The sequence below is a fragment of the Sminthopsis crassicaudata genome, chromosome 1, assembly GCF_048593235.1.
Source record: "Sminthopsis crassicaudata isolate SCR6 chromosome 1, ASM4859323v1, whole genome shotgun sequence".
NCBI classification, from domain to species: Eukaryota; Metazoa; Chordata; class Mammalia; order Dasyuromorphia; family Dasyuridae; genus Sminthopsis; species Sminthopsis crassicaudata.
In genome coordinates, this window is record NC_133617.1 from 712,804,425 (window position 1) to 712,876,513 (window position 72,089).

The window sequence follows — 72,089 nt, forward strand, 5'->3', positions numbered from 1 at the left end:
AGCTCCCTGAAGGAATTTTCATGGCACCAGAAGGACTCTACAGGTTTCCCAGTAAATTCTGTTTTCTTATATTTAACAAACAAGTATTTGATGGAAAACTGGGGGTATAATAAATACTGGCCATAAGTATATTGAAATATATGGATTGAAAATATACTAAACATTTAGAGACTGAAAATGCTCAGAAGAGGACAGCTTCCCTGTCCTTGAGGATTCTTAATCATTTCCCTCTAAAAGACAGTTGCAGGATTTGGAGATAAAAAAGCAGAATAAAAGCAGAGAAATGTTTCTTTTAAAACAAAAACTAAATGCCTAATTGATGTTTTTTTCTGAAAAAAAAAAGTGTAGAAAGCAGTAGGCATTAAGGATTAATTAGTTACCAAAAAAGATGTATGCATTTATGAATGACTGAATGGGTAGGGATTGAACTGGAAGGCCAAAGAAAAATCCCTTCCAAATGTTAGATTCTATGAATGAAAAAAAGCCTAATTAATCTCTACAAGCAAAGCCCTGAGCTAAGTGCTGAGGATATGAATAGTAAAGTGAGGTACTGTGAGAAATAATTCACTTGAATCCCTACTGTATTCCAATCAGAATTAATCAGTTTGATATTCTACATAAGTCATATAAGGCTAGGTAGGTTCTTATAGTATGTCTCAAACTTTAATATAATGTTCCATACTTATTAATCTAATTATGAGGTTCAGTTGCCCAGTAATAAAATGCTGACAAAGATATCTTCATCTTGTTTTACTCAATGCAGCATGTGGAGGTCCCTTGATGCTTTGGAAAGTGCCCCAAATTATTTGGGTACCTCTGGACAAATTCTCTCTTATTCAAAAGGAGTAGGAAACAACATATGATGATTTAAATGACTGATTATGACAGCTTAGACCATTTCCTTTTGCCCAACATAAAGAGAAGCCTATACATCTTGTGTGGAGATGTTCTTTGTTTCATCTAATTTCTAATATTTAAAATCTAATAAGCTACTGGCATATTATTTTGCTTAGCACATGCTTCATATATCAATTGATGGAATTATCCTGTATTTGGTATAGCTGTTCTTGAATGTCTGGATATCTAGCTCTATAAAAATAGGGCCCTGGAAAAACACATCTCAGATCATGAGGAAGGTCCACTTCATTAGAGGGAATTATGGATCCTTTAATAAAGTGCCATTGTCTCAGAGCTCTGTCTTATCTTTTTTATTGTAGAAGAAACAATTTTAAGCCCACAATACTCCATTGTCTAAAGAAATTAAAATTCTAATACATTGAGAAAATAGATTAATGGCATCATAAAAATTGAGTTATAAGGGGCCTTAGAGGATGTACAGACCAAACTTCTGTGTTGAAACTGAGGCATTCTGATGTTAAGTGACAGAGTTAGGATTCAACCCCAACTCAGCTGATGGAAGCCACAGTGTTCTCTTCTCTACTGTAACCCGTATTTTCTCAAGATTTATATTCACTGACCCTTGCTGTTGTTTTTGGATGACATCAATTGAATTTAAAGCAAGTTTGGCTCCTACTGAAAGGGACTGAACAAATCACTAAGTAATTCTGTTTTTCCACTGAAGTGATCACTTGGAGGACAGTGGGAATAAATGGATGAGCTTTGATTTCTGATGCTGATGAACTATGCAATTTTTGTACTGGAGGGAGCTTTAGTTTCTTGTTATCTAAGCCTTTTCTCAGAGTTCCTGCTCTAAAGCACACTACTCAAGAGTACTATAATGATCTTCATCCTACATGGTCAGGAGAATGGGGTCAACATTCCCCTTGACTAGGAAAATATTATTCAAGGCAAAGATCCAGGGAATTTTGGAATCTTGGCCATTGTTTTTGACAGATGGGATGAATGGTCCTGGTGGGATCAAGTGAGATGAGCTACCTTAGCATCTTGAGTGAGCCCCGGAATATGCACAAGCCTCCTTTGGTATGCCCTGTTCCTGGCTCCTGTGAGGTTAATGGATGGTTTGAAATAAAGGTTTAGGTGCAAAGAAAGCCATAGCTAAGGAGCGATTCCTGAGAATAATCTTATTAATAGAGTAGTAAACTTTGGGGAGGAATGGTGGAAAAGGTCAGATGAAGAAGTTTATGGTGTTCCATGTTTTATATAATTAGCTCCTATTCATTCTGCCATGTATTTTCTTTAAGATTGTTAGGATTATGCCCCTGAAGTTCAGATAAGTGTTTGCATGTTTGTTCTTGCTATAACTTTGAAATAAATATTCCTATGGATATCTCCAACAAAGAGAGAATCTAATTCAGTTCCAATTGATGGACAGAATCAGCTACAGCCAGAATAGAAACACTGGGAAATGAGTGTAAACTGTTTGCATTTTTGTTTTTCTTCCCAGGTTATTTTTGCCTTCTGAGTCCAATTCTTCCTGTGCAACAAGAAATTCGATTCTGCACACATATATTGTATCTAGGATATACTATAACACATTTAACATGTATGGGACTGCCTGCCATCTAGGCAAGGGGGTGGAGGGAAGGAGGGAAAATTCGGAATAGATGTGAGTGCAAGGGATAATGTTGTAAAAAAATACCCATGCATATGTACTGTCAAAAAAATTATAATTATAAAATTAATAAAAAATGTAAAAAAAAGAAAGAAAGAAATATTCCTTTGTAAAATAATAATAATAATAATAATAATAATAATAATAATAATAATCTGGCTCTAAAGTGGCCTGGAATTCTGTGGATCCCTAAAATGGAAGGAACACAATCTATGGGGACTCAAATCAATATTGGAGACTAGATATTCCTAAACTACCTTAAGGTACTGGAGAACCCTGGAGAACATAAGGTTGGAGAGTTAGTTACTTGATCTTTAGGCAGTAGGGGTCAGAGCCATCACTGTTTCACAAGAGATTGATGATGATAATAAAACAAATGTTTGCTGAGCACCTATTTTCTATATGCTGGGCATTGAGCTAGATGATGGGGATAAGATAAAAGTGGAAAAAGACCCTGCAGTCAAGAAATTTATCATCTAGCTGAAGGAGACCACATATGTGTAACATACATGCAAAACAATTTTGGAGAAAAGGCACTAAAAACCACTGTGGTTTGCAGGGACTTAGATCAGAAAGGCTTCATGTAGAAGGTGGTGCTTGAGCTGATCCCGGAAGGCAACTAGGGATTCTACAATATAGAGATGAAGAAAGAATATGTTACAGGTATAGGAGACAGCCAGTACAGAAGCACAGAGATCAGACTGTCCTGTTTATGAAATAGGAAGAAGGCCTATTTGACTGGACTATAAGGTACAACAAGATGAGAAAGGTAGGTTGGGGTCGAGTTCATTGATTATTATAAAAATAGTGGACATTTGCTTAGTACTTTGTATACATGTTCTCATTTGATCTTTATAACAGTTCTTGGGGGGAAGTGCCATTATCATCCCTATTTTTATAGATGGGAAACTGAGATTCATAGAGACTAAGTGAATTATCTATGATAAGGGTCAGAAGAAGGATTTGAATCAAGTACCACATTCTGTCCCCTGTTCCATGCTTTATTTGACATAGTGCCAGGAGGGGTAATCATTACAATTGTTATTGGTGTTGGATGAATAAAAGATCCAAAGGTAAGATTTTGATAGGATAATTCCAAGGAGACTCATTGGAAGAAAGAATATGATTTGTCAAGTGGGATGATGAATCTTGTAATACTATGGAGCCAAATTTCTATATCTGCTATTTCATTCTCTGTTGTACTTTGAGTTCATAAACCATTGTATAGATAACATTTTCTAACAGAAGTTTTTATTGTTTCCCAATATCATCTCTTTCTTCTACCTGTCCCCCCTTCCACTCCCCAATTCATAATCTGCATATATAAATCTTTTTTTTCATGTTCATAAGAAAAAATCATGAGATATTTTAATCTTTCATGAATCCCATGACCTATAGATTACTTGAGGTACTCCTTTGTTACAGAGAATATTCCTGACAAGTAAACTATAAATTATTGTCTAAATAATCTGAAGAAGGAAATTAGGAATTTCAGAAAATGCAGTGAGAAAGTATGGGGGTACAACTATCACAAAGGTATGTAAAGGGGACATGTAATGGAGTTGGTCCTAAATGCAGTGATATTAAGAAAGGTAAAAAGTTTCTGCCCTCAAGGAACTTAAACCGTATGCAGTAACTATGTACAGTTGATGATATAGATGATATATAAGGTAAATTGGACTATAAGTTTTAAAAAAAAGGCAATTAGGGAAATATGACTTGCCCAGTTACACAGCTGATAAGTGTCTGAGATCAAATTTGAACTCAGGTCCTCTTCATTCCAGGGGCAGTGGTCTATTTATGGCACTACCTAGTGGCCCTTGACTATAAATCTTAACAAATGCTGGAAAGTGAGTTGAAGTTAATTAATTTGCCCAGGATCACATTTATCAGTGTCAGAGGTGGGATTTTGATCCCTTAAAGGACTGTCTCTGGAATATAAAGACTTGAGTTTTAATTACTTGGCCTGCAAATTTCCTAATCTAATTATTTTAGATTAGCCTTGGTTGGTGTGATTTTGAAAGAGTTACTTTATTTTTCCATGCCTCAGTTTCCTTATTTGTAAAAACAGAAAGTTGAACTAGATGATTTCTCAGCTCAGAACCTTTGATTCTATAATCTTATGATACTCTCTTTCCACTGTACCATTGTCTCCTCTGAGAAAATAATATATATGAAATTAGATGTTTGGCCAATAGATATTTTTTTTATTTTAATGATGACAGTTATCACCTCTAAGTCCTGAATGGAAAATTTAATAGAAGCAGGACCTCTTTATTGACCAAGTACAAATAATAAAATAGTTCTCCAGCTTTCTCTTTTACTAGGTAAACCAGAAGTTATCTACCACTAGGACCAAATTAGAAATAATAAAAGCCTATAAAAACAGGTCTGATGTTTATAGGTTTGGAGGTCACTGGGACCCAGTTTTATATTTCTTATTTGCAAATACCATTTTTCTTTCATGTACTGTATATTTGTAAGAGTCTGTTATCTCTCTTGTAGGTAATCAGACATATGAATTTGTTTTACATTGATCTTCTTATGATAGTTGGTCTAACAGTATCTTGTAGCAAATATGCCTCTGGTCATATCTCATTTTACCTTTTATAAAAATTTTAGTGCTTCTCATAGACAGCAAAAAATAAAAATCAGTGTTTCTCCTTGAACAATTTTGAGCAAGCCCTTTGATGTTTTCTGGTTTCATTCTTAAATTTTGTGCTGTATAAATTACACAAAGATGTTAGGGATCCTCACTTCAATCTCATTCTTGTGAACTGACAAAAGAAAACTATGAAAGGTGCTGCATTTTCTGCAGGGTTCTGGTGCTTTGCATTCATAGGGATGGTTTCCACATAATAGACTTTTTAACAAAAGAAAAAGCTTGACTTCGTTTTGTTACCTGCCTTAATACACTGAAATCTGCAGCCATATTAAAATTTGAAGTTCAGAGTTTGAGCACTGTGGTCGTGGATGTGATGTGCTATATGATTTTTATAATTGAATAATTATTTCTTTGCTGGGTTGTGAAAGACTAAAATTAGGGGAAGTTGAAATTAATGGAGATATCTCTAAACTGTATTGGAGATAACATTAGCCTCTTACTTTCATCTCTCTTGTGGTTTCTCATTTAGCAACTATCTGCAAGGACTCCAGCAAACCTGATGGTGATCAATTAGACATCTTGACTTTGTGACTACTTGCCTTGATTTCTTCTCCTCCACTTTGGATACTAGACAAAAGCCAATATAATCACCTCCCAGTAGAATATAAGCTTTCTGAAAGCAACAATAGCTTCATTTTTAATTTTGCACCCTTTCTGTCTAGCACAGTGTTTGACATAGAGCAGACATTTCAGAAATGCTTGAATTGAATATAATGGAATTCATCCCATTAATAAATTAGCCATTAAGCCTTTTAAATAGTTATACACCAGTGCTATGTTCTAAATTGGGGATAAAAATGCAAAAATGAAAAGTTCCTATCTATTAGAGACTTACATTCTATTAGAGGAAACACTATGTAACATATATACACATTAGATATACATATGTGTATTATATGTATGTACACACTCATAAAATGAATACAATTGTTATTTCCTGAGATATGAAGGAACTTGAGTGATTATCCTAATAAAAAAAACTGTTCTATTCTGATGTTCTCTTCAGTGATGATGATGATGATGATGATAATGCCATAATGAATAGAGTGCTAGGCTTAGAGTCAGGAAAAAGGAATTCAAATCTGGCCTCATATTTACTAGTTTGTAATCCTGGGCAAGTCACTGACTTGTATTTACCTCAGTTTCCTCATATATAAAATGTGGATAATAATATCACTCCTCATTTATTCACTCCTCATTCTGGGCCCTGTGGTCAACATATTTAATTTTCTCTGAAGCTTAGAGATCACCCCCATTTAAATCAGTACCCAGTTCTAGATAATCTGCAGGGTTTGTTTTCTCTGCTCCTTCTACTGTTTGAGGGGTCCCCTGGTTAAGCTGTCCTGCTCTGTTTCACACTCCTATTGGCCAAGTCCAGCTTGCTGTGACCATCCTTCAGCAACTTTCCCCTTCCACATTGGTATGACCAACTCAAACCTAAAACAAATAAACATAGCTCAACCCATAAAACTCCAAAGCTGTCACTTAGATTTTTAGACCTTCCTTTCAACTACGGTCTTTTCTTCCTTTAATCATTTAACTCTTCTTGTCAGGAAGATAAAAATGTGATAACATTTTTAAAGCACTTTGCAAGTCTTAAAGCACTATGAATAAGTACTAGTTATTATCTGCAGTAAATACTTTTTGACTGATTGAATAACGTGATTTTCTAAAGAAAAATCCCATTTCTTTATGCAGAGCTGCAAAGCATTGTCAGAGATAATACAGGTCAAGAATCAGAGGATAGTCAATCAGCATTCTTTCATCTTGTAGAACTTTCTTTGTTAAGAGTGAAAAAATACCCAATTGCTCACAAACAAAGGTAAAAATAAAAGAATAGCTAGGGATGTAACAGGATCTATACCAATACATTTTTTTTACTGTTATTGCTGGGGACTTGTGATTTCATCAGTCTATAGAAGTACAGGTAAAGGAAACTAAAAGAAAGTGGATAGAGAGCTAGCTGGGTATGGAATCAGGAAGCTGGGTTTGAATCTTGCCTCAGAATCTTCCTGGCTCTATGACTCTAGGCACTTCTGTTTAATAGCCCTTCACTTTTATCTTTTTTATCTTTCCTCTTTCTAACTTAGCCTCTATCCTAAAGGACTCCAGCATCCCACTTTCTTGATGCTGTTGCTTCAGTTTCTTAAACTGTAAAATGGGGATAATAATAGCACTTATCTCCAAGGGCAATTGTGAGATTTTTGTAAAACACTGCTTAGCCCAATGACTGGCACATGGCAGTTATTAGATGAAAGTTTATTCTTTCTCTACTTTCCCCCTTGTATGTGCTTAAAATTGAAGAGTTCTAGAATTAGGAGTTAGTTTAGAGCATAAAATGGTAAAGCTGTAAAGGAGCTTAAAGATCAACTATCAAAATATCAAAGAATCTTCATGGATATCAAAGGGTAGGAATTATCGAGCCTAAGTATTTGAATTATCCAGAGTCACTCAGAGAGTACAAAATTTATGAAATCATAGAATTTTATAGCTAGAATTTAACCCTGAATTTTGGTCACCACCTATATGAAGCCTTTCCTTTTCCCCCTAGTCTTTGGGACTTTTTTCCTCTTCAGACTATGCATCCTTTTCCCTGACCTTCCCCCACTTCATGCCAGTAGAATATACAATCTTTTAGGAGAGGAATCATTTTACATTATCTTTGTAGCCCCAGCACATAAAGAATTCTTCACTCTTGTTCAATGTAAGCTTTAGATCATCTTGTTTAGTGGTTCCCAGACATTTTTGTTCCAAGAATCCCTTTCAACTTAAAAAAAAGTGCTGTGAACATTTAGGGCAATTTAATATGTAACTCACGATATTCTTATGATTGTTTGCTATTTAAGGTGCTATTAAATTTTTTTTATAGCACAACCCCTGAGCCCATCCACATGAAACCCCATAGAGTTAATGAACCAATAAATGGGAACCAAGGATCTATTATAATCTTATTTTGCTGATCAGTAAAGTGAGTCACAGAAAGTTTGTGACTCATTTAAGGCCACTTAATAATTACAGAATCATTACTAGTCACAAAATCTGAGAATTTAAATCTGATTTTCTTTGTTTTTATATATGTACTTTTAATGGAAATGACTTCCATAGTGGGAAGAGCTGCAAATTCCTCTTATGGTCACATTATCAATCTTGTCTGAGAGTTCTCCTGTCTGGTTTCTATCATTTCTGTAAATTAGTAGATTTCTGGATGTGATATTGAAAATATGGAGCCACTTGTCTCCCTTTTTTTCCCCTTGAGGAAAGAGAAAGTGAAAGGAAGTAGCTAGCCAAATTGTTCAATAATTATATCCTAATGGATCCAATTGATTTGAATGCTGAGGTTTTCAGTGACCTTCATTTTTTTAAAGTTAGGGCAGAAGTAATAAGGAGACATTGTGGAGTTGCAGAAAGAGCATGGAATTTGGGATCAGAATAACTAAGTCAAACTGCTGAGGTATCTTCATCTTTCTTGGGCCTTTTTCTTTAAAATGAATTACAGGGGCAGCTAGGTGGTGCAGTGGATAGAGCACCAGTCCTGAATTCAGGAGGACCTGAGTTCAAATGTGATCTCAGACACTTAACACTTCCTAGCTGTGTGACCCTGGGCAAGTCACTTAACCCCAGCCTCAGAAAAAAATAAAAAGAATTACAGTTAGAGAACCACCTATCTCTAAATGGTTTCATCCTTATCAGAGTGACTTTGTTTCTCTATTTGTCAAAATTGAACTGTTAGGAAGGAGCTATGCTGATTTAAAGAATTCCTTAATCATCTCCTGAGAGCGCCATTTTTTTTTTCTTTTAAATGTGAAAATGAAGGCAAAGTTTTTGCCTTGTCACTTTGAAATAAAAATGGAACATTTGGAGTAATGAACTTGTTCTAAGCTGGACTGTGTAGCTCATGCCCTTGAGAGAGTAAATGATGCTTCCAGCATGGCCCTCATGCATAACCATCATCACTAGAGAATCCACTGCATAAACAAGGCCCTGCCAAACCCAGCTGAATTATTTTTTTCCTTCTCTGTCTGGATCCACGCTGCTTAATTTTAATAAAAATGAAACCACGTTCTGATGATGGAGTGCCAGTATCCTGTTTGGTGTTACTTTGGAGTCTGTGAATTGTCTTTGTCAGAATTTCATGTCTCCTAATAATTTAAGTCAGCTTTTGATTTAGGACATTTAAAAAAAAAAAGATGATGATAAACTCAATTGAAAAATGCTATCATGACTTCAGAAAGAACCTTTTCTTCTTAGTATTTTCAGGAAGTAGAGTCACAGCCAAGGTCATCCAGTTCATTTCTCAAGGTCACAAGGTAATAATAAGCTGAATTGAGATTAGAACTCATATTTTAGGACTCTAATTTTTTCTTTCTACTACATTATGGTTTCCTTCATATGTTTAGAATAAAGCCTTTGAATTTTCATTTATTTATTTTTTGGAGAGGCAATTGAGGGTTGAGTGACATGCACCAGGTGACGCTGCTAGAAAATGTTAAGTGTCTGAAGCCGGATTTATACTCTGGTCCTTCTAACTTTAGGGCCTATGCTCTATCTACTATTCCATCTAGCTGCCCCAGATTTAAACTTTTTAATTAATCCTTTATAACTATTTCATCTGCTTGGCCACTTGACTGACTCATGCATTTTTAGGGGAAAACCCTCTGTGTTTCCTGTATTATCTGGAATCTATGCCAGTTAACTATTTTGTGTCTTTAGACTAGCCTTCTCTTGATGTTGATACTCATACTAATCATTCAGAACTTTTTGAGATTTAAGTCTTAAATTTAATTTTTACTGTAAGACTCAATTTTAACTCCTGGAGAAAAAGGGTGTGTGTGTGTGTGTGTGTGTGTGTGTGTGTGTGTGTGTGTGTGTGTGTGTGTGTTTGTGTGTGTGTGTGTGTGTGAAAACAATCAAAGCAGAATCTAGTATCAGTTCAGACCTTGTGTATCTGAGAGCCCCAAACACTTATTTTGGAAATAAATGAACGGGGCTAGTCCTATGAGAGACAGCTAAGTGATATAGCAGAGAGAGTGCTGAGCTTGAAGTTTGGAAGATTCTTATTCTTATTGAGATAAAATCCGACTTCAGACACTAGCTGTGTGACCATGAAAAAAAATCACTTAATGCTGTTAGTCTCAGTTTCCTCATTAGTAAAATAAGAGAATGAAATGGAAAACCATTCTAGTATCTCTATCAAAAAGGGGTTACAAAGACTCAGACATAGCTGAAGCTATTGTACAACAAACAATAATCCTTTGAGAAGACAGAATAGGTAGCTATTTATGTAGACCTATTTGTTAGTTACCAGATCCTACCCAAATTTGCCTTCCTTTAAATTATCCTCAAATAAAATGTCCAGGTAGGTACCTCTTCTACATCTGCTGAAGGCATAATTTGTCCATTAGTTTGTTAGATTACCTTTGAGAAATCTGGACTTTGGGGAGAAGAAAAATCAGATAACTTTTAATAGATAGAAGATCTCAGCAGTTTGCAAAATATTGCAAAATAGAAATTTTGGGCCAGGTATGCACATTGCTCAAAACTAATTTTTTTCTGTTGTTGTTGTTCAGTCATTGGGTTGTGCTTGACTCTTCATGACTATATTTGGAGTTTTCTTGGTCATGATATTAGACTGGTTTGCTATTTCCCTCTTCAGCTCATTTTATAGTTGAGGAAACTGAACAAAGAAAGTTAAGTGCCTTCCTCAGGGTAAGAGAACCAGTGTGTGTGTCTGAAGCTGGATTTGAACTCAAGTTTTCCTGACACCAGGCCCAATGTTCTATCCACTGAGCTACCCCGCTGTCTCCATTTTCTTCACTAAGGCAATGCAAACATGTGGCCCACTTACTATTTATTATATTCAAAGGACTATGGAGGTTTAAACCTCCTCCCCCAAAAAACAAGCAAATAATCCAAAAATTAAAAAAAAAACCGAGATATGATTCTTGCCCTCAAAGAACTTATGATATATTTGGGAAGAGGAAAGGGATTGAAACATCAAAGCCATAATTAGTATGGGACAACTGATATTTTTCTCTAGGATGCCAAAATTTAGTGGATGCATCACTGAGAACACTTGTAATCCTTCTGTAATTTTTATACCAAGCTTCGAGCTGTGTATCAAGTTAAGAAGAATGATTAACTAAAAAAATAAAGTAATTCTATGTGAGATGAATTTCTTCTGGGCTGCCAATCCACCTCCACAGTTTCCCCAATGTATTGAGATTGGGGGGTAGATTTCATGTTACTTATCCCAATATGTTTTGTGTTACTTGGTCTGGATGAAAAAAAAAATGTTAGCTACAGGTCCACAATGTAAAAAAATAAGTTATATGAAGCAAAATGGCAAGTGCAAAATGAGGGTTTGGGAAAATAAGTACTTTAGGGATTTAGAAAAAAGAAGAGGTCACTTCCAGCTGGAGGAGGGAAGAAGGCTTTTCAGAGAAGGGAGATGTCTGAGCTGGGATAAAGAAGGGAGGTTATGGATTACCAGTTTTGTAGATTGCCCACATTTTCATATGAATTGGTCTGCCTCAGAACCACCCAGAATGCTCTTAATTTCTCCCTGCTGTTGTCAAGACAGCAACTGGGGAATATTCACTAATCATGGCATAAAACACAATTAGGAAGGAACAGCTGCTTCTGTAACATCACCTACTGTATTTCAAATCCCCCAAAGAAAATCTTTCTTCTCAATTTGACCAATATTTACTTAACACCTGTTCTATGCAAAATACCCTGATAGATGCTCATGTGAATGATGATCAAACATTTGAGGAGTTTTTACTGTAGACACTACTCATCACTGAGGATACATTTAGAAAAAGCTAAATAGTCCCTGCTCACAGGCAGTTCACACTTTAATGGGGGAAGACAACAAAGGCAAACTGATTTGCAGGGAGCTCTGAACGTCCCAAAGAGCTCTGTGGAGGGTCAGATAGGAAGATCCAAGGTTCTTTGGGTCATATCAGTAAGTTAGATGCCAGTGTTGGGACTCTGCTGGGCAGGTGAGAAGGCTTGAAGGACACTGAGAGAATTATTATTGTTGTTTGTCCTTCATTCTCCTGGAAGACTAATGATATCAGGGAGGTGATGTCATGGCTTACAAGGGAATTGGATTTAAATAAGGGAGGGCTGGGCAAAGTCTCCTGTATCACTTTCTCTTCCGGAGCCATATGGGGCCAATGGCCTGATATAAATCAGAGTAACTAGAGATGGCTCTGGATGTAGTGGGAGACCATGACCTTTATAAAGTAAGATCTTTAACAGGTCTCAGTTTGACTAAGGCAGCTGACCTTGGAAAGAAGCAGCCAGACAAATGGTAAGGACTATTGTTCCTCCATGTCATTGGAAGTAAAAGAATTGATGACTCCCAATTCATTCAATCCATGTGAGCAGTCTGGTGATTTCAGGAGGTGGGGGGGAGTAGTGAAACAGGTAAGGGATGAGTGCTTCTGGTGAAGGTAGGGTTTTCTAATCTTCCATTCAGGGAAAAATATAGATGACCTAAATTTGAGGGAAGGAGAAAGAGAAGATTACATAGGAGATGAATTATAATCTGGAAGGACAATAAGGATGAGACAAGAAATGGGTAGATATAATTGAAATAAAAAATAAAACAGAAATGCACAAGATAGACATGAACATAATTCTATGTAAAATCCAATAGGCAAAAAAAATCATTTCTGATTGGGTGATAGGGTGGGGATGGAGGAGAAAACATTTGAGTATAAGCTTAAAGGTTGGTTAAAATATCTTAATTAGAGAATAGACAGGAAACATGGGCATTTGAGATATGGAGAATGGTATCACCAAATGCAAAGAAACAAACAAAACAAAATATGACGTATACTGGGAAAAACAAACTATATAAATTGGAAGGGATAAAAAAAGGAAGCGACTGTAGACAGCTTTGAATGCTAGAATAAAGAATAGTTAGTAGGGGCCACTGAATTATTTTAAGTAGAGGAATAGAATGTTCTAATCTGTGTGTTGGAATGATGAATAGATTAAAAGGTAGTGATATTGGAAGCAGGATATTTACATTAGTTAGTTAGGAGGTTATTTTTAATTTATTAATTTTATAATTATAATTTTTTGACAGTACATATGCATAGATAATTTTTTTACAACATTATCCCTTATATTCACTTTTCCAAATTTTCCCCTCCCTCCCTCTACTCCCTCCCTTAGATGACAAGCAATCCCATATATAATAAATGTGTTATAGTATATTCTAGATATAATGTATGTGTGTAAAACCAAATTTCTTGTTGCATGGTAAGAATTGGATTCTGAAGATATAAGTAACCTGGGTAGAAAGACAATAGTGCAAACATTTTACACACCTTTCCTAGTGTTCCTTCTCTGGGTGTAGCTGATTCTGCCCATCATTGATCAATTAGATCTTCTTTATGTGAAGATATCCACTTCCATCAGAATACATCCTCATACAGTATCATTGTTGAAGTGTATAGTGATCTTCTGGTTCTGCTCATTTCACTCAGCATCAGTTCATGCAAGTCTCTCTAAGCCTCTCTGTATTCCTCCTCCTGGTCATTTCTTACAGAACAATAATATTCCATAACATTCATATACCATAATTTACCCAACTCTTCTCCAATTGATGGGCATCCATTCATTTTCCAGTTTCTAGCCACTACAAAAAGGGCTGCCACAAACATTTTGGCACATACAGGTCCCTTTCCTTTCTTTAGTATTTCTTTGGGATATAAGCCCAGTAGTAACACTGCTGGATCAAAGGATATGCACATTTTGATAACTTTTTAGGCACAGTTCCAAATTGCCCTAGTTAGGAGGTTATTTTAATGATCAAGATAAGAAATAATGAAGTTCTGGGGCAAAATAGTGGCAGTGAAAGTGTTGTGAGGTTGGTCTATTTCCCTAAATCTTAAGAAGTAGAAGGCTCTCAATAGTACTTAGAGTAACTTTGTTAGCATTATTTTTTAAGACATACTGAGGATGCACCTGCAAGCTGGCATAACTTGCCTAAATTACAAGGCTGTTACTAATTTGGATAAATAAAGGGTATTAGTGTTGAATAAAAGAGGGGGGCAACTTAAGAAAAGAAACCCCAGCTAGGATGCTTAATAAAGGTTATGTTTTGGATGTAGCTTCCATTGTATCCTTCAATATTGGGCCAACTTAATATTATAGATTGTTGTACATTCATAAAGTGGATCATATAATGAAATGGTTGGAAATGAAGTATAGATAAATGTGTAGTTATCAGGGTATTAAGAAAAGCATGCCATAGGAGTGTTGGGGGTAAGGTGAGAAAGACGGCAGAAGAGACTCTGAATGCCTACTGGAATGATAGGGTGAAACATACAGAACTCTTTGACATGGGGCAAAAAGCTTCTTAGATATGATTTTTGAAGCTTTCAATCTATATTGTCCCATGTCTCTCAATGGGACATAATGGAAGGAGATGATGACTGGCACCCTGGTTTGAAGATTAACAAATGGAGAAAAGGGGACAAAGACAAAATCTAGTTTGGAAATAAGAGGAAATGGCAGCCAATTGTATGTGATAGGAGGTAAGAGTCAAAGATGGAATCCAAGGTTTGCACCAGTGGTGAATAGTGGTTCTACTAAAAAAAAAAAAAAATTAAAACTGCTTGGGACTAATTAAAAAAATAAAAAATTAGAGCACTGAAATACATTAGAAAAGGAAATAATAGATAGAAATATGAACTCAGCTCAAAGTCTGGGAAACCTGAAAACTTCAGCTACTTAGGAAAAGCTTCCTCTTTAACAAGAATTTCTGGAAAAATTGTGATGTGGTCTGGCATATATTAAATTTGGACCAATTTCTTCACCTGATATCATAATACATTCAAGTAAATGTATGACTTTAATTTTAAAGTCAATATCATAAAAATTGCAAGTTGGTTATATACTTTTTACAGTATACAATGCGATTGTATATACAGCATATACATACACACATATACAGTATATATTTTTTATTTCTATGGCTGAGGAATGACTTCTAAACCAAAGGACAGAGGTGATTATCAAAGAAAATAGATCATTTCAATGAAATGAAATTGAAAAACTTTGTCATGAATAAAACATGCCACAAGAAAAAGAAAGAAACAAGTTGACTGGGGGGAAAAAAAATTCTTTTTTATAAAATTTCTTGGATATTGTTCTGATGTCTAATATGTATATATGTATGTATATATACACATACATAACACATATATGTACTCATATATATGTATGTATACATTATACGTATATAATATATACACATCCAAATACTATACAAGACCTAAAGTCTGGATCTCCAATAGGTGAGTGGACAAAGACTATGAACAAAAACTTTGCAAGCAATTCTCAAGAGAAGAATTGGAATTGATTAAGAAATAATGCTCTAAAATATGCAAATCAAAACAATTTACATTTCATATTACACCCAGCAAACTGACAAAGATACTAAAAATGAGATTGGTGAGTACTGAAAGGACAGAAACTGACATTTAGATTGATTGAAATGACTGAGGAAACAAAGGTTTGAGCTTCCAAGCATAAGAATTTATTAAGCAATGCATACCGCTTACAAAGCAAATCAGAACCAGACCTCCTTAGCTTGCCACTGGACTCTGACAGATTTTTGTCTATTAAAAGGAAACAAGAGAATATAAACCAGAATACAAGATAAGGTATTCTGATTTTTAATTGGAGGAAAGATTAAGGACTTCCCAAGTAGGGAAGGGATAAGTAAAGAGATATAGTTCCCTGAATTAGAAAAAGAGGGGGCCCAATCCCCCCATGTATCTGTGTTTAATCAAAAAAACATGGAAACAGTAACTGATTGACCATTACAGGTATAGTTTCCAGATAAGAAATATATGTTGCTTATAGTATATAACTGTGACAAATATCTTTGCATCAATATTGAGATATAGGACTGGGTTTCTGGTCAGCATAACCTAGGTTCTTAATGAAGTGTTTCTAAGCACTAGGTAGAGATAGTCTGCCATACAAGGCTAGTTTCAAATTTTACAATACCATTTTTATGGCTGAATAAAGTTTTCTCACAAAACTGAAATTGTACTGGACCCATAATTGAAAAGAGAGAGAACTAAGCTTCAGAATTGAATCATAAGATGGAGTCAATGTTCATTCAATTCCCACTGCCCATTAATGGACTGTTGGTTGAACTTTGAATTAGTGTACCCATTCTGGAAATCAATTTGTAGTTAGGTGAAGAAAGTGACTAAAATATAGATGTTCTATGAATGAGAAATCCCAATAAAGTTGGTAATAAAAAGAAATGTCTAATGTATCCCCAAATATTTCTAGCAGCAACTGTTGTAGTAGCAGAGAACTGGAAATAAAGTAGATATTCGTTGGTAAGTGGTTAAGTGATTTGTAGCTTATGAGTGTGATGGAATGTTCTTAGGCTTGAAGAAATGGTGAATATGATGATTCAAAGAAGCACAGGAGTACTTCTTTTAATTGATGTAAAGAGAAGTAAGCAGAACTGGAAAAACTTTGCATACATATAAACACTTAATTACAATCATTTGATTCAATACTATGAAATTGTAATAATTTAATCTGATCTTAAAGAAGGTATATGAGAAAATGTCCTTCTTTTAAGAGGTAGGGGGTATAGGTATATTTCACTGCATATTATGTCAGACTTGATATAATGGTTAATTTTGCTGAATATTGATCACTCAGTGGATCATTGGGCTTGGAGTCAAGAAAACCTCAGTTCAAATATGGCTTCAGACTCTTACTACCTGTTGGTTCCTGGGCAAACCATTTAACTTCTGTTTCAATCCACTGGAGAAAGAAATGGTAAACTATCCAGTATCTTTGCCAAGAAAACTCCATGGACAATATGATCCACAGGGTCATGAAGAGTTGCATATGACTGAACAACAAAATTGCTGAATGTTTTTTATAGACTTTAAAAAATTCTTTATTATAAAAGAGGGCTCCCTAGGAAGAGTAGGCGGGAAGAATAAATTGTGAAATGAGGTAATATAAATACAAAATGCAAAAAATAGGGATAGGGACTTGGGGTTTATTGGTAAAGGGAATTTCTAGATAGAGAAAGTCCCTGTGGAAATGCAAATTAGCACTGTCTCTGCAAGATAGGAAAAAAGGCCTTCAATACTCCTGAATGTAGCCCCAAGCAGATATAAATTGTAATTTAAAATGTAAAGTATAATTGGGAAGGGTTTAACAAAATAAATAATGATATAATAAAACATAGATAATATTACATTTTAAAACTAAGTCATTATATAGCCAAGCAAGTATCCTCATGTATAGTTTAGTGGCCCATTTCTACTTGAGTTTGATGCTACTGGCCTAGGACATCAAGAATCAGTGATTTGCTGAGGTTTTGATGTATTATCAAAAGACAGAGATCAAAGAAACCCAAACCTTCTTCTTTGTTTTAAAGGAAGAGGAAAGTTAGGTGGAAGAACAGCCTTCAAAGGAGGGAAAATGAATTTGTTTTCAAAAATGTTGAATTTAAGGTGCGTGTGAAGAATCATGAGGTCTAAATCTCAAGAAAGAATATGGAAATCATTTGCATAATACTGACTATGGGAATGGCTAAATTTGCCAAGAATGTACAGAGAAGAGGGAAACAGATAAAAACTTATTTAAGAGAGTGGCAAGAGGATCCACAGACCAAAATGAAGAAACAATAGTGAAAGAGGGAAAGAAGGCAGTTCATCAATAGCATTGAATACTTCAGAAAGGTCAAGGCATATGAAGATCAAGAAAGAACATTGTGTTTACTAAACAGAAGGTGATTAGTAACCTTTGAGAGAGTACTTTTAGTAGAATAGTGTGGCCAGATTCCAGATTGTGAAAGGTTGAAGAATAAATGGGGGGAGGAAATAGGAAATTCAGGGGTGGACACCTAGTTTGCTGGTAAAAGGAAGAAGAGACAAGAGAAAGTTGATGGATTCAATCTTGCAATTCAACACACTTTGATTTAATGGCTGCTTTGTGTAAGGCACTTGGGATACAAAGTTGAAAATCAATAGTTCCTCTCTTCAAATCCTTTTCTAATAGGAGGGATATGATAAACACACAATATAAAGTATTAAATACAGGTAAATTATAAGCAGGAAAGAGTAATCCAGAAAAAAAATCATCATAAGAAAAATGGAAGGAGCATTTTCATATGGGAATGGGTTGGATTGGGGAACCTTCAAGGAGGAAGCAACACTTCAGCTGAGCCTTGAAGGAAGAGAATGATTCAATAGGCAGGAGTATAGAGATGGTGCATTCCAAGGATGGGGGGATAGCTTAAATGAACACAGAAAGTCTGAATTGATAAATAATTTATGAAGTTATAAAATAGGGATAGGTATGCCCAGTTCTTTGGGTAATCTCCAGGAAATGGAGAGGTAATTACATTTTAATTAAGCACAAAGGATATGGGATCTAAAAGACTATATAGAGAAGCAGTAAAAAGGGAGCAGAGGCAGATGGCAGCATGAATATAGGAAAAAACATAATGACAGGAGGCAGTGTGGGGAAAAGAATGAGAAGAGAGAGAGAGAGATAGTCATGTAACCATGACTTAAAGTGGGGATCACTTGGCAACATGGACTGAGGGGAGATAGAAGAGAGCTGGAGATGGTAGGGGCAGGCATTGAAGTCTCCTTAAGTTTTTTTGGCGGGATTGGGGGGAACAGACAAATTTCTATCTGTGTTATGTTGGGGTTAAGATATTTAATCCATTTTAAAACTATCAGTAAAACTTCAAAGTAGTCATCTCAAAGTCATCAGGATCTTTTTGATGTTTTGCTGGTCTGTCTGGAGCTGTGGGGGTCTAGATTTTGTCTGGATATGATAAATGTAGCTTCAGAACTTTGACAAGTATCATCTAAATGGTTTCTTCTGATTAATCACATATTACAAGAATATGAATTTTGGTTAACATAAGAAACAATTTGTAAATTATGCTCCTTTGATCTTTGGGATGGTTTGTATGTGACTTCCCAATTCCCATTTGCAATCATTTCCTGTTAAAATTTACTGTACTACACTAGACAGAGTGGTGGTTAGGTGATTAGAATAAGATGTAATTTTAGTTGTAATAATTTGATTGTAATATAGGTTTTCATAAAGCAGGATGGTTGAAATATGGTGGGGAAGATTAATTGGAACCAGTCTGTGAAGTATCTGCAAAGCCAGGAAAAAGGAGTTTGTAGTTTATTTTAAAATGTAGGAAGACTCTTGAGCAAAGGCTGTCCCATAAATGACCCAGGGGAATGACATTATCTAAGTATAATTTTGAGAGATATCTGAAGAATGAGGAGGTGGAATAGTCTCAGGGTATTATGAGTAAGAAAGGAAGACTACTTGGGCTGAATCCTGAGAACTTCTGGGAGGACATGGACAATAAGTACACAAGATGGGCAGGTAAAACTGCAATCTGCATAATAGAAGAGAATGTCAACAAATGAGACCATAGAACCATCTGAATATTTGAGGTTGAGGGTAAACAGACCATATTGGTAGGTAAAGGTAGAGATGTGTTGTAACCAGCTTCAACTGGTGAAAGTTGGCTGATAAATTTTCAGTGTAAATATTTACACTTTGGATATCAGCAATGAGGGTGAATAACAACAGAGCTGAGACCTCTGGACTGGAATTTGAAAGACATTAAGTGAGGAGTGATGAAGGAACCACACCTATAAGTGTTTAAGGGGTGACAGAAGAGAAGGGTATGTCTTTTTGGACATGAAACTCTGCTTTCCTAGGGATAATTGGTATTTGAATTACATTTTACATAGCAAGCTTATTCCCCACAACTAATGGCTAGAGTTTTGTAGGCATGATAAGAAATCAGAGAAATTCAAGAAAAACTCTAGATTGTTTCTGACTATTTGAAGCAACAATAGAGGGAGGGCTGGAAAACATTTATACACACCCACATGAATATAAACACATATTTTAACTATTAAGAAAGGAAGTTTTTGGTAACAAAAGTAATAATTTTTTTGAATCAAAAAAACAATACACTTAATTATACAAGGGAAAAAAAAGATTTTGCTAAACAAAATGAAGTAACCTTTACAATTAAAAAAAGCAAGTAGTTGATACCATTATGGCAAACATATCAGATAAAAGTCAGATACCTAGACACTATATGAACATATGTGTGTATGCCTATGTAATTAATATGAAATGGACAAAGACTGGCCCCCTCATCCCTGGGTCAAAGGGCCTCAGGCTTATAGGAAAATGGTGCTTAAACTAAATTAAGGGAAGTATTATGTTCAGACTGGGCCCCATCCCCTGGTTCATGAGACCCCAAACTTTCCGAGAAGTGTCTGTCTAATAGAGTCAAGACATCATTGCAAAACATGCTGACAGGTTCCGTTGTGTGCTCACTCTCGTCCAGACAGTTCCCCATTGTAAACGTGAAACTATGTCAGTGATTCCCAAAATTTGTAACTGTAAGGCTGTACCTGGATGTGGCAAATGGGCTTAAAAGTGTACCTCACTAAAGGTTCAGGGTTGATCTCTACTAGCCTGTCTAGTGGGGGTCAGTCGCCGGCTGGCTAATAAATGATGCTTTAAACTGAATAATCTGGTCAGAGCTGTCTATCTCATGTCAGTCCATTTCAAATACACATTCCCTAATGGAGCCATTTTCTAAAGATATAAATTCTTAATTACTACATGAAAAGATTAATGGATTTCCATACAATTCGAGAAATACATACCAACATAGCCATAATCTTATGTCCACTAGAATGGGGGAAAAGAAAAAAAAAAAAAAGAAAGAAAAACTATCTAAATGGGGGTTCTGTTGAGAAGAAGGCACCACAATCACAATATTATGATACTTATTGTAATATTTGTATAATGTGGGAAGTTAGGTGGTACAGTGAATAGAACTCTGGGTTTGGAATCAGGAAGACTCACTTTTATGAGTTCAAATCCAGGATCAAACACTTATTAAGCTATATGACCCTGCACAATTCACTTAATTCTGTTTGTGTAAATATTTTTGAAAAGCTGTTAAGTCATAAAACAGATCATGTCTTTTAAAAATCATTAGCATAATCAGATGAGTAACAAAAATAATGAAAATGTTTATTTTAATGAATGCTAGTAAGTTTAATAGGAATGGTAGTTATATTTTATAAAAATATTTTTTGGATTTATTAATATTTTTGGTTTTGTTATTGAAATGATCAATATGCTTATAGTTTTCCTAATACTGAGTCAGTTTTGCATTCCTGCTATAAATCCAACCTAGTTATAGTGTGGCATCTTTGTGATATACTGCTGAAAAAGCAATATATTTGGTATTTTATTTAGACTTTTTGCATCAATATTAATTGGTGAAAATGGTTTATTTTTTTTCTTCTGTTTTTGTTCTTCCATTTCAGATATCAAAACCATATTTGGGTCCTAGAAGGAATTTGGTAGGATCTCTTTTTAAATAGTATTTTATTTTCTCCAATGATATGTAAAGACAATTTGAGTTCTATTTTTTTTTAACCATCTTTTTCTTTTCCCTTTCCTAAAATGGTAAACAATTTGACATGGTATACATGTGGAAACATGTAAAATATATTTCCATATTCGTCTTGTGAAAAAAGAAAGAGACCAAAAGAAAAAAAAAACATGAAAAAATTAAGAAAGTGAAAAATAATATTCTCCAATCTGCATTCAGACTGCATCATTTATTTATCTAGATGTGAACAGTGTTTTTCATAATGAGTCCTTTGGAATTTTTTTGGATCAACATATTGCTGAGAATAGCTAAGTCATTCATAGTTGATCATCATGCAATATTGCTGATACTGTGTACAATTATCCTTTGGTTCTGCTCACTTCACTTTGTATCAGTTTCCAAAATTTCTGAAATCATTCTGGTCATTATTTTTTTATAGCACTATGATATTTCATTACAATCACAATATTGCATCTTGTCCAGCAATTCTACAATCTTTGTGTACCTCCTCAATGTCCAAGTCTTTGCTACCACAAAAAGAAGTGCTACAAATATTTTTGTACAAATAAGTCCTTTTTCCTCTTTTTGGGATCTTTCTGGGATACACACCTGGATCAGAGGATGCAGGCAATTTTACAGCCCTTTGCACATAGCTCCAAATTGTTCTCTAGAATTGTTGGTTCAGTTTGCAACAGTTGGATTTCTTGTTTACTTATTTTTAAAATAGCTTATATAGTATATGAATTACTTGTTCTATAAATGTTTGATATTCACTTATAAGTACTTGGATCTTTTTCCTTAAGAAGCTGGTTTATGGATTGTTTAATTTATTTTCCTAAAATAGGATTAATTAGGCATTCAATTTTTTCTTCTGTTAATCTGGGAAATTTTCAATTTTGGGGAAATATTTATCCATTTCACTTGGGTTGTTAATTTTATTTGCATGTTATTAATAAAATAACTTTTAATAATTGTTTTAATTTCATCTTTCAGTATTCATTCACAATTCTAATTTTTGATATGGAGTTTTTTATTTAAAAAAATCAAATTAATCAATTGTTCACATAAAGTCAGATCTAGTTTACTTATTAGTTGAGTGTTTATTTTTCAGCTTTCAATTTTATTATTAACTCCTTTGATTTTCAGGATTTCTAGTTTGGTGTTTGATTGGGGATTATTAAATTGTTCTTTTAAAATTTCTTTTTAATTTGCATGCCCAATTCATTGATTTGCTCTTTCTCTCTTATTGATTTAAGTAAAGAGATGTACATTTCCCCTCAAGTACCTCTTTGACTACATCTCACAAATTTTTGTATGTTATTTCTTTGTTGTCATTATCTTTAATGGAATTTGATTGTTTCTTCAATGTTTTTTTAAACCTAATCATCCATTAAGGATTAGATTATTTAGTTTCTAATTAATTTTAATCCATGTTTCAAAGAACCTTTATTGACTTCAATTTCCATTGCATTATAGCCTGAAAAGGATTAATTCAATGTTTCTACTTTTATGCATTTGTTTGTGAGGTTTTTACCCTAATCCGTGTTCAGTTTTTGTGAAGATATTATGTACAGCCTAGTAAAAAGGTATAATCTTTCTTCAACATTCTCCAAAACTGTTGCATATTTCACTTTCTAAAATTCTACTTATCACCTTAACTTTATAATTATGATTGCTAATTATGTATTTCCTTAATCTTATTTTCTTTCTTTTTATTTTTTTTTTTAAACTGGGTTCTCTTCTCAAAAGTCTGTTTTGCCTCCTTTAATCTAATTTCCCTTTTAATTCCTCACACTCTTTGTCCTGGCCCTTCCCCATCCTACTTCCATGTTGAGTAAGATAGATTTTTTATTAATTGTTTTCCATTTACCATCCTACCACTTCTCCCTGCAATGTAAAAATCTTCCTTATGCTCCTCTTTCATGTGAGATAATTTTTGCTATTCTTAATCTCCCTTAATTCTGTCATATCTAGTGGAAAAGTCATTTGACGTTGAAGAGAAAAAAATGATCCAGAAACAAAATAATAATTGAGGAGATTTGTCTTCTTATTAGCAGGCCAAATGCATTGCTCTTAACCCTACGCCTTTATTTATATATAAGGAAGCTGCTGACTTGAATGATTAACTGACTTTCCCAGGGAGAGACAAGTAGTAAATGAAAAAGGCATAATTTGAACCCAGGTTTTCTGATTCTAAACTTTCTCTCCTCAAAATAGTATTGTGTGGAAATATCTTACAATCCATATATAATAAACTGAAAGTGAATATGAGACATAAATATAAAAGATCATGTCATAAAAATTATTGAAAGCAACAAGCAGTACCTTTCATAGTTATCTTTAGGGTTCTTAACCAAACAAAAAATTGAAGAGATAAGCAAAAGATAAAATACATAATTGTAATTGAATAAAATTTTAAAAACTCCTATCCAAATAAAATAAAAAAGAATAAACAAAAAGAGTAGAGTAGAAAAGTATTTGTATTACATTTCAAAGGTATAAAAATATGATATTAAAGATATAAACTGAACTGGCACAAGTATATGACACCAAATGCCATTCATGAGGTAGTCAAAAAAGACATAAACAGGGGCAGCTAGGTGGTGCAGTAATTGAGTACCAGTCCTGAAGTTAGGAGGAACTGAGTTCAAATGTGACCTCAGACACTTAACACTTCCTAGCTGTGTGACCCTGGGCAAGTCACTTTACTTCAATTGTCTCAACAACAACAAAAGACATAAACAATAATTTTCAAAATGACACATTACATATGATCATTTGAAAACCTATAAATTGGCAAAGATAAACACAAATGGAAAGAACCAGTATTTGAGAGGCATTTTTTTAATTGGTCTGGCCCAATAATTTGTTTGTATCTGCATTATTCAATATTATGAACTTTATGTCCTCTTCCTAATTTTGAAATGTATTTACTTATTTATTGTTGAACAAATTTATGTTAAATTACTTAATTAAAAAAAAGAGAATGTTAGAGGCAGAAATTGGGTTGGAGGTTTGAGAAGGAAAAAGAGAATTTTGGACAGTCACTATAGGAAATGTGACAGGGGCTTTTAATTGCTAAATCAAAAAAAATTTTTTTTTGCTGAGTAGTAGTAATAGTTCTAATGAGTTTATGCAACATAGACTTAGAAGAAATGAAATCTGCTTAGTTTCATAACTTTCTCCAGCACTGTTTAGGAGCCCAAGAGCAGCATGGGAGAAATTAGATGATAGGAATTACTCTGTATTTGGGATTGGTAGTGTGACAACAGGGCAGGAATCTAAGCAGATTAGAAGTGATAAACTGGCTGAATAGAGACATTTGAGGGTAAAGAACTGGAGAATGAGGACAAATAGCAGATTTTGTAAAAGAGGTGGAAAGAGGAGAGATTAGGGTCAGGAAAGAATTTTAAACTTCAGGATCTTGGAGATAGCAGAGTTCAAAAGAATGATGGGGTCCACTGAGTGGTTGAAGGAAGGAAAAAGCTAGAGCTCTTTGGAATTGAGGAATTTAAGGATATGTGATGCTGAGTATTATAATATTATAGGTTTCAAGTTGGAAGGGGCCTCAAAAATAATGCATTGGCCAAGGCTTTTATATCAAAGAAAAATAAATCCCAGAATGGTTGAATGACTTGCTAAAGGCCAAATAGGTCATGATTAGGAGATTGAACTCAGATCCTATCACAACAAATCCAATTCTTTTATTGTACCATGCTTTCTCCTACAACATATGATGTGCTGAGAGTAAGGAGAACCCTTCTTTCTTCTTGTTGATAAACCTTTAATAGGAATTGGGTAGCTGGATAAAGGAGATGTCATATTGAGTCTTTTATTCTTGTAGGAAGAGGGAAACACTAGGAAGGCTGAAATTAGCTAATCTAGATTATTGGGAGTCTCAGAGTTTTGATTAAAATGTTCTTGAACTGGAGTACTATCATGAAGGCTGAGTCTCTAATTCCCTTCTTTCCATCCTTTGTGTTCTCAAGCTTTTTCCTTTGATGGCAGCTTTAGAGTTTTTGACCAGCAAAAGGATGAAAAGTTTATAGTACTATCATGACTGATCTCATCCCCCAACTACTTTCAATGTTTAATCTTATGATAATTTCAGGTGGCTACTATTCTTTGAGGGAGGAGATTTTTTTTTCTTTTAAGAGTGAGAATGTTATGTTCAGTTCCCACAGTCCTCTCTCTGGTTTTAGATGCTCTCTTCATCACAAGATCATTGGAACTGGCATCAATCATCTCGTTGTTGGAAAGAGTCGTGTTTATCAGAATTGATCATTGTATAATATTGATGTCGCCATGTGCAATGTTCTGGTTCTGCTCATTTCACTTAGCATCAGTTCACATAAGTCTCTTCAGGCCTCTCTAAAACCATCCTGCTGATCGTTTCTTATAGAAAAATAATATTCCACAACATTCATATACCATAACTTATTCAGCCATTTTCCAACTGATGGGCAGCCACTCAGTTTCCAATTTCTTGCCACTACAAGTAGGGCTGCCACAAACATTTTTGCACATGTGGATTACTTTCCCTGGGAGGGGATTTTTAAGAATTTTGCATGCAGGGAAAATCCATCCTTCATTGTATAAATGTTAAAGAACATTTTATTTCTTGATTAGTGGTAGAAGAATGCTTACATCTGCTCATTGTCATTTTATATGTGTATATATATATATATATATATATATATATATATATATATATATATATATATATATATCTCATGTTGCTGAAGAATGGTTTCCTTTTATTTCACATACAGCCTCCATCTTGAATGGCCCAAAACATTTGATGGCTTTTTAACTTACTAAACTCGAATTGACTGGGAAAGAATCATTTTTATAGTAGCAAGAGTCCTAGCAATGAAGTTAGATGATTTTCATTCTTGGGCTGGCTCTAACAATAACCAATATGATTAATCATGGATATGTTACTAAATTTATTATTCTCTTCAATATACTCATTTTTCCATTATCATCCCCATATGTTTGCTCACAGCAAAGAAGCTCACCATTTTCCCAATCATCAAAGCTTAATCCTTGGATGTTCTCTATTCTTTGCACCCACATCCAATAAATAGCCAACTGTTGAGGATTCTGTCTCAGCATCGCCTCTTTATTGCTACTTCCAAGGCACCACTCCAAGTTAGCTTTCCTCCTATTATATAGAATCAGCTCATCAATTCTCTTAAGGTTCCTAAAAGGTAAATATGAGACAAATGAGAATATGTTTTAAGTTTCGAAATATCTTGGAGGAGGACAACGTCTACAATTTCATTTATGCTGGGAGTTCTTGTTGAGTAATTTTTTCTACCATTATAGAAAAATACCTTCTTTGGTTCTATTGTTCTAGAGAGATTGTAAAGTATCATGTATTAGAAGAGATTTGTGACCCAAGGTCTTTTTTACTCTGAGATAAGCTCTCTATCCACTATGTGACAATGCCTGTCCTTAAGGATGATAGAGAAATTGCATTAGAGAGAAGTAGCTTGACCAAGCAGTGAAGGTCACAGCATTTAATTTTGAATTGGAGTCTAGTCCCAGGGAAATTTTCATGGTTTGCTCTAGAGGAAAGTTACCCATGTCCCAAAGTCAACTGCCAACTCTATGAATTAAGAAGAGAGCTGTTAAGATTGGGGGGGGGGGGGGAACAATCATTAATTATATATGGTTTAGGAAGAAAAGAAAAGAAACATTTTTGACAGAGGGTATTATGGCATCTGGCATCTGGCATCGAGCAACGGATTGAATTCTGGATATGCAAATAGTTGACATTAAAGATGTCTGATAGCATATAGTAGGGGCTCAGTAATAGGAGCTGGGATTCCCTGGAGGCCCAGGGAGATCATGAAAGGATTTCAATTATGGAAGAATCCAATGACTTAAACAGGGTGCATGTATCCGGAGATAATAGTTACATTATACAAAGTTTTCTGGTTATCTCGAATTCCTCAAACTGGTTGGATTTCCCTTTTAATCTAATGTTCAAAAATCTAACTAGTGCTTGGGCAGATTTATATCATGGTCCTTGGGAAGATTTATATCAGACTTGCTTAGTACTATATAAACAATTTAGTTAATTTATTTTTCTGGTAAATCAAGCTCTCAATCATTAATTTCTCTTCAATTTTTTTCAAGCTGTTAAGAAAAATAAATTATCAGTAATTGCTAGTAACGGTTGATTTGTGTAGGATTATCACTGAAGTATAAAATGCAATTTGGAGCCTCATTATGATTATTATTCCATTTCTTTCATTTAAGATGGTGACCTTCTAATTTATAAATTTAAGATGCTTATTAGATAAATGTTAAAATAGAGCTGGTCTAATTATCATTATCTTTCTCTGGTTTCTTGTTTCCTATTTTGTTACATAACCTGTTATTCCTTGACATGAAGAATGTCAGTATTTATGAGTTTGCAGAACTACCAGAGCCTGGAAGTTTACAGAAGGCACTATTATTTTTCTCATTAAATTCAAGGGGAAAATGTTTCAGGACTCTATAAGAAATTGACACCATCTTTTTATTCATGAAGAATTTTTGCCCCCATAGGTCAGTATGGGAAGTTAAATTCATGGAAAGTTAATTGAAAATGGTGCCCTCTAGAGGCTGCTTGACCAACTTGGGAAATTAATAGAAGATTGAAGAGAAACATAGATATGGGCACAAGACATGCTAGATGTGCCACAACACATCCTGATGTCTCAAAAAGAAATTGATCCTGTGGTACTTTGGGGCCATTTTTTTAAAAAAGAAAATGGAATGGCCTTTCTTGGAAAGCAATTTGAAATATATTTGGTATTTTGATAAATTCCTGAAAGCTATGTGGAGTTAGGATAAGAAATTGACTAATATATCCATATTTATAGACCAGAGACCCCAATACTAAGCATATGCTCCAAGAAAATCAATAATAAAAAGAAAGATTCCTATAGATACAAAAACATTTATAATAGTACTTTTTGTAATCAAGATTTGGACTACTCTTTTTCTTCCTCCTCCTCCTCTTCCTCCTCCTCCTCCTCTTTTTCTTCTTTCTCATCATCACTACCATTATCTTCCTCCTTCTCCACTTCATGTTCCTGCTTCTGTTCCACTTCTTTTGTGAAATGGTGACTAAGGATACTCCTGGACTCACCATGGCCAACAAAAAAGCATAAGGAAGGAATCAAGGCTTAAAATAATGACCACATTAATTTGAAGGTGGCAGGGTAGGATGGGTTGGTGGTGCAATTTAAAATTAAGAGATGCACACCTCTTTGTAAACTAATGAAAGCCTATTGTGAATGACAGGGTTTATCAATGAGACAGATCAGATTCTGATTTGATGGGCAACCAATCAATGAAACAGACACATCTGCACAATTGAAAATGGAGGATGAAGATACAATTGATGTATTCCTGTGGGAGACAGGAGGTATTTATTAATATAGAACCTATAATTTTACTTCAAAACTATGCTCCCAGGGAAAACAATACCTTCACAATTAGAAAACAAGATTTGGTTCATCCACATCCTGTCTACTGCAGTGTAGTTTTCTCTCTTCTTTGATTCACTTCCACTTTTCCTTTCTTGTTCATAAAGTGACTGATGTATGTGCACAGGAAAAATGCGTATTTTTTGGTAACTAAATGGCTGATGGTATGTTTTTATCATCATCAAATGGAGAAATGGAAGGGGAAAAACTGAACTGGTTCTGTGAATATATCCCTTTTCTCCATAAGTGGTAGGCTCATTCAACTTTTATCTTTATTTTCCAGTAAGTTATTTTGCTCTCACTGTTTGACATCAAATAAACCCCCACAAAAATCCTTGCATGCTTTGTTTGATTGGATAATTCCCAATGTTTTCTTTTATCATTGTAAAAACAAGGACAATTTTATAATTTTTTTATATATAGCTATTACATGTAGAGCAATCTCTGTCTCTCAGTAGGGATAAATTACTATGAAAATTGATCCTAGATAGTTTTCCCTTCAAGTCAAATATCTTGTTGTTTAAGAATTAGACTTATTGACTGAAGAATGTCTAAACTAATTGTACATAAGTGTAGTGAAATATTACTGTGGTGTTAGAAACAATGACCATGATTGAATAATAAAGTAGCATAAGACGATTTAAAGGAACTAATGCAAAATGAGGCAAGGAAAACCAGGAAAATTGCAAATGACTGTAGCTGTATAAATGAAAATAATAACAAACCTAAACTTAATGCTATGAAAACATAATGACTAATTTTGGTGCCAAAGAAACAATGTGAAAAGGGAGTAGCAGTAGTAATTTGACACTTTTCTTTTGAGACAATAATATATTCTAGGGCATTAGAAAATGTTTCTGTAGGGATTATCAATTAATTAATTTAATTAACCAAGCCATATAGAGTCATTTTGTTATAAATAGGTTTGTGAAAATATACCTTTTGTTTTGCTTTTATTGTTAGGATTACAATGAAAGCAGAATAGTACAAGAAGAAAAAACATTGGTTCTAGAATTAGAAGATTTTGATTCTAATCCTACCTCTTACTATCACTATCCTACAGCAAATCACTTAATTTCTGTGGTCTCAATAGTGAGTTTTCTGATCTTTACAATGGGGAAGTTGGCTTAGGTGACCTATGATAGCCCTTTCAGCCTTGGATCTATGATCACAATTTTATAAATTTATAGCTTTCAAGTATATAGAAATTCTCATTCTATATATGTGTACATATTCACAAAATATTATTGTTGTTGTTGAGTTTCACTTGTGTCCAATTCTTTGTGACCTTATTTGGGGTGTTCTTGGCAAAGAAATTGGCAAAGTTCATTTTTGCAGATGAGGAAACAGACCAACAAAGTTAAGTGACTTGTTCATGGGAATCAGAAAAAATTCATGTAGGTGATATTACTTGAGCTGAGCAAATAATCCAACTGCCTTTGACTTCCATTTTTGACTCTTGAAGCTCATTGATCTTTCTGGTGGCTATAAAATGGCTTGTTGCTCTTTATTTTTGAGCTATATTTGTCTAGAGACTTCCCTGATATATTTGATCCTGAATTCCCTAGCAAATATTAAATTATGAACATGGATACCTCCCAGCCAGACTCCTTTTCAGGGGTTAACAAGCTATCTTTCACTAAGACTTCCCCTTTCCTGCTACTTTATTTACATATAATTTGTTTAAGAGGCCTCTGTTAATTGCTTCAGGTAGTTGTGAGATCAGACATAGGGAGCCCTTCATATATACCTAAGAATATCTTTTACAGAAAGAAAGCAGTTAGCAGTTAAGATATTGGTTTATTAACTTGACCCAGTTAGTGTGATATCATATGATGATGAGCTCTGTAATAGTGAAGGAGAATAAATCCACATAGTTGGAAAAGTAAAGACTAGAATAAGATCTGAATCCTCCTTCTCAGGACCAACTGTTTAACTCCTCAGATCCTTCTATAAACTCCATTGTTTTTGGCCCAAATCCTAAAAAGAAGGTTCTTAAAATAAAAGAATCTAGAATTATTTATGCTAATCTAGAATTAGTATATTCCCTTTAAATGCTTAGACCCAACTCTGGCTTTGTTTCACCTATTTCCTTAGAGGTTCGATTATAGGAATTTATCATGCTGGCATCTCCTGTGAATGACTAGGATACTTTCATGGCAATTCTGACTTAATCTCTGTGAGCTTTGGCTTTTATCCACCAACTTTTGTAGTTTTGACCAATTAAAGAGATGCTAAACTTCCGAAAGACAAAAATAATGTTGGTTGTATTTTTAAAGCTTTTATCTGCTTGAAATTAAATTAGAAACATGAACAGTCCTCATATTGGTGAAAAATGGATTTAAAAATAAAATTATCCATGTTTCAAGTGCAGGCCTTGATGCTGGGGGAGGTTGAGGTCAGTGGATTGCTTGAGTTTCAGGAATTCTGCAATTGGTCTAAGGCCTCGATGTCCATTCTAAGTCTGGCATCAATATGACAAACGTTTTGGAGTGGAAGGGCACTAGGCTGTGTAAGAAGGGATTAATGTAGTCAAGTTGGTACAGAGCAGATCAAAATTTTAATGCTTATCTATACTGGAATCCAGCCTATAAGTAGTCATTTACTTTCAGCCTGGTTGAGATTGGGAGACCCACTTTCAAACAAATGAGACAAAAAGACAACAATTTAGAGGCAGATTCACCCTTATTTGGTTATAAATAAATTGATTAATGTATAGTCTGTATGGTCTGCTTAACAAGAATTAATGCATATATTATGTACTTTTTCCTTTTCTTTGCCTTCAGATTTTTTGTGCTAGTACTAATGGAATATTAAAAGGTATAGAGGCAAACCTCCAGAATATTATGTATGTAAGGGGTTGAGGGATTCTTTTTAAAAGAAAAAATGCAGAAATACTGTTTTTAAAAAAAGTGTGAACTGATTATAATCCAGCAACTGACTCAGTTGAATACCATTCCCTTGACTCTGTTGCCTCCAGAAATCTGCTGGCCAAGTGTCAGGGGCTAGCTGAAGCTTTTCTTATTTTTTTATTTTTTATTTTTTATTTTTTATTTTTTATTTTTTATTTTTTGTACTTAGGCAACCAGGAAGCCATTTTAATTGCTTAAAGCTTGGTCCCTGATGCTAGTTAAGTTTAAGGATAGTTCAATACTTTTGAAGAAAAACCTAGTCTACATGAGGCAAAGCCTTAGGATATTGCTCTTACCAGAGATGAATAATAGTACCCATTGATTGTTGGAAAAATCAAATAAGATAATGTGGGTAAAGCATTTTATAGAACTTAAAGCCTTTTATAAATGTGGGCTATAGTCTCTGCTGCTCAGACCTCATCTAGAGTATTGTATTCAATTCTGTGTGCCATATTTTTTAAAAAAAGCAAGAACAAGTGAAAGCATTTCTTGAAGTTAATGATCATTGTGGTGAGAAGATATGGAAATCATACAATTTGAAGAATAGTGGAAAGAAGCAGACATGTGAATTGATAGAGAAAAGATTTAGGGAGCATATGAGAATTGCTTTATGGGAATTGGTAGGCACTTCCAGTGTGATTGGGATTGGTCTATAAGCTGCAATTCATTTTACTTTCTTCTGTTTATTGGATTGTGCAGCCTATATGTCAAGGTTGTTACTTTCTTTGTACTTTGAATACCTTAATTTGAAGGATGCCTATTTTGCCTATTCTCTTGGCTTTTGAATAGCCTTGATTTCTGAGTTTTGGGCAATTTAAGTTTTAGCACTATTATATTGTGGGTTCAATGGAGCCAACTGACATTGATTTGCTCCTAAGGAAAAATTGATTGCTTTTCATGAGTGGGCTTCAAAAATTGTCACATTCAGCTTTGACACAATTCTCATATTAAACTGGATGCAGTATTTCCTCAAATGTGTATTTCATGGAGATGTTAGGAGATAGTAAGGACTTTTTACCTCCCTTTAAGTCCTGATCACTAAGGCAAGTATTTGTAGAAATCAAACTCAAGTGTACCAGGGCCAAATCTAAATCTAAATCTGAAACAATGTATTACTGCCTCAGACAAAATTTGCTAGTCATGTGAAACTGGGCAAGTTACTGAACTTCCCTCATCCTTAGTTTCTCATTTGCAAAATTGGGATAATAGCAATTATCTTACAGAGTTGCTGTAAGGGTTAAAATGATATAAAATATCTTTAACATTAAAGAGCTACTGGATACTACCCCTCCCCCCTTCTTCTTTAAAACTCTCTTTACCCTGGATCTGTGAATATAGTATTGACTAGGCTCAGTCCTGGAGAGCCTAGCATCTAATTGGAATTGGACTCCTTCTATGTTCTTATACTTCTCAGCCTCTGATGTGTCCAGGGAGGATAGAGGGAATTTATATATAGCTATTTTTGTGGTTTGTATCTAAGGATTCCTCATAAAGTTGAAGTAGAAATGTACTCCATGTACAAAGTAAATAATATATGGCTAAGACATGAATATCCTATGCACAAAATGAATATTAAACATAAAATATTCTCACAAGAGCACATAGACAACAAGACTTAAACTAAACCAACATTAGTAATAATAATTGTTAAACCTGGCTGTTTAAGTAATTTTAATACAATGATCCATGACAATTCTAAAAGACTCATGTGGAAAATGCTATCCACATTCAGAAAAATATCTATAAAGTTTGAATGCAGATCAAAAAATACCATCTTCACTTTTTTGTGGTTTTAATCTTTCATTTTGTTTCTTCTTTCACAAAATTACTATTGTGGAACTATGTTTACATGATTACATATGTGTTTTATATATATATATACATATACATATATATACATATATATATATACACACATACATATATATACATATACACACACACACACACACACACACATATATATATATATATAATTGATTGCCATTATGGGGAAGGAGTTAGAGGAAGGGAGAAAAAATTGAAATTCAAAAACTCCTAAAAATAAATATTGAAAACAATCTTTATATGTAATTGAGAAAAATACAATACTATTTATCTATAAAATAAAACCAAACAAGTGAACAAAAATGGTGTTCATCCCCCTAATTTTGCTAGGATTTACAATGCACAACTTAATCCTAAGGATAGAGATTAGGTGGGCAAGTTAGAAGCTGTCTAGCTCAAATTTCTATGTATTCTGTGACTAGTCAAAATGATTACCTCTATCTCCTCCCCCTTTTCTCCCCTCCCCTCTCCTCTTATCATCTCCATATCTCTACTCTCTCCTCCCCTCTCATCTTCCCTTCCCTCCTATCTCTTCCCTTTCTTCTCTTCCCCTTCTAGGATTGCCTTCTTTCATATACCTTTATCTTGTGCTACAGAGGTTCTTGTTGGTACAAGTTCATCTTAACTACCTACATATAGTCCTTGTCCCCTCTAGCTAATTGTGGACAAAATTATGCAGCTTTATTTTTGATTGAAGGAGGTAGTGTATATAATAGTCTGGCAAGGAATATGATCCAGAGGAAAGAGCATTCAAATCAGTCTGTTATGTATGTTCTTTGGAGTTCAGCATGTTAAACTGTGGTTTGTAACCCCATATAGGGTCTTATAACTCAATGTAGGGGGTCATGAAATTATCATTGATTATCAGTAATTGGTTGATTGATATACCTGGGGTCATATAAAATTTATTCTGGTGAAAAGTTGTCATGAGTAGAAAAAGTTTAAGAAGCCCTCATCTAAAGAACTCGGTTGACCTTCACAAATGTGAGAGGCAGTTTGATGCAGGAGGAGGCAGTGTGCTGTATTGTATAGGGCATTAAAAAGATCAGGGTTCAAAAATGTCCTCAGATGCTTTCCTTTGGGATTCTGGCAGGTTATTTAGCATCTCCCAGTTCCCAGCCTCTGTCTTCTCTTCTATAAAATCAGCAACTTGGGCTCAATGATGTCTAATAATGTCACCTTGAGAGCTCTGATTCTATAATCCTTCTATCTTTGATTACTATATTAAGTTTCATTTTCTTCATTTCTTCATTTAGCCTTCTTTGGTCTCTTCTCTGAATTCCTATTATACTGAGGGAATTGCCCATCACAGTATGATATAATTATTTCTTTGTTTATGTTTAGATATCTTATCTCTCCTTAGATTTAAGTAGTTAGTGGTTGGCAGGAAACTACATTTTCCTCTTTTCCTATCCCCATCAAAACTGGAACTACTGGTAAATGGTAGACATTTAATAATTGTTGCGATTTATAGGAGACTTCTCATAAAAGATGGGCCTTTTACATTCAAGTTGCTCATTTTGTATATGGCTGATCATTTTTTAAAAGCAGAAATCAAATTAGAGATGGGGTGGGGTAGGGAGAAAGGAAAAGAAGGAAGGAGAGAGAAAGGAAGAGGGAGATGGAAAGGGAGTGGAAGAGGGCAGGAGAGAGAGGTAGAAGAAGAGGAACAGGGATAGGGATAGGGAGTGGGAAAGGAATGGAGAGAAGGAGAGAGAGAAAGGAGAGGGAGAAAGATCATAGGCAGCAGGTCAAGCAACAAGAATATACTTTTTCTTCTCTTCTTTCCAGTAATGTTTAACATCCAAAAAAGAGTGAAGCTAGTGGTAACCCCCTCTGATTGCCTGTTCTTCTCATGCCACCTGATAAGGCTTAAATGGGACACTTCACAGTGGGACCTGAACTGTGACAATTGGGATTCTTGGCTGGATTGCTGAACTTTCGCAGCTTTCGGTTTTCAGTGATTTTTAGTAATATGTGCCTTGGCAAAAGGACAAGGCATTAGCTCAAATGTCATGTTTAAAGGGTAGACAAGCTTTCAATGAGGTTCCACTTGTATAAGTACCAACAACTTTTAAGCTGCAATAGTAATAAGGAGGCAGTTTTGTGGTCTTTTAATCAAAGATAAGGAATTACAATCCAGCCAAGTCCCAGCAGTTTGTGCACAATTATGAGATTTCAGTCTCTTCTACCTAGTCCTGTTTTGCTCCACAGGCTCCCTTTGAGCCAATAGTTTTGCCATTCTTATCCTGAACCCAAGAGACATCTGGGTGGTTTACAAATGAACTTCCCACTGTCTTCCTTGTCAATCATATATTTATATTTATTAAATATTTATATGCACACCTGTCAAACAATGGCCAAGATTTAGAATTTTATCTGCTAGACATTGGCTGTGTACAGGAATCTTTAGATATCAATTCTATTACCTAAAATCAATTTATGTTTGGAAATAATATCAAAATCAAAAGCTGACATAGAATGCCTTAACCATATAAAAAGAAGGTTGGCTTCCTTCAAGCTTTGCTAAACATTACTAGTTTCTCTACAACTAATTTTCTTTCCTGTATAAAGAGAACACTGGGTTTGTCCACTTTTTAAGGTGTTAGAAAAATCACTTTTGGTTAGCACTGGCTGAGATTTATAATGTATGTCTAATCTGTAGCCCTAAGCAGCTATGACCTCATATGAATTCAAGGATTTCTTTTTTTTTTTTTTTTTTTTTTTTTTTGGATTTCTCAATGATCACCTTTTTTTGTCTTGTGACCCCCTTGCATAGTTTTTCCTTCCAGAACACTTGAATTTTGCTCATTTTTAGTTTCTATATCAATGTCTTTAGATACCCTTCAAAGAGTAATATCCTAAGGTACAAAAAATAGAACTATTTTTGTTATACAAAGCAAAGAAAATGGAAATGACTCATAATTCAATCTTTTAGCAAAAGTAATAGAAAAGTTTTTCTTCCTTCTCATTATAACCTCCTTAAACTCTCTCTCCATCTCCCCATGCATGATTTGGCAAAAGAAAAAAAAATAAAAGACTGAATGAATTTGGTGAACTTTCCTTAACAGAAAGCATTGTACTTGTTAGAATACTTGAATTCCTGTCAACTCTGACATTTAATAGATGCATGATTGCAGACAAATCACTAATCTCTTTGAGTCTCAGTTTTCTGGCATTAATAAGGCGTGGCAAAGTTTACCTCAAAGATTTTTGTGAGGAAAGTACTTGGTGCTTTTTAAGCTTTATAAAGTAGTAGACAGAGGCCAATTACTAATACTATGACTACTATTTTGACCACTATGACAATGATGATTACTACAACTACTATGACTACTACTGCTACTTCTATTACTACTATTACTACTACTACTTCTATAGTACTTCTACTACTATTACTACTACTACTACTTCTATAGTACTTCTACTACTATTACTACTACTACTATCACCATCATCAGTACTATGAATGTAAATCACTAGATAATATAAGCTATTATTATAAATGTGAACTGTAACTTGTCATTTTGTTGTAGCTTTTGCTACATTTCAAATATCTGACTAGTTAGTTACTTACAATGTATCCAGAAAATCCTTTAGTACAAGGAGCAAAAGAACAAGAAGATGCTGAAATGTTACTCATAAATATCCATATCCCACTGCTGTCTTTGAATGTGTTTAAAGGAGCAGTTAGGTGGTGCAGTGGATAACACACCAGCCCTGAAGTTAGGAGGACCTGAGTTCAAATCTAGTGTTAGACACAACACATCCTAGCTGTGTGACCCTGGGCAAGTCACTTAACCTCAATTGCCTCAGCAAAAAAAAAAAAAAAAAAAAAAAAATTTGTATAAAACAGGACTAGTACCTGCTGATAATTCTTTTTCTTGTTTATTTGTTTTATTTACATTTTTGAGAGGCCTTCAAAGCATAATCCATAAATAGGTTTGCATAATAGAAACAGAGGATCTCAGAATTGGAAATGATCTCTGAGTCATTCCAAATCTTGTGTCTGAATAAGAATCACCTCTATATTACAACTGGTTGATAGATTCTATTGAGTGGTGATATTCTGGGAGAAGGACCACTGCCTTCCTGGGCAGCCCATTCTATTTGGGAATAATTGTAATAATTAGGACTACTAAAAATACTAAAAAAAAAAGAAAATCAATTCAATATTTTTGAAATGTACAAAAAAAGCAATTTTGTTAATACATTGTTATATGTCTTACATGGATATTTGTTTAAAAACAACCCATATAACAAAAGTTCACATTTTCTTGTATAATATTTCATGTTTTTCTTTGTATTTTGGAATACTTGTTTGCTTATGATTGTTGAATTCTGAAATTTAATGTAAAAAAGAAAGCAATCTAAAGCTCCGTTAAATATCCAGCAGTAAAAAGGTATCAGTCTTACTGTACCTTGGCATAGAATAGGCATTTAATAAATGCTCATTGCCTTGACTAGTAAGACAACATCTTGAGTATCTTGTTCATTTTTAGAAAAAGATATTGTTAAGTTGAAATGTTCAGGGGTGGTAATCACATGAAGGGCCTTGAATTTATGAGGCTGTTTAAGCTAGAGAAGGGCGAACTTAAGGGGAATCTGATAGCTAGGTTCAAGTATTTGAAAATCTGTCTTGTGAAAAAGTATGGCCTGGTCTCAGAGGACAGAACTAGGGGAAAAAAAGTTAGAAATTGCCAGGATGCAAATTCCTGATGAGCAGAATAAGTTCATTACAATTAAATCATTCAAATGTAATGGCATTCCTTGGTAAGTCATGAGTTCCTCCTCATCAGAGTTCTTCCAACAAAGATTGAATGACCCCTTGATGACTATGTTGTAGAGAGGGAACATTTTTGGATATGGTTTAAATTAGATGGATTCCCAAGGTCCTTTTCATCTCTAAAATCCTGCACTAGAGTGAACTATTGCCTGTTGTTGATAGTGAAGAAACAGAATTGATTCTTACATCTTTAACTTGGTGAGATTTGACAGCCTTCTGAGTTTCTTGGTTATGACAAAAACTTAAAATATGTTTAGTGACAACTTAAAGAAATTCTAAGTTCAATGAATCTTTTAGACAGGTCATTATTTGTATCTCAGATGATCCTGACTTTTCTTGACATTTTTATCACAATGTTATGTCAGGACTCCTTTTCCCCTCTGCATGCTATTGGACTTGGGCTACTAATACTGTCTTTCTATTTTTATTTTGTTATAGTGGGAAATAACATATTGGAAGCTACTGTTGAAATGGGATAATTATTAATGACAAGTTTGGTCCCCCCAAATGCTTGTGTCTTTTCTTTTAGGTTACTTTTCATATAATCTTATTTATCTTTTTTGTGCCTATTTGTTTCCATTTTGTTTTCCCTACTATAATGTAAGGTCCTTGAGAGCAGGGATAATGGTTTTTGCCTGTCTTTGTGTCCTTTGTGCTTAGCACTGTGCCTAATTCATAGTCAGCACTTACATGCTTCTAAATTGCTTGATGTGTGCATTCATGCCTTGGTAATTATTGAGTCTCTGTAATATAAAAGGCAGGGCAGCAATGGCACAGTAGATAGAGTGCCAAGTCTGAAGTCAGAAAAAACTCATCAAGAATTTGTTTACTTCTGGGGCAGCTAGGTGGTACAGTGCATAGAGCAATCAAAATTCTCATCAACTCAAAATCTTATAAATGTGAATGTTGAAAACTATCTTTTCATGTAATTGGGAAAAATAAAATACTATTAAGTGGGGAAAATTCCCTTTAAGATTTGAACACTTACCTGTTAATACCTAAAGACAAATCTCAATTAATTCCCAAACCATGTATTATCTCTTGGGTCTTTTGGTATTAGATAAAATATTTCCATTTTTTTCCTTAGTTACTATCTCATCTACACATAAGTAACCAGATTAGCAGAAGAAAGATTGCTACTGTTGTATCTAGCTAAAAGAACAGCAAAATGCACAATTAAAAACAAATGCACAAATAAAAATTTGAACTCAAGGAACAAATTAAATCCACGTTGTATTTTTTGTTGGCTACCATAAAGGTAAGGTTGATTGGCTTACTTAATGAAGTCATTTCATCCCACTTAAAGTTAAGTGAGAAGATGCTCAACTAATTAGTCTCAATCAGGGGGTTTAGAGTAAGTATGAAAATTCTTTGAAGGCAATTAGATGAAATGAAATGATTCCAGACTAGGAGTCTGTTCTAATTGTAAAAAAGAGTTCATCATACCCTCTAACTTCTTATAATGATATCAGATTAGCTGAAATTGGAGACTTCTAGTGAGTGGTGAGTCAGGACAGAGGCTCAGTAAACTCCAGTAAACCACGTAGGAGAGAAGGAAAGATTTTGGCTGTGGCAAGTTTCTCTTTGTTCTCTTCTCTCACTTTTGTCAAGGAAAGGTCTTAAGAATTCAGATGTTAGATTTTTTTCTTCCCATTGGTATCTTAGAGGATATTCCAAATCAACTTAAGGAAGCATTTGAACTGGGACTCAGAGACAAAGACTAGTCATAGATTTGCAGAAGCCCACAAAAAAACCAAAACCAAAACCACAACTGCACCACACTTAAAAGGAACATTTTCAGTGCATGACAACTAGGGACTATTGCATTTTTTCTTTTGCCATAAGTACGTTTGAGCTATTTTCCCCTGGACTATCTACATATTTGTTAGAGAGTGTATCTCAGAATTTTGAGGGGATGTTTTGAACCAACCATTCTTTCTGTATCTTCTTAGTAAATACTCCTATCTAAAAGCTACTAAAAGGTCTAAAATAAAGGTGTAAACTAGGGATTAAAGGTCTGACTAATTTTTGGCTGATAATCTGCAAGTAATAATAATAATAATCATCTCAAGTTGAGAGTGTTAGAGAATCATCCCAGCCTCATTAAGGGTACCCCTATATCTAAGGGTAGTCTTTTTCTGGAATCAAAGACTCTTTGTGAGATTGGACATGGGAAAAGACATCCTCAGAGCTTAATAACAGCTACCCAAGAAAATGATGAGGAAAAGAAATGAAAGTGAGTTTCATAGCTGGGATTTTTGGTCTGCTCTAATATTGTACATGCCATAAATCAAAGATATTAGGAAGACTTGTAAGGAAAAAGCTACTCTGTGGAGAAAAACAGCCTCACTTTTTCTTTTAAATTTGACAAGTGACCATTAGCATACTCCTGTTTTTCTTTAATTCCATTTGTTCCACTGATTTAACAAAACTCAGCACTTTTCTGGGTGGCCCATGCTGTTTTATTATCTCTCTAAATCCAGTGATCTGAGAAAATTGTCTGGGCAAAGAAGTTGGACAATCATTTTTAATTAAGAGCAATGGAGAGTATGGCCATATTAAAGAGTAGAGCTTATAATTTGTTTTGTTATGGAAACTGGAAAGGGGGAAGGAAGGGGTGAATATGATATGGGAAGAAGACCTTTTGGTTGTAGGATGAATATGGCAATGGTAATGAAGCCTGAGTTTTTCTTCAGCTCTTTAGAACAAAGCTTCTTAAACTATGAGTCACAATCCATATGGGGTCATGTAACTGAATGTGGGGGCTGCAAAAAATTTGGCAGCAGTAAAAAGTATCAAATATTCTATCAAAATTTAATTCTTTATGTAAAAAAAAAAAACCTCAAGCACATCCATCTCAGCATGCAAATTTGCTTTTGTCTTTAATAAATGTTAAATGATATGTACATCAAAGAATTTTCTTAAAATAAATTTCTTTATGATTTATTATAAATAACCTTTTGATTTGTGTACCTACTTCATATACCTATATACCTGGATTGCATAAAACTTCTGGGGCAAAAAGGAGTTATGAACGGAAAAAGTTTAAGAAAGCCTGCTCTAAAACCATCCAAGAACAGTGGATAATGAATTGAGGCTTATAGAGGCAATGAGCACAAAATGAAGTCATTCTTATTGCTAAAGGTAGGAAGTCAGTTGCCAGAATTCTTTTGATGCTCATCTTGACTAAGACTAGGTATTCTCTATCTGCTCTTTTGCATTATATCTTTGCCTCTCCATTTTGCCTCTTGCTCAAGGATTGATAATCTAATAATATTACTATTGCAATTTTAAATATCATGATAATCCCTTGATCTATGGATCCATTCAGAATCCCCATTCATTTGAATCATAATCTATCCAAGCTTCTATCTCTAGCCACCATTTTCCAATCCATCAAACCCATTCAAGTGCCTATTCTACTTTGTTCTCTTTGATATACCCATCCTCTTGACAATGTTTTGTGATAGACTTAACTCTTCCTCCCAGAAATTATTTTGTTTATATAGTGTGTCCCAAAAATCTTAATACAGTTTAAAAATTTAAGCTAAGTTTTAATGGCTTTAGAATTGCATTTAAAACACCCTCTTGTGTATAATAGCTTTTGTAGAATATGGATTTGTTGGTCTCTGCCACCTCAATAGAATGCAAGCTCCTTAAAGTCAAGTTCTGTTTCATTTTTGTTTTCCTATCCCACTGTCTTACACAATGCCTAGAAATACAATGAATCCTCTTTGAATGGAAGGGAATTGTTCAGAAGTTTATGCTTTCTCCCCAAAATCTGATGAATGTTCATTGAAAATTCTCTCTTCACCTCTGCTTCTTAGAATACTTTCCTTTAAAGTTTCAGGTAAGATGTTACTTCTTATGGGAAACTTTTCCCAATCTCTTTATTTGTTAGTGTTTTCTCTCTTCTCAAGTTACCGATTCAATTATATACATTGAATCTCTCAGTATACTGTGAGGTCTGGAAATTTTTTTCTTCCTTTATATCCACCAGTGCAATGGATTTTGAACCTGTTAATGTTGCTGTTTTACGTATTAGAGTTATGAAGAAGACAGATGAAGAAAATGATAGAGAGAATCCAGGCTTCCATAGTCCAAAAGGGTGATTGCCAGTTCCAAAATTACTGTTTTTCTGCCCACCTTTACAGAGGGATAAGTGAATGTGAACCTATTTTCCTTCTCATAATGATCTTTCAACTCCTGTAAAATCAAAAAAGACTCTACTAACCTTACCTAAAATTGCAAAACTACCAGAAAGCGCTGAATTCCCATGAGGTTTTACCTCTACTAAAGTGATTCATGAAACTCATGTAACTTGGCTTGTTGTTTCCTCCCAGTGATTGCTGCTTGTAGGAAGTACAACCTGAGAAAGTCTTAGGAAGGAGCTATGTTGAACAGGTGCATGTTTATATAATCATAGTTGTGGGATTCATTTAAGACTTTCTGGAAATCTGTCACATTGCTATTCAATACTTATTCAGCATGGTCTGCTTTCTAATATTTCATCCCCAGAGCACTGTTTTCTTTAAAGCTCATTCCCCTTAATGAAAAGAAAAGCATCTTTTCTTTACAGGTTTGTCAAATGCATTAATACATTACTGGGGGGGGGGGCGATAATTGTGGAAGTAATCTCCCTTATTGGTTTTCAACAAAACCTCCCAGATTGACATCTCACAAATTGAAAACTAAGTGCAATATCAAAGCTATTAACAAAAGTCACCTGTCTGGTATGAAAGTGCCAAGTTAACAGCTAGAATTATTTATTGAATTCTTGAAAAGAAGAAAAAAATATCAACCACAAACCAAAAACAAAGAGCAAAAAAATTTTACTTTATCTAGACTGTTACCTTTTTAAGTTGAATACAACACTTAGATAATTTCCTGTTACTTTTTTTCCTTCTATCTCTTACCTTAATTACATGTATTGGGTCAAATTCTCATCTTGTTTAATTTGTATGCTACACAGTACCCAAAGACCATTCATCCTAACTTCATCTTCTATTCTTTTATATGGCTTGTTTAGTGACTTTTGTTGTTTAGTCATTTTTCAGTCTCTGATTCTCCATGATCCTTTTTGGGGTTTCCTTGGCAAAGAACTAGAGTGGTTTGCCATTGTCCTTCTTCAGTTCATTTTACAGACTGGTAAACCAAGGCAAACAGGGTTAAATAACTTGTTTGTGGTCACATAGCTACTAAATATCTGAATTAGTTTCCTTAGGAAAGTTGACATCCTGTCAGTCTCAGAAATTCCAATAACTCTTAGCCCTCTCTGGTATTTCTTTCTTGCTTATTCCTCTCCATATGTAGTTAATTATCAAATCTTTCTTCCTCCTCAATTTTTTTTAGGTTTATCTCTACCTCCTTATTGACATGTTACTGGTTCTTAATCTCTTCAGTGCTACACTAGAGACTTTTTCCTGACATGAAGGGACCAGAAGATCTCACCTCTTTGGTTCATTGCTCCCACCTAAATAAAATGATAACCTCAGTGACAGACACTCTCAGAGAGTGCTAGTAATTATTTAACATTGGATCTCTGGGGGGAGAAGTCCTCATGACACATTTGTAGGTTTATTATTTATTTATTATTAACATGTTCTGCATTATTAATATTTTCTCCATCACCTTCCTAAGTCTAAACAATCAACAAAACAATAAATCAAGTCCTCATTTGTAGCATTTGGCAATTTTTTGAAGTGTAAATGCTTATACTGAAAATTTAATAATCCTCTCTTGTTAGCTAGTTTCTTTACCCTGGACCCTGAGAGTCGGTCTCCAGTATTTCTAAGAAGTATAGGTCATAAGGTTCAATATATAAATGGATTTATTTTTAAGTTGAGATTCACATTTTACTCATTATAATCAATTATGGCCCAATTCCTCTTTCAGAAGTCTCCCTGATCTCAGTTAGCTAAGTTGGGCTCTCTAAAGTTTCCCCTCAATGTTGGTGCTGTTCACTGGCTCCCTTTCTTTCTACCATTGTCACCCACATTATTCTTTTCTCTTCTTGATAGATGGTCCATTGGAATCTCTGGTTCTCTATATATCCTTAGAAATATAACTCCAGGTGCTTCTTTTTCTTAGGAAAAAAATTCTATTCAGCTGTGGTTCTTGTGGTCTTAGGTTTCACATACTACAGGTCTCCTGGAATCAACAAAAAACACCTTATTTTTGCATTTTATAAGGCTGCCTCTTTCCTCAAGTCTATGTTGGTTCAACATGATTTTTTAGAAACTTCTCTCTTCCCTTAAAGCAGTTGAATGCTTATATTCCCCCTTTATGTCTAGATACTTATAAAGGCGCAGAATCTCTTCCTCTTTGACTCACTCTGCTATGACTCCCTAAGAGGAAACTGGATAGAGTTATTTAAATTATCTAGGATCTGCATTTTAAAAAAATGAGAAAATAGGAGGATCAAAGAAGAGAGGATTATGGCTAGGATGAAAGAGAAGAGGTTATATGCTCCTTTGGCACTACATTACTGGAGAGAAAAATGTAACAGTGACCCCACTGCCTGAAGACCAAATTTTTTGGTAATCATAAGGGGATTTGAGGGTTTCTAGTCCCTGTCATTGGCTCAATCCCCACATTGATTATATTCCCTTAAGTTTATTTTTTTCTTTAATAGATTTTAATTTTTTTCATTCATCTTCACAAAACCTTGTGTTCCAAATTTTTCTCCCTCTCTCCCCTCTCCCATTAACTTTCAATTCTATGTAAATCCATACCTGGCTCAGTGGCAAGAACAATGGATTTGGAGTCAAAGTTATTGTTTATGACCTAGTTCTGCCCCTTACCACCTGTGTGACTTAGTTTCCTCATCTGTAAAAGAAATCTAATGGATATCAATGCCCTTCAAACTTTAAACCTCCACTATCACTTTTCAGGTCTAAATCTATACCTGGCTCTCTAGTGTGAACAATGAAACTGGGGTCTGAGGATGTATGTTAGCTTCATTGGGTCTCAGTTTCCTAATCTGTAAAATGTCACTGAAGTCAATGACTCTTCCAATTGTAACTCTATGTTATTACTTTTCAACTTTGGGCTAAGTCTATCCCTGGTTCCGTAGCAAGTCAGGGAACTAGAGTCAGAGTATCTGGTATCTGTGTGACCTTTGACAAATCACTTAACCTCTCTAGCAGGCCTCAGACTTCTCATCTGTGATATGGGCTCAAAAAGACCCAGTAGCCCAATACTAAATTTATGATCCCATTACCTTTCCACCTTAAATCCTCCTTAGAACAGCAGCAAAAGCAATGGGGACAGTCTACCACATAGCCTCTGGAGACCTTGGTGTCCTCACCAGTAAAATGAGGGGTATGATCCAGAGGCTTTTAGTCTCTTCTAACTCAGCCCAAGAAAGAAAAAAAAAATTCAGCCCTTGGCAGGTGGAGTTCAGAAAATGACTGGGATGTATTCCCTTAGTTTTAGAGGTGCAAATTTACATTTAGCATTTACAAAAGAGTATTTACTTTAAAGCCACAGAAAGAACATTCTTCCCAACCCTGTGGGCCTTAATTCCCTCTTACACCAACTCAGTCTCTGGGGAAGGCTTAGATTAGATTCAGAGTTTAACTATATACATAGGCCCATAAAATTTGAAATCTCAAGTCTTCTTGGGACATTGTTCCTTATTGGTCTTTGTCCTTATTGGCACCATCACCTATTTTAAAAAAAATTTCAAATTGGGAATAAGGGGAAGTTGTGTCCCTTCTGTCATATGCTCCTGAAATTTGGAATAAAGCAATTACACAATCTTTAAAAAAAGATAACTGGAATTATTTGCCATTTCCTTCTCAGAGCTTCACTAATGTAATAAGAGCAACAGCTGGCTTGGAATCCTGGATCGAGAGTCATCATGGAATGAACTTGGAGGTCTGGGGACTCCCCCTATTTCTAGAGTTGAAAAGAACAAACAAAACCATACGGGGACCCTGATTCTCGGGCCATGAGAGATTCAAGAGGAAGGGGGAAGGTAGCCTTTCCCTCATACTGAGCTCTCTCCATTGTCTAATTGTTTCCTCTTTAAGATCACACCATGACCATCACGGTCTCATTGTTTCATTTCATGGCATACAACTCTGTGGTACACAGTTCCCATTTTGGAAATCATAAGTACAGGCTGTATGTATATGTGTGTGTGTGTGTGTGTGTGTGTGTGTGTGTGTGTGTGTGTGTGTGTGTGTTTATGTACTTAGAAAGAGGAAGTAGATCAGAACTGCAGGATCTATAAGGAACTCTAGATCGCAAGCATAGAGTAAAGGCATACTGTAAAACTGATGGAGTACTTCACATTATCCACTTATCTACTCTCTCTTTACTAAAATATAGCAGTTAATATTTTTGAATACAATTTAATGATGGCTTTAATCTTCAAAATATAGAGGAACTGACACAGGGACAATTTGTCCAGTATCTTATTCACACCAACAAAAAATGCATACATGTTGGAGAAGAGTTAATGGAAAACTTAGGGAGAGATGACCATCATATCTTAGAGTTGGATGTGATTTTTGAAGTTCTCCTAGGAATCTTGTAATCATATGCCAGGTTCCTTATAGACTCCTGAAAGTTGTTGTTGTTCAGTTGTTAGTTATATCCATTTCTTTGACCACATTTGTAGTTTTCTTGGCAAAGATACTAGAATGGCTTGCCATTTCTTTCTCCAGCTCATTTTACAATTGAGGAAACTGAGGCAAACAGGGTGAATCTTGTGGTGTTAAATTCTGTTTGGGAAATTAACTGAGGAGAAATGTAAAACTCTTAAGAATGATGTTTTGAAATTGTGATAATCAGAAAAAAGTTGGTTTTTTTTATTTTAAAAAGATACTCATATAAATGTGCAAAGATCTTGCCAATAAAGATGTAAAAAAGGCATGTATAGATGGAAGGACAGTTAAAAGAGGATGAGCACAAAAGCATGACAGAAGATTATAAGAATTCTTCCAAAAGTGCTAAAACATAGAATATGCAAGGCTGTTAATGGAAGCTAGACTAACAAAAGTTATTTTAAAAAATGAGAAAATAGGAGGATCAAAGAAGAGAGGATTATAGCTAGGAACAGATAGTGTGATGCTAATTGATGGCAGGGAGAAGGATGAATTGCCTAATTCTTGCTTTGTTTCTTTTTTTTTCTCTACCAAACAACATGATCTGTGGTCTGGAATGGAAATAACAAAAATATCAATTAGAGAGGTGATACATGATATGAATAAGAAGATTACAAGAGAACACTTGGGTGCCCTGAATGAATTTATCTCCTGGCCTGGATTCATCCTTCTTAGATACTGAAAGAACTAATGAGTTTGATCATTGAGCTATTCTTAGTGACTTCTCAAAACCAGTAGAGACTAGATAAGGTATTTGTTATTGTTGTTTGTCCTTCATTCTTGATGAGGACAATAATATTAGGGAGATAATGCTATGACAAGTGAATTGTACTTAAGTGAGGGAGGGCTGTGTAAAGTCACCTGCCTCACTTTCCCTTCAGAGCCATCTGGCTCCAGTGGCCAAATATAGACCAGGACAACTGGAGATGGCTCTGGATACAGTAGGAGACTTTGGCCTTTTAAAGTTAAATTATTTAACAAGTTTCAGTTTGACCAAGGCCACACATATTTGGTGTTTAAGATTAGGTAGCAATTGAAGCAAATAATGGCCTCTTTCTCACAGTATTAAAAAAAAAAAAGTAAATCTGAGAGAAGGAGACATTAAGGGTTTCTGGACAAAACATAAAAGATTGCTATTTATATTCACTCTGAGTCAACCAGGACCCAAGCAATGACCAATTGGGACTTGGCCTGGGATTTATTGTTGGCCAATCAATGAGAATCAGAATGATTTGGGTTTAAAGAATGCCTCATTAAGAAACAAATCTAGCCCATAAACTCCAAGATATAAAACATTTAAAGAGCATCTGAGTTATTATAGGAGTGAAAAAGGCAAATATCATAATTAGTAAAAGAAAATCTTCAAACTCTAGTCCAGTAAACTGGAATTTGATTCTAGCCAAAATTTAGAACACATTCTTTAAAATGTTATCAAATATCTGTAAAAGAAAGAGTTCATTACCAAGAGCCAGAATAGCTTCATTGATAACAAGTTAATCTAGCTTAACCATATTCCCTATTTTTTATAAAGTTTATATATATATGAATATGGCAAATGTTATAAATATGATTTGCATTAATTTTTTCAGTGTCTACCTTTCCCCCCCAATAGCATTTTATTTTTCAAATTATATATAAAGATAGTTTTCAACATTTTGTAAAAATTTGATTTTAAAATTTCTTCTCCCTCCCTTTTTACCTTCTCCCTCCCTAAGACAACAATCTGACAATCTGATATAATTTATACATGTATAAATACTTAAATATTTTTTACATATTGTGTTGTGAAAGAAAAATCAGGGCAAAAGAGAAAAACTTTGAGGAGGAAAAAAAACCAAACAAAAAAGGTGAAAATATTATGCTTTGATCTCCATTCAATCTCCATAATTCTTTCTCTTAATGTAGATGGATTTTTCCATCCCAAGTATATTTGGAATTGTCTTGGATCACTATATTGCTGAGAAGAACTAAATCTATCATAATTAATCATCATATATCTTTCTGTTAGTATATGATTTTCTCTTGGTTCTGCTCACTTCACTTAGCATCAGTTCATGTAAGTCTTTCCAGTCTTCTCTGAATTCAGCCTGGTTATCATTTCTTATAGAAGAATAATATTCCATGTACCATATTCAGCCATTGCCCAAATGATGCATATGTATTCAATTTCCAATTCCTTGACACTACAAAAAGAGTTGCTACAAATATTTTTTGAACATGTGGATCCTTTCTCTTCTTTAAAATCTCTTTGGAATACAGACCCAATAGTGGTACTGTTGGATCAAAGAATATGGAGAATTTTATAGCTCTTTGGACATAGTTCCAAATTGCCCTCCAGAATGGCTAGATCAGTTCACAACTTTATCAACAGTGCATTAGTGTTCCAGTTTTCCCATATCCCCTCAATTTATCATTGTCCTTTCCTGACACTTAACCAATCTGATAGTGTGAGGTAGTACCTCAGAGTTATATTAATTTGAATTTCTCTAATCAATAGTGATTTAGAGCTTATATATATATATATATATATATATATATATATATATATATATATATATATATGACTATAAATGGCTTTGATTTCTTCTTCTGAAAATTGTCTGTTCCTATCCTTTGACCATTTCTCAATTGTGGAATGACATAAATTTGACTCAGCTCTTTATATATTTTAGAAGTGAATCTTTTATTAGAAATACTGACTGTAAAAAATGTTTCCCAGCTTTCTGCTTCCCATCTAATCTTGACTATTTATTTTGTTTGTGCAAAGCTCTTTTAATTTAAAATAATCAAAATTATACATTTATACTTCATAATGCACTCTATTTCTTGTTTGACCATTATTCCTTTTTTCTTCTAAGATGTGATGAGAAACTTCAAAGATCTTGCTCTCCTAATTTGCTTATAGTATCACCTTTTATGTCTAAATTATGAACCCATTTGACCTTATCTTGATTTGGAGTGTGAGATATTAGTCTCATATTTTCAAATTTTCTCAGTAATTTTTATCAAATGAAGAGTTGTTATCCCAGAAGCTTGAATCTTTGGGTTTGTGAAAGAGTATATTATTGTAGTTAACTGACTATTGTGTTTTGTGTACTTAACCTATTCCACTTGTTCACCATTTTATTTCTTAGCCAGTATCAAATTATTTTGTTGACTGTTGCTTTATAATATAGTTTTTGGTCTAGTACAACTAAGCTACCTTTCTTTGAATTTTTTCATTAATTCTCTTGGTATTTTTGACATTTTATTTTCCTAGATTAATGTGTTTTGTTAATTTTTTTTCTGACTGTATAAAGTAAATCTCTTGGTAATTTGATTGGTATAACACTACATAATTAATTTAGGTAGAATTGCCATTTTTATTTTGTTAGCTTGACCTACTCATGAGCAACTGATAGATAGTTTTCCATTTCCATAAAATCCATCTGACTTATTTGTGTGAAAAGTGTATTATAATTATGTTCATATAGTTCCTGACTTTGTCTTGGCAAGTGTAGGCCGGAATATTTTATGTTGTCAATAGTTATTTTTAAATACTATTTTTCTTTCTATTTCTTGCTGCTATACTTTGTTGTTAATATATAGGATTGCTGATGATTTCTGTGGATTTAATTTTTATCCTGAAACTTTGCTAAATTTGCTAATTGTGTTATTTTTTGTTGATTCTCTAGGATCCTCTATATATACCATCATATCATTTGCAGTAATGATAATTTTGTTTCCTAATTGCCTACTCTTATTCCTTCATTTTTTCTTTCTTTTCTTATTTCTAAGGCTGACAGTTCTAGTACAATACTGAATAATAGTGAATTGGGTATTCTTGAAATCCCCACTTATCTTCTAACTATCCCCATTATATATAATACTTGGTGATGGTTTTAGTTATCATTTTAAGGAAAACCCCATTTATTTCTATCCTCTCTAGTGCTTTTATTAGGAATGGGTGTTAAATTTTGTGAAATGCTTTTTGTGCATTTATTGAGATAATAATGATTTCTGTTAATTTTCTTATAGATATGTCCAATTATGCTGATAGTTTTCCTTATATTGAACCAGTCTTACATTCTTGGTATAAGGCCCACTTAGTCATAATGGGTTTTCCTAGTGATAAGTTACTTTAATCTCTTTGCTAATATTTTATTTAAGATTTTTGCATCAATATACATTAGGAAAATTGGTCTGTATTTTTCTTTCTCTGCTTTGTCCCTCCTGGTTTAGGTATCAATATTATATCTGTGTCATAAGAGGAATTTGGTAGGACTCTACCTATTTTACCAAAGAGTTTACATAGTATTGGAATTAATCATCCCTTAAATGTTTGGTAGAATTCACTTGTAAGTCCATCTGGTCCTGAAGATTTTTTTCTTAGGAAGTTCATTAATGGCTTGTTAAATTTCTTTTTCTAAAATGAGTTTATTTAAGTATTTTATCTCCTCTTTTGTTCATCTGGGAAATTCATATTTTTGTAAATATTCATTCATTTCAATTAGACTGTCAGATTTATTGGCACACAGTTGGGCAAAATAGCTCCTAATTATTACTTTAATTTCCTCTTTTTTGGTGGTAATGTTTACCCTTTTCATTTTGGTGATAATAATTTAATTTCCTTCTTTCCCCTTTCTAATTAAATTAATGGTTTATCTATTTCATTTAAAAATAAAACCAACTCTTAATTTTATTTATTAGTTTAGTAGTTTTCTTACTTTCAATTTTATTAACCTCTCATTTGATTTTCAGAATGTCTAATTTGTTATTTAATTGGGATTTTAAAATTTGTTCTTTTTCTAGCTTTTTTAGTTGTATGAATTTACATTAGTTTTAAGAAAGCATGTGATAGAATCACTTTTATATTCTTTTAGAGAATATGGAGAGATATAATCTAGATAACAATCACTTGGATTGCTGATGCTAGAACAGATAATGATAGTAAAACATATATTTTTTTTGGTTGTCACGTACAGATGACTGACTGAGGCACTAAACACCCTCAAAGGAAATGGGGTACATAGAAATAATAGGTATATGTTTAATGTGCAAGGTACCAAATAAATACCTTTGAATGTTTAGAGTGAGGGCTTCAAATATTCTATTAGTAAGGGGCTTTTGTTTTCTCATTTCAGGTAATAAACTATTTGTTTATTTTCTCAAAAGGTACTATGTACTCTGCACTAGGGATTGAAAATATAGGGAAGTATAAGGTAAAATCCAGGCTTTCCAGAAGTTTTGGACTTATTTTCTATAAAGTTGGTGATTTAGTGAATATCTTCTTTTGTTAAAAAGAGGAAAAGAGTGGGAAATAATTACAGGAAGCAAAGCTAAGCAGAGGCATTCTTCTAATGAAAAAGTTCATAGATTTTGTTGGTGATGAAGAGAATTCTGGGAATATTCTTGAAGACTCATATGAAGAGGACTGAAAACTCTCAGCAGATCTCTCAGGGGTGGCAGGATTGAGATGTTATACTTTGGACTTTGATGTTATGTACATTAGTGCTGTCATCCTTTGCCCCCTGATTAAATCTTATTGGGTGATTTGATCTTTTGAGGTTAAAATATCTTTCCATGGGTTAATTGTGATGCTCTCTGGGAAAGATGAGAGGGAATTTTACTCCTATATCTAAATTATATAATTACCATTTTATATTATCTTATTTGAGTTTCATTATACTAGTGTAAGCTAGGTATGATGTACTAATCCCATTTCGTAAAGGGTAAAACTGAGGATCAAAAAGATTATCCTTTATATATTATCCCATAAATACACTTCTTTAGAAATAGAAGCATTTAATACAAAGTTGCAATTTTTCATATTGGTATAAAAAATAAAAATAAGATAGCTGGAAGAATATCAGCACTAAACTGATGTGTACCAACTAACTAAAGATCCAACCATGAGTGAACTTAGCTCTCCAGACTCAAAATCTAGTTTCATCCACTATACCACTCACATTGAAGAAACATTTTCTTGGCTAGAATAACTGAAGGAACCTGGTACTAAATCAATGTGTCACCAGCATTCCTTTTAAAGATCCTGTGAGAGCTTTGTAATGAGCAGCCTTTTCAAATTTCCAGAGTATCAGTTTGAAAAAAACAAACAACAAAACCCTGTCCAAAAAAAACTTAACAAAATTCCTTGCCTCACACAGCTATATCCATCTGCCCAAAGTAATCATCCAGCCTGCTCATATAATAGCCACATCCAAAGTACTCAGAACAAAGGCTACAATCTTTTTTTTTTTGATATGACCTATTATTTCATTTAGTTAAGGCTGAGAAGAATATCAAATTGTTAGCAGGCATTCAAACTGTCAGCTCTCCTTTGGAGCTATTGTGGATAGGCAAGAATACCACAAAGTCTTCTCTATTGTGATTTTAGCAGTGAAGAATTAAACCATTAGTCTTGGCCCAACTAGTTACAAAATTTCACCCCAAATTCATGTTCTCTTGTGCTATCTTCTATGCTTCCAGTGGCCACATTTCATTTACAGTGAAACCTCCTTCTATATGATGTCTTCTGAAGACATTGTGAGAGGTGTAGTTATAAAATATATGTATATTATATATATGTGTATATTTATGCATACACATACTTATGGATGGATAGTACTTGGAATCAGAAAGAGCTAGATTTGTATCTTGCTTTTGAAAATTATTAGCTGTATGATTGTAGGCTGCTATTTTGTACCTTGGTATTATGATCTTTAAAATGGGGACAGTAATAGCTGGAATACCTACTTCCCTCTTAAAAAAATCTATCTCTAAAGCCTTATTGTGGTTTGAGGGTAAATTATAAGCTTTCCATGGTTACTCTAGCAAAACATGGAGCCAGCACTGACATTGAGCTTCCTCAGTTGTTCTGTTTGTACCAGATGTCTTTTTTCCTATTCTGATAAGCTTTATCCATTCTGGAAATAGATGGCATCTGCCTGCCAAGGACAAATCAATAAGGAAGCATTCTATCTGGAATCTATTCTTATCAATGGGGAGGAAATGGATGGAACTAAAGTGGACCTTGGAGAAAAGTGACCACTTTATCTTGGAGTTTATGATATAGAAGAAAAGGAAAACCAAGATTAAATTATTATGTGCTTTAGAAAAGGACTTGCATGATATCATAGACTTCAATTCAATCTGGAATGTTAGTCTAGGAGAGATAGGAAACTCTTATCATGATGATATAAAGAAAAAAAAAAAGAAGAAGAAATTCTCATAAAAAGAAAAAAGAAAGTTGTCAAAAGAGACCAGTAGATGTACAAGAATCTTACACACACACACACACACACACACACACACACACACACACCACACTCATAAGTACTAGGTTGATCATTTGTTGATGAATTATTTGGTCGTAGAAGCTCATGAAAAACATGAGTAAAAATAACCCTCAATCTTGTGCTAAATTCTTCTTCTATATAGAGAATGGTTGAAAGGTAGAAAATCAGCATAGAGCGTACTAAGGATCCCAGAGTTCTAAGATTGTGCCTATACATTTAATTTGATTTGGTGTGCTATAAATGTGAGATCCTTGTTTACTGATCATAACTGACTGGAAGTACTGCTTTTGGAAGTAGATCATATTAATCTTAATACTCTCAGTTTAAATTATACTACAAGGAAGAAAGAAATTACAGCTAAGTGGAAGGATAGCTCAAAGATTCTTTTTAGAGAGTCCAAAAAAGAATATTACAAATTGTTTTTTCTTATATATCCAAAGCATCATTTACGAGGTATTTTATCGTCATATTGCATTATTCTTAAATATTTACAAAAAGACCAACATAGAAGCCATTGTTGCTTATGCACCTACATCTATTCTAAAGGATGAAGAAGTATAGAAATTCTATAAAATGCATTAAAAGCCTCCAAATGAAAACAACATATCCTGATACTCAGTACTATCAATGCAAAGGTGAGCATAAGTAAAGATGGCAAAAATAATGTTGGAAAATATGGGGCCAAAATTAGGACAAAAGCTAGAAGAAATAAAGTACAAAAATATATGAGATACAAATAAAACAAAATGGTTCTTTTTCATTCAAACAAGTCAGTGATGAAAGTTGATAAAAAGATAGAAGATGTGACATGGGCACAAAATGTAATAATTTATACAAAAGTTTTATTAGTATGAATTGTCATAAAAGGGAGGCAAGATGAACCTAAAAAGTACTGTAGCCAGCAAATAATTATTTTCCCATTGGAAAGAGTTGGCAGTAAAAGGGAACACTAGTCAGAATATAAACTTGTTAGTAAAATTTTATGAAGAAAAATGACATATGATAACTTTTTTTTGCAAGGCAATCAGAGTTAAGTAACTTGCCCAGAGTCACAAAGTTAGCAAGTGTCAAGTGTCTGAGGTGGATTTCAATTCAGGTGCTCCTGACTCCAGGACTGGTATTTTATGCACTGTGCTAACTAACTACCCCTATGATATATACTCAATATATATTATCAGCAATATTGCCTCATCAAAGAGAGAGGAGTGGTAGAAAGCTCAATCCAATTAAAGGAAATTTTAGTTTGAAACCTAAATAAGCAGTCACCCTAAAGGCATTTAGAAATTTAAAAAAAGAACAAAAAACAAGAAGGAATAGAAAATATTTACAAAGATTTTTATAAGAAAATATTTTCCCACAAAAACAGTAGAGCCACATCAGTAGAGCTAACATCACAATCTTAAATGGACTTATAGAATATAGAGGATATATAAATATCACTTTAAAAAAAAACATGGAGAAAAGCAGCCAGATTAGCTCTATTGTATGTATACATGCTAGAGCTAAAGCTGACACAGTCATATAAAATATTTGAGGATCAAGTTACAAGGACTGAAAGAGAAGAAAGTACCAAAAGAATGGAAAAAATCTTGTACTTTATAGCAGCAATCAATCAACAAGCATTTTTATTAAGCTCCTACTATGTGATAGATATTGTACTAGATTCTAGATTCACAAAGTAAAAAAAAAAAAAAAAAAAAAAAGAAAGAAAGAAAAAAGAAAAAAATCTTTCCTTTGGGATTTGCATTCTATCTCTGAGATACAAGTATTTAAAAACATATGCAAAATAAATACTACGTAATTTCTTTGGGGAGTAAGGAAAGGAAGCATTAGCAAAGTGAAAATGACTTTACATTTTAGATAATCAACATAAGCTTTAAGGATTCCTTGATGAAGATATTAGAAGGGAACAGCAAACTTTTATAAAGTCTTTCATGATAGAATGACCAGATCTTTACCATTTTGCCATTAATTAAAAGATGTGGAAAATATGTTACTATACTTGGTTTTTTTTTTAGTAATTAAAAGTAATTTGAAGCAAAAAGAGAAAACTTTGCCTTAGAAGTCCTCTGTTTGTAGCTATTATTCATATATCAAAATATTTGGTAATACTTGAAAGACATGACTTGACAATGCTATTTTCTTCAATAAGCTTTGATGAGAAATATAGGGCAAGATATAAAACAGAAAAAAACTCATGTTCACTAAAAATGTTCATTTTTGGGATGGAGGAGGAGACCCAGAGCACAGGAAGAATTCTCCATGTATAGTGAGATTTTCCAGATTACATTATTATGATTGCATGTAGCCTCAAAACACTTAGACCTCCTAGAAAAGATATATAACTATTTAAAAGAATTTAACCATACTATTTAAAAGAAATAATCATCGACACAGGAAATACCATTAGATGAAAAATGCCTCTTGCCTAAATTTTGGCATACATTTAGCAGGACAATCTATAGATTTTAAACAAAAGTATATATATATACATCTTTTTCACTTAGTAATTTTATTTTAAACCAAAGTATATATACACATCTTTTTCACTTAGTAATTTTAATTTGTAGAATAAAACAAGCATTTCCATAACATAGTATAATAAAAAGATGAATGCACATAAAACTGTAAATCTATTATATACAACTGGATATTCTTTTAAAATATTTAATGAAGTTAACACACAAATTAATTTTTTTCTTTCTTCCTTCCCTCCCTTCCTCGAAGGAAACATCCACATTTAGGAGGTCCTGCTAGATCCATGATTGATTTAGAACCTATTTCAGAATGTTGCTGTGGAGTTAAAAACAGCAATGTATATAAAACATTTTGCAAAATTTAATGTGCCATACACTTCTTGATGATGATGATGATGATGATGATGATGATGATGATGATGATGGTGATTTTGATGTTGAGAGGCAGCATAGTTCATGACTAGAAAGCCAGTTTGGTAGTCAAGATGACCTAGGACAAGAATTGAGTTTGACACATGAGCAAGTCCCTTAATTATTCAGCACCCCAGTAACTTTCAGACTACAAGCTGCAAAACAGTTGCTAATTTGCATTGTTAGAGGGAGTGCCTTAGGTGACTACAATCTGGACCACAAAAAAGATCATTATTCTGTGTGGTCTATTTCAAATAGAACAGTCCTGGTGGACACCACCTTCATAGAAAATTACATGAACATTAATCAACTCCTAAAGGGAAGAGCTCTTTTTTTCACTAGTCTTTTTGGTCTATAAATTTCCAGAGGGGAAAAGACTCATTATGAATGTGTTCTGAACAGCACTTAGCAGATTGTGGGTGCTTCATAAATATCCCATAATATGGGAGAAATGATGCATATTTGAGGCTAAATGATTGTGACAGATAAATGGAAGGTAGAAGGTGATGTCTTTCCAGCAGTCAAATCAACACACACTGGAATAAAATATTTAACTGTGAGCTTCAGAGTTTGGACAGATTTTAACGAAGGAGAGACAGATTCCAGACCCAAATCAAAGGAGTGGAATTAGACAGAGTGATGACTGTCACTGAATTTTGCTGCCATAAGCAAATTTGCCAATTTCAGCTAATCCTATGCATCTGATGATTTCTGAAATGGTGCTGGCATTTCATCCAGATTGTTTCATTCATATGATAAATCCTTTAAATCAAAGCTGTGACAGCTTGGGAAGATAACAACAAACAATTTAGAAGTATTACCTTCAAGGCCAGTTTGGGCATTTATGTTCAAATTATGTTTTTATCCAGTTCTTTTATCTCTGTAGTGTGGGTCTGTTTATTTCAATGGTCTTTCTCTTCCATCCAGTAGGCTAAGTAAACAACATTGCACAAAAGGTCACGCTTGAGCTTCCTGGTCGATATGATAGGTCTTTATCAGTTCTCAGATGTTCTTTTTTGATTTTGTTACTATTGATCGTTTTGAAAATTGATTGCATGTGGACAAATTTTGTAGAGAATAGCAATTTTTTACTCATATGAAGGTGATTGCCAACTCTGCAATTTTTTTTAGATGAATGTTTATGCAAGAGCTCTGCTTTTATTATTATTATTATTATTATTATTTTATATGGAAATGACTAGAGTCTGTGATTTCCACAAAATATACATTTTTCATATTTCTGTTGTGAATCAAAGAGCTGAAATTATTTGCTGACACCAATCCGGAGGTCCCTGAGTCAGGAATGTTCAGGGCTCAATATGAAGTTTTGGTAAATGCATGCTGCTACCCTTAATGAGATTGTTTCTCTTTCAGCTCAGAATTCAATCCACTTCAATTTCGTTAAAATAATGCTTTTAGTTCAGTGCATTAGAAGACAGTTTCACACTATCAAGATAGCTTAGAAGTATTTCATAGGGACATAGAATTAAACAAACAAAGATCATTTCACCGAAACAGAGAGATTATCAATTTTCTCACTTTACAGATGTGGAAACTGAAGCCCAGAAAGATTTCCATGAATGTCCGAAGAGTAGAATCAAATAAACTCAGAATTTTATATTTCAAGGCCACTTTAATAGTTTTTTTAAAAATTTATTTATTTTTTAAATTAATTTTATAATTATAACATTTTTTGACAGTACATATGCATGGGTAATTTTTTTTTACAACATTATCCCTTGTATTCCCTTCTGTTCTGAATTTTCCACTCCTTCCCTCTACCTCCTCCCCTAGATGGCAGGCAGTCCCATACATATTAAATATGTTGTAGTATATCCTAGATAAAATATATGTGTTCAGAACTGAATTTTTTTTGTTGTTGTTTCAAAGGAAGAATTGGATTCAAAAGGTAAAAGTAACCTGAGAAGAAAAACATAAATGCAAACAGTTTACACTCATTTCCCAGTGTTCCTTCTCTAGGTGTAGCTGATTCTGTCCATCATTGATTAATTGGAACTGAATTAGCTCTTCTCTATGTTGAAGATATCCACTTCCATCAGAATACATCCTCTTACAGTATTGTTGTTAAAGAAGTATAATGATCTCCTAGTTCTGCTCATTTCACTCAGCATCAGTTCATGTAAGTCTCTCCAGAGCCTTTCTGAAATCATCCTGTTCTTACAGAACAATAATATTCCATAACATTCATATACCATAATTTACCCAACCATTCTCCAATTGATGGGCATCCATTCATTTTCCAGTTTCTAGCCACTACGAAAAGGGACACTTTAATAGTTATCTAGTCTAACCTGAAAAAGTATTGTAGAGGGCTTTTGGGGAAGTAAACTTGAAACAAGATGTTAACTCAGTGGAATTGATGAAATTATGGTTCTCTAGTATGTGTGTGTGTGTGTGTATATATATATATATATATATATATATATATATATATATATATATATATATATATATATATATATACACATATATATGTATATATATATACATATAAATACATATATATATACGTATATATACAGTACTTAGAATGGTGATGTAATGGTTTTATAGTTCAGACATAATCAGTATGCTGTAATGATGTAATTACAATAAGGTATATAAAGGCTAAGAAGGACTGGAAGATAGATATTCTATCTTTGTTTGGCCTAGTAGTGGCTGTCCTGTCTTCATCACTTTTCCACTAAGACCAAGGATGCAGGCTGATCCCGAGGACTTCCAGAAAACTAGCCTGAACATTACAAAGGGTACCTTCTATCTTACATAGTTCATTTAGTGTATAATACATAATACATTTATCTAATATAGTTCAAGCTGTGTGGAGCCTGACAAGTCACAAGTCACCTGTAAAGTACACAGTTGGACATGATACTATTTAATGTCTTTTCCAGTTCTAAGTCTAGTTATGATAAATGTGGATTTGCCCATGGTCACACATGGTCTTTCTAATGAGAGACACATAGTTTAAAATTATTTCCCTTTATCTTTTGTTAAGAGAATTAAATCCATCTTACTTTGTAACTCAATCTTCCTTATGGTGAAAAAATTTGATGTTTGTCAAATTCTTTAAGAATAATTCAACCTCATGGTATATATAGATGATATGGGTCAATTTTGAATTGTAGAGTATTTTGACATGTAAACAGCAAACAATATCAAATGTGAACATGAAAGTTAGCCAGGGAGAGAGGAAAATTCCTCCAAAAATTCCCAGGAGTCTTTTCTCCTATTGGCCTCAGACATTTCCCAAGATAAAGATTTGCATTTTTGGGGAAAATTTTAATTTTTAAGAATGTAGGAAAAACATAGTTAGAAATGTTTGCTTTTACAAACTGCCTAAAAGATGGTAATTCCTATGCATCATGATAAACTCCATATTAATTTCTAGGTGAATTGCTTCTTTAAATGTTATGCATTATTAAATCATCTCAAAAATAAAATAAACCTACATAAATCATCATCAGTTCTATATTTTACCAACAAAGACTAGCAACAAGAAATAAAAAGAGACATTCCATTTAAAAGACAGCATAAAAGGCTTAGGATCCACCTGCTAAGACAAAATTATCCAAACACAATCCTCAAATATTTTCCACACAAAGTCAGATCCCCCGAATTAAGAAAAAAGTTGATTGCTCAGGGTTAGGATAAGCCAATATATTATAAATGGCATTTTCCCTAAATTAATTTCCTTATTCAGTGCCTACCAAACTATCAAAAATGTATTTATAAGGCTAAAAGGAGAAATTATCCGAACTATATAGTCTAAGTAGTTTAATACTAGCTAAAATTTTAATTGTACTTTAAGATTTACAAAGCACTTTGCATATACTATTTCACTTGATCACCAATTTTTCTCCCTCCTGTAGAAGTCCACAGATAGTGGGGGAACTCTAGGTAAAGTGTAAGACTCTTCATCCCAGAGGGAACCTGCTGACAATGTCTGTTTCAACTCCCCATCTCCCTCCCCTAAAGGCTCTTGGTCTTCCTAAAAAGTCAGGGGGCAGTGACAATCTGTGTTGTGATTGAAGCAGAATGATAGATATGAGGTGGCAAACTATGTACAATAGCAAGTTGCTCATGTGGTCCCTTGTGTGCAGTAGATACTTAATGCATGCCTAATGTTATTTTGGTTACATAAGAGTATTAGGCTATAAAAAGGGGGAAGACCTTGGAATAAATGGACTCCATATTTCCACCCTCCTCAGGAATCTCACCTTATCATTTTTCCACTAAGACAATTTGTTTTAACCACCCCAACTTGGGGGCTCTAGAAAGCAGGACACAACACCTTCCCTTCCCTTACCCCCACCCCTAGAAGTAATCCAATATGTATTAAATATGTGCAGTTCTTTTATATAGATTTCTGTTAAGGACCATACCTAAATGCACTGTAAGGGGAGGTCAGTTCTCCAAGAGCCTCCACAGCTGTGAACATCTGAAGACATTGCAAAGCAGCCTTTTCTGAGACAGGTGCTGTTTGTGGACTGGGAATGAAATAAATTGAAGGCAGAGGGAAGAGGAGAGAGGTCAGACAACGCAATGGCCTTTTGGTGGAAAGGACAGAGAATAGCAACTGCCTCTCGGTCTCCTTGCATCAGTGATCATCATCCTCTCACAAGAAGAGAAGAAAAGGTCTACCAGAGATAAAGCAAAGTTACATATTGTGTTCCCAACAGATTTCCACATTTACCATGCTGCACGAGAAAAATCAGATCAAAAAGGAAAAAAAAAGAGAAAGAAAACAAAATGCCGGCAAACAACAATAAAAAATTGAAAGCATTACATGTGATACATAGTCAATCCCCTTAGTCCTCTGTCTGGGTGCAGATGAAAGCCATTCATACATAAATAACAGTATAAACATGTAAATCTCTCAAGGCCTCCTACTGATAATTTCTTATCTAACAGTAATATTTCATAGCCTTCGTATACCATAACCTTTTCAACCATTCATCAACTGATGGGAATACACTCAGTTTCCAGATCTGTAGATACTTTCCCCTTTTTGATGATCTCTTTGGGATATAGGCTCAGTAGAGACACTGCTGAATCAAAGGATATGCACAGTTTGATAGCCCTTTGGGCAGAGTTCCAAATTGCTCTCCAGAATGGTTGGATCAGTTCACAACTCCACCAACAATGTATCAGTGTCCCAGTTTTCCCATATCCCCTCCAACATTCATCATCATCTTTTCCTAGCATCTTAGCCAGTCTGAGAGGTGTGCAATAAGACTAGGAATTCTCTACACACAGTTAATCTGTATTGGAATTTAATCTGCAATTCCAATTCCCATGTGGGAAGTTTGCACATGGATGAAAATCACAAGTTAAAACCAGACCAACTTGACACTGATTAAGCAACTTACACTAAAATAACAAATATTTGTTTACATTCAAAATTAATCATTTTCTGGTTTTTGTTTGTGCTGTTATTTGTGTATATTACATTCCTTCTTTTTAGATTTTAAACTTAAGGAAGTAAAGAACCCTTCCTTCTCACTCTTCCTTAACTTTTCACCACTTGATACAAAGCTCTGACCATTGTGGATACTTAGTCAGTGGGACTGAGTGAGTGATGGACAAAACTCATGCATTCAACAAAAATCTTTTGAAATTTATCAAATTCAGTACACTGCTTTAGGTATTGTGTGACATGCCCTCAAAATGCTGTCAAGTTAATAAGATATGCAATAAAATGCAATTTCCTGCAAGTATTAGATGGTAAATTGTTAGGTTCTTACTAAGTGCTAATGAGATAATGAGATATTAGGTTCTTACTAAGTGCTAAGTCAGTACTTAACAATTCTCTAGTTCTGGTCTTTACTAGGAGTTCAGCCCCTTTGAATTCCTGGGGAAGAGCTTGCATGCTTAGGAGGAGCAAGTTCATTGGTTGAAGTAATTTTTCCCAGAAGTCCTTGCGTTATCCCACGCCCATTCTCTGGGAGGATAAAAGAGAGAAGTCACTATTCTGGACCAGAGTTAACGGCAACTGTCTGGAGACAACGGTTCTCTACAGGAAGAAGAATCTGTCCAAGAGATTTGAGTTGACACAGCAGATCTCCTCCCAGAGAGCGATCAGCAGCCTCTGGAGACAACAGCATGTTACAAATTGGTGTCCACAACGTGGGGCAAGGACTTTTGCTTATCCTGACAAGGATTTATTCTGAGCCCTTCAGAGGAGCTAGACTGGACCATCACAGTAAATGATGAATGTCATCCTTAATACAAGTATTTAAGAATCCCTAATTTCATCCTCATGGGTACCCACCACCACCAATGCCCATCATAACCCTTCCATTCTTTAGTTAGTAGACTTTCTAAATGTCTTTGGATAAAAATAACCACATTGCATTGAATCTAACTTTGTTGTCTTGAGCCTTTGTATTCTTAGCTAAGCTAAGGCAGACATAAATTTCATCATTAAGCCTATACTCAGAAGGTAATAGACTGAGAATTAAAAGAAACTGAAGAGGTCATCTAGTTTCATTCTCTCATTAAAAACATTTTTTTCAATTAACAAGCATTTGTTTTTCCCTGGTACTCTCTTCCTTGAAAATAAATAAAATAAGAACTCTTGTAACAAACATGGATAATCAAATAAAAAAATCTTCAGTGGTCTAAAAATATTAATTTCATCCTATATCTTGAGTCTCTTAAATCTCTGTTAGGAGGGGCATCATCCTTCTCTCCACTAATTCTTCAGAGGAATGACCTGATAACCAGGAAGTGGATGGTTTACTCTAAGAAAGGGATGTAGTTAGTATGTGGGGTGCCATTAGAACCCAGATTCTCTCATTCTAGAGCCAGGGTCCATTCCACTGTGTGAAAGCATTCTCTTTTTTCTAGAGCTTCCCAGAGTTTGGACTCCACTAGAGAGTAATATTAAAGAAGTTAGGGTCACTATTACCCTACAATGAATTATAGGCTTCAAATTATGGCATTGAGAATGAGGGCAAAAAAAAATTAAAACTGGTTGCAAAGGTTGTAAGGTTTTATATCCTCAGCCATTTTTCATAACTTGAGGAGATAAGAACAAGAGGTATTATCATCATGCCATCTTAGAGATGAGGAAACTGAGGGTCAGGAGAGTTGTTTTTCTTAAAACCATATAGAAAGAAAGTGTCAAAGGCTGGAATAGAATCCCAACTTTCATCTAATTTCCTGCTCTTTCTAAAGTATTTTAGCATTTAGGTAATGATTGATCTAGAGCCAGGAAGACCTAAGTTCAAATCCTGCCTCTGACTCTTACTAGCTGTATTACAAAGGGTGTGATGGTTGTTGTGGTGATCTTAATTTGTCCTTTGTTTTCTAAGAGGACCAATGATATCATGGGATCGTGTCTCAACTCATGAGTGAATTAAATTTAAAAGAGTTTCACAAAGTCATCAATCTTACTCTCCCTTCCCATGGAAGTCCAGTGACAAAGCAAAAGTCAACCCAAATGGTGTCTGTGTTGTCTGACCAAACTCTAAGCCTTCTACAATGTTTCAGCTGCTTTCATAGCTGTTGGGATAAATGATCATCTTTTCATTCTGCTAGAGGATATCACCTGCTTGAGGCAGATATTCCTTAACCTAGTGATAGGTTTCAGGGCTTTCAATTACCCTGATTTAGCCTATCTCCCTAGATTTTTTCCCTACCAGGGTATGGCTACTATGTATATTATGGCTTCTTGGAACCAAAGGTGAGAGTTGAGTGCTAGATGAGCATCAAAGGTAGATGTTTAACAATTTCTGGGAAAAAATCAGCAACAATTAAACATATTTTAAATTTTCATCTGCATTTAACCTTCCCCATTTACTTTCCTAAATCTAGATAATCAAAACAATAAATCAAGTTCTGATTTCTAGAATTTGCCAAATTTTTGTATGTAAATACTCACATTGTAAACTAATTAGTTGGTATTAATTAATATGAATTGGTTCCAACATACCCCTATGTGTAATAATAGACAAGTCATTTACTCTCCATATCAGTTTCCTCTTCACATCAGTTTCCTCATTTATAAAATGGGTATAAGAACACTATCCACTTCATGGGGTGGTTCTGAGAATCAAATTAGATAATATTTGGAAAGTGCTTTGTAAATCTGAAAGCTCTTTTTAAATGACAGTTTTATTGGGAATTAGAAAATCTCTCTAAATCATTTCTGTGAGTTGAGAAAATGAGAAGTCATTTTAGAGCTTTAGGACTGGTAGGAACCACAGAGGTCATCTAGTCAAAGCCCTCTTATTTTACAGATGGGAAAACTGAGGCTCTCGGGAGACTGGGGTTTTAGGACTCTACTGTATGAATTAGGTGATCATTTGAGTTGAGCCTTTGAAAGAAGGTCAAATTTGTGCTAGGCTATTTCATATGGGTTTAATGTAATGCCTTGGATTCAAATGGATGGAGCTTTGATTGCAAGGGCCTCAAAAGTACATAATTTAGAAAGTCACTGATGCCTGAACAAGATTTATTGGTACCTTCTTAGAGAATTAACACTTTTTTAATTAATAGTGATAGTCACTAAGTATTTGGTACCTAATGAGGTGCATCTCCTAGGTAGAGAGGAGTAGATCTTTATCATTCAGCCCATGACTCCCTTTCTTATGGTTCTCTTGCTGAACAAAATCCCTTTCTTCTTTCCTCTTTCCCCAAGATAGAGGGCTTTTTAAAAATGGGTACAGAAACATCAAATGCTGGGTTATAAAGCTTTATGGTATTCATAGACTTAGAGAGAAAGGAATAAAGGATGTCTAGAGTGTCTACTATGCTAAGTGTTTTTTATTTTTTATAAATAATATCTCATATGATCCTTACAACAATCCTAAGAAGTAGATGCTAGTCCTTTTTACAGATAACGAAACTGTTGAAGTGACTTTTTCAGGATCATATAGCTAGTGAGTATCTGAGGTTGCATTTGAACTCCATCTTTCTAATTCCTAGCCCAGTACTTTGTCTTCTCTACCATCAGTCACAGACACACACACACACACACACACACACACACACACACACACACACTGTCTTAGAAATCTTAGTGTGGTACACACACATATATACACTGAAAGACATAGATATATACTGAAAGATATAGATATACATATGTTTAGAGATCCTATATATTCTCTTTTTCTATATATTCTAATAGAAATACATATATACATACACAAAACTTTTTCCATACACAGAATATACCAATATTTATATACACACATATGCACATAGTTTCCTGTATTTATTACTTACATTAATTATAGCAATTTCTTGGTGTATTCTTCATAATCTTGACTGCAGTCATATCCATGCCAGATAAACACACATATATGCTGGTGTATATATTCACACATATATTTGTGTATATATACATATACGTATATATATATATGTGTGTGTGTGTTCATAATATATGTAAATAGAAATTGTACTTAGATTTTTAGGGTACTTTTTGTGTGAGTTCAGATCTAATCTAAGACTAGCTATATGACCCTAGGCAAGTTACTTAACCTCTGTATATACACATACATATATCTATGTATATAAATACACAGACTAGCAAATATTAGATACCTGAATATCCCCACTCACTGCACAATGCCTGCCTGGAACACCAGTAAGTAGACATTGATTAATTTGATTGACTGGTAGACACAGTTTGAGTATATCAGGAACTTTTCTCCATGGGTCATTGAAAATGAGTATAAATCTCAAAAACAGGAATAATTCATCACAAGAAATATTTCCTCTGCTATGCTAGAGGTTGTTTGATATAGAAAGAAGTCCCTGAATTCAAGTAGCTGATAATAAATGGATGTTAAAAATGGAGGTCCACATAGGAAAATTGGAGACCAAATAAAATATGTGACCCTATTGGGACAACAAGGATTTGGAAGAGAGAGAAAGATTAATCTGAAGACTAGGATGTGTGGACTGGAACAAACTTAGAAGGCATCACAGAGAAGGAGTCACTTGGGCTAGACTAAGAAAGATGTATCATATCTCAACAGGTAGAGAGTGGAAGATAAGATTTGAAATGAGAAAATAACACATGCTGGAAGTCTGGAATACAGAACATGCAGTCTTCTTGGAAGTAAGAGTGAGGAGACAGAAATGATTACAATGAAAGGAGAAAGGACAAATCAAGTATTCCAGACTTCAAATATCAGATATATCATTGCATGCCAATGAGAGACAGCATGACTTAATTGGTTGAGAACTGGCTTGCTAAGCATGGAAGCCTTAGTTTGAGCTTTATGACCATCACATGTCATGTAACCTCTTAGTCCTCTACATGACATCCACATATTACATTGATAACAGTTTCCTTACCCATGAATCCTCTAAAGCAATGAAATCACAAGTCCAGTCCCATCTTTCATTGTCCTAACTCTTTGCAATGATTTGATCTCTTCCCAAAGGAAAGCTGGAAACTTCTCTGGGTCCCACTGAAGCTCCTATTATGAGTCAGTTTTGCCTTGCTCCACACCTTCTGACTTGGGCTCCCAGGGTCTTTTGTCTGTTTCTAATATGTGTGACAGAAGTCCAGAGTTCCTTACCTGAAGCTGGTCCTCAGAGATACTCACAAAAAGAACCTGATGCTATTGCTTTGAAGGCAGCTACCTTAATGTCCTCTGACCACTGACTCTGTTTAGCTGATTTTATTCCTGCTTTGACTTGGATTTAAGTTTGGGCCAATATCTATCTACCAGTTCTGATCCTGACTGTGTAATCCTCTTTTCCTTCAAAACTCAGCTCAAATATTAATTTCTGCATTAAAACTTTCCTGATCCTCCAATTGTCAGTGTGCTCTCTCCTCAATTACCTGATTTTAACCTATTTTGTACATATTTGTATATAAATATTCACTTCATATTTATGCTGTACCTATTTATAGATGCATTTTATGTCTCCTTTATTAGAATGTAAGTTTCTTGCAAAGAAGGATTATTTCATTCTTTGTTTTTGTATCCCTATGCTTGGTATGCAGTACCTAGCACACAGTGGATACTTTAATAATTGCTTGATTGATCACAAATGGAAAAATAACATAATAATTGAATTTGATTATTTCCAACCACCTTTCTCTAAGCACCTCATTATCTATATCAAGGATCCCCACTTGTAAGTGCCCTCCATAGTTCTGACTTAGGTTTTCATTTTTCCCCTTTACATTCTCTTGTTAACCTTAGTGGATTTAACAGTAATCTGCATTTCGATTATTCCCAGATCTTTATAGACAGCCCCTATCTCTTCCCTGAGCTTTAGCTCTGCACACCAAATCCCTATCAGAAATTGCAAACTGGATGTGCTGGAGACATCTGAAACTCAACATGGCTGAAAACCATTAGCTTTCATTCTAAGACATTCATTTTTTTAAACTCTCCTGTTTCTTTCAAAGCCACCCCCTTCCATTCAATGTCATAGATTCCTATTTTTGCCATTGTCTTTATCTCCTGACTTTCGCTCATCCTACATGGTGAGTGTGGTTGTGTACAACTATTCACTTGCCAAGACTATTGCAACAGCTTTCTAATTACTCTCCTTGCCTTAAATCTCTCTCCCATCTAAATTATTTTACATAATGTTGCCAAAGCAATATTTCTTAAATATAAATATGCTTGTGTGAATCCCTATTCATTTAATTCTTCTGGCACCCTATGATCTGTAAATTAAAATATAAATTTTCAGTTAGCTTTTGAATTCCTACACAATCCATCCCCAATCTGGATTTCGAATCTCATTGGACATTACTCTTCTTTGCCTTCTTTTTGTTCATTCTACACAACATAATCTCTCATCTTCATTCCTTTGCAATGGATATCTCACATTCTAGGAAGGTACTCATTCCTCATCTCTGCCTCAAAAAGTCTGACCATCATTTTAAAATACAGTTCAACTGATCCAACCATTCGGGAGAGCAATATGGAATTATCCCCAAAGGGCTATCAAACTGCATATCCTTTGATCCAGCAGTGTTTCTATTAATCCTGTATTCCCAAGGTAACATAAAAAAGGGAAAAGGACTCATATGTGCAAAAATGTTTTAGCAGTCCTTTTTGTGGTAGCAAGGATCTGGAAACTAAGTGGATGTCCATCAGTTGGGAAATAGCTGAATAAATTATGGTATATGAATCTTACATAATATTATTGTTCTATAAGAAACAATCAGCAGGATGATTTCAGAGACACCTGAAGAGACTTATATGAACTGATGCTAAGTGAAGTGAGATCATTGTACACAGCAACCAGAAGATTATACAATGATCAATTCTGCTGGACTTGGCCCTTTTCAACAATGAGGTGTTTCAGGCCATTTCCAATAACCTTGTGATGGAGAGAGCCATCTTCTCCAGAAAGAGGACTATTGGGGACTGCACGTGAATCACAACATAGTATTTTAACTTTTTATTGTTGTTTGCTTGCTTTGTTTTTTTCTCATTTTTTCCCTCCTTTTTGATATTATTTTTCTTGTGAAGCATGATATTTGTGGAAATATGTATAGAAGAATTGCTCATGTTTAGCATATATTAGATTACTTGCTGTATATGGGAGGAGGTTGGGGGAAAAGGAGGGAGAAAAATTTGGAATGCAAGGGTTTGCAAAGGTGAATGTTGAAAACTATCATTGCATATATTTTGAAAATAAAAATCTATTATTAAAAAATAACATATAGTTCAAATACCACCTTGTTCAGGAAGCCTTTTCTGTTCCCCATAACCACTAGTATCCATTCTCCCAAGCTACTTTGTGTTTATTTTGTATATACTTGCATTTATTTACTTTATATTTATGTGATATAATGATATATGTGCATGTATTTGTTGTTTTTTTCCCAATGAAATGTAAATTCCTTTAGAGCAACAATTGTTTCTTTCTTGATACTTGTACTCCAAATGCCAAGCACAGTGCCAGGCATGGCAACGATAACAAATACTTGCTGATTAATTGATCGGTTTAATCAGAAATCAAATTCCACACAGTTGGATCAAACTTCACTTTAGGAAAGCTACTCTTGTCCAATGTGATGCAAATGAGATGGTGTCTTTCCTTTAGAATACCTACTTTTTCCTTCAGAAATGTAACAATCTCTGATCCTTAGCATTCATTCCAGATGATGGGTGAAACATGTTATTGCTTTAATTATGGAAAGTTGAACTTTCATCTCTACTTAATTGAGATTGGCTAATTTGTACCTCTGATCAGCAACTCAAATGTCATGAAATCATTTTTAAAAAGCTGATCCTCTTGAGCAGCAGAGAAAACAACCATTATTTTGTAGATTTTTACAATTATCATTATGGACAAATGCTGGCATTTCTTGATTATTGCCAGTGAACGATGACTGATGTGGTTGAGAGAACATCATAAGCAGTGTTGTTTCTGTGGGGGGGGGGAGAGAGAGAGAGAGAGAGAGAGAGAGAGAGAGAGAGAGAGAGAGAGAGAGAGAGAGAAGGAGAGAGAGAGAGAATGTGTGTGTGTGTGTATGTGTGTGTGTGTGTGTGTGTGTGTGTGTGTGTGTGTGTGTGTAGGTATAAGACAAGGACATATTGCAGAAAGGGGTCCAATGAAGAGACAGCTGCTTGCTTTGTGGGTATACAGTTTGAATGACAACCAGAGATCAACAGATCATTATTTTTCTCAGCAAGGAAAGGAGAGCTCAGAAATGCCAAAAAATCTCCTGGTCACTTAGCATTCCAACTACAACACAAAAGGGAAAAAGGATATTTTATTTTATACCCTCAGATCATGTCTTATTCAGACCTCATCCTTATTGTGGATTCTCTGTAAATACAGTATAATGTTTAGTGGGAAGGTGCCCTAGAGGTCCAAATGGCTCTCATGTCTGTAACTGCTGTCCGTTTGATAGTGGAGACGAGTTCTGGTCACTAATTTATTGTAACCTTGGAAACAGTCAGCACACAAAACCAGTTATAAGATATGTTCCAGTAAGGACAAAAAGTGGACTTGATTTTACTTTTGTTTGCTTGCTTTGTTTTTTTTCTCAGACTCTACCCAGATAAACTTTTTGATACATTGGCTCAAACACACACACACACACACACACACACACACACACACCCCACACACACACACCCCATATCAATAATAATAAACATTTTTCAAGGCTGATTTACTCTTTAAAAATGAGCACTTAACATAGTTGGGAATGAACATTCTATCATACTAATAACACTACCAAAGGAGGTAGCATGGTGTAGTTGGAAGACTATTGATTTGTATAGCTTGCATTTCTTATCCTGGCTGCATTATTTGCCAGCCATGTGAACCTGGAAAAATCATTCTTCACCTCTCAGTCTCTCTTATATAAAATGAAGGGGGGAGACTTAAAACAACTGGATAATATACAGGATGTCAATTCTGTTGTTTGGAAAAATAATGGTAAGATATTATAATAGATTCAAAACACATTGAAATTATTCATTTGAAGATTATAAGTAGGGTAGAAATTTTGTTTCCAATTTTTAAGTGTGAAGATATGAAAGGTTTACAAGTGACTCACCTACATGTTTTTAGCAACCTAGAAAGGAATAAGTATTTGCAAGGAGGTGAGCAATAGTATCAAATGTTGCAGAGAGGTGAAGAAGGATGAGA

General features: G+C 34.4%; 1 pseudogene; it reads left to right on the forward strand.

Annotated features, from left to right (window-relative positions):
* Positions 1–12,409: 12,409 nt before the first annotated feature.
* On the forward strand, positions 12,410–29,115 carry LOC141551394 (small ubiquitin-related modifier 2-like; annotated as a pseudogene).
* Positions 29,116–72,089: the final 42,974 nt, after the last annotated feature.